The sequence below is a fragment of the Bidens hawaiensis genome, unplaced genomic scaffold (assembly GCF_021521415.1).
Source record: "Bidens hawaiensis isolate Kalapana, Puna unplaced genomic scaffold, B.hawaiensis_p1.1 tig00010929_1, whole genome shotgun sequence".
NCBI classification, from domain to species: domain Eukaryota; kingdom Viridiplantae; phylum Streptophyta; class Magnoliopsida; order Asterales; family Asteraceae; genus Bidens; species Bidens hawaiensis.
Window position 1 is genome coordinate 511,047 of NW_027491846.1, and position 72,089 is coordinate 583,135.

At 36.2% G+C, this 72,089-nt stretch overlaps 5 protein-coding genes, 1 long non-coding RNA gene and 1 pseudogene across 6 annotated transcripts; 2 read left to right on the plus strand and 5 right to left on the minus strand.

Annotated features, from left to right (window-relative positions):
* Positions 1 to 21,785: 21,785 nt before the first annotated feature.
* On the minus strand, positions 21,786 to 26,997 carry LOC143536863 (AT-rich interactive domain-containing protein 4-like). Its single transcript, XM_077030764.1, has 15 exons — positions 26,817 to 26,997; positions 26,544 to 26,717; positions 25,990 to 26,043; positions 25,806 to 25,894; positions 25,037 to 25,313; positions 24,683 to 24,739; positions 24,492 to 24,523; positions 24,247 to 24,382; positions 23,987 to 24,160; positions 23,321 to 23,899; positions 22,797 to 22,934; positions 22,631 to 22,729; positions 22,443 to 22,543; positions 22,121 to 22,211; positions 21,786 to 22,037 (listed from the first exon to the last, which is right to left on the minus strand). The coding sequence occupies exons 1-15, from the start codon at positions 26,964 to 26,966 to the stop codon at positions 21,939 to 21,941; spliced, it is 2,250 nt and encodes a 749-aa protein (XP_076886879.1). The 5' UTR covers positions 26,967 to 26,997; the 3' UTR covers positions 21,786 to 21,938.
* Positions 26,998 to 29,866: 2,869 nt separating this feature from the next.
* On the minus strand, positions 29,867 to 30,887 carry LOC143536839 (uncharacterized). Its single transcript, XR_013135945.1, has 3 exons — positions 30,509 to 30,887; positions 30,307 to 30,434; positions 29,867 to 30,211 (listed from the first exon to the last, which is right to left on the minus strand). It is a non-coding gene; the product is annotated as an uncharacterized LOC143536839 (long non-coding RNA).
* A 6,229-nt stretch (positions 30,888 to 37,116) lies between these two features.
* Positions 37,117 to 39,677, plus strand: LOC143536841 (proteasome subunit alpha type-5-like). The gene is made up of 10 exons (XM_077030746.1): positions 37,117 to 37,184; positions 37,269 to 37,317; positions 37,427 to 37,508; positions 37,603 to 37,683; positions 38,427 to 38,540; positions 38,619 to 38,720; positions 38,833 to 38,891; positions 38,984 to 39,086; positions 39,200 to 39,265; positions 39,385 to 39,677. Exons 2-10 carry the CDS (start codon positions 37,304 to 37,306, stop codon positions 39,475 to 39,477), a joined length of 714 nt encoding a protein of 237 aa, XP_076886861.1. The 5' UTR covers positions 37,117 to 37,184; positions 37,269 to 37,303; the 3' UTR covers positions 39,478 to 39,677.
* A 371-nt stretch (positions 39,678 to 40,048) lies between these two features.
* LOC143536842 (alanine aminotransferase 2-like) lies at positions 40,049 to 42,760 on the minus strand. Its single transcript, XM_077030747.1, has 12 exons — positions 42,414 to 42,760; positions 42,172 to 42,222; positions 42,044 to 42,094; positions 41,900 to 41,965; positions 41,575 to 41,820; positions 41,394 to 41,504; positions 41,104 to 41,316; positions 40,902 to 41,022; positions 40,683 to 40,837; positions 40,517 to 40,591; positions 40,233 to 40,436; positions 40,049 to 40,165 (listed from the first exon to the last, which is right to left on the minus strand). Exons 1-12 carry the CDS (start codon positions 42,597 to 42,599, stop codon positions 40,049 to 40,051), a joined length of 1,596 nt encoding a protein of 531 aa, XP_076886862.1. The 5' UTR covers positions 42,600 to 42,760.
* A 427-nt stretch (positions 42,761 to 43,187) lies between these two features.
* On the minus strand, positions 43,188 to 44,996 carry LOC143536851 (pectinesterase 1 pseudogene; annotated as a pseudogene).
* A 4,692-nt stretch (positions 44,997 to 49,688) lies between these two features.
* On the minus strand, positions 49,689 to 53,093 carry LOC143536864 (pectinesterase-like). Its single transcript, XM_077030765.1, has 2 exons — positions 52,046 to 53,093; positions 49,689 to 50,539 (listed from the first exon to the last, which is right to left on the minus strand). Exons 1-2 carry the CDS (start codon positions 53,076 to 53,078, stop codon positions 49,848 to 49,850), a joined length of 1,725 nt encoding a protein of 574 aa, XP_076886880.1. The 5' UTR covers positions 53,079 to 53,093; the 3' UTR covers positions 49,689 to 49,847.
* A 12,972-nt stretch (positions 53,094 to 66,065) lies between these two features.
* Positions 66,066 to 68,850, plus strand: LOC143536865 (pectinesterase-like). The gene is made up of 2 exons (XM_077030766.1): positions 66,066 to 67,104; positions 68,139 to 68,850. Exons 1-2 carry the CDS (start codon positions 66,066 to 66,068, stop codon positions 68,828 to 68,830), a joined length of 1,731 nt encoding a protein of 576 aa, XP_076886881.1. The 3' UTR covers positions 68,831 to 68,850.
* Positions 68,851 to 72,089: the final 3,239 nt, after the last annotated feature.

The following is a 72,089-nucleotide window of genomic DNA, read 5'->3' on the forward strand; positions in this document are numbered from 1 at the left end:
AATTTTCACTCCATGCTGACTGGGCGCCACGTGCCACAATTCGCCCCTAATTGTAGCCCCTCCACTACACATGGCCTCAATTACAATTACGTTAAAAGTTTGAAACGACATGTTTCTAACCCATCGTCTTTCGTCATGTTAGCTAAAAAATTTCTACTATATCATTACTAAAAACAAAGATCCTAAACTAAATTAAAAAATATTTAACTATTTTTTTATTTTATTGATTTTTAAGTTTTTGTATATTGGATTTTTGATAATAATATGATAAAGAAACTCATGCATACCATCAAAATCATTTTTATGTGTACCTTGTTTAGATATAATTTTTTTTGGGGATGTGTTATTCATACACCCTTTATAGGGTGTGTGTTAAAAGGGTGTGTGAATAACCAAAAATGGTATATGAATAACCATTACCTTTTGAAATAACATGATTTATTATATTTAATTTTTAAGCTAACATGGCTAGGATGTGGCGGAGTTTTGAGCTAACATGACCGGGAGGTTCGACTGGTTTAAAAACATGTTGTCTCGAACTTCTAATGTAGCGGCGACAGGTTAGTAAGGGACAAAGGGAGAAATACTAAAACCGTATAGTACCGATACTGAAAACGATGTAAAACGAATACTAGTACCGTACCGATTATGTTTAGTCTGACCATTTTAATAAGGTACCGTTATACAGTAAAAAGATGCTCATCCCTACTCACAAATATACAACTCTTTGTTGTTTTTAGATAATATGGAAAGAACAAATATTACTACTTTTGGTTTCGTAACAAGACTTCCTAAATGGTAAAATTATCTAGATAATAATGGCAATGCTTCAATTAAAGGACTAACTATTTAGAAACTTGAGAAGATGTGACTGATCAAAAGAAAACACGCCAATAATATTCATTCATGTATGTTACCATAAGATATCATGTTGTTCGTATTATTTGATCAAAATTATCTTTGCGAACCGTATTCTGGTTCCTTTATGTTGAAATGTATAATATGCTCGTTAGTTCAACAACCTCAATGTTGGGAAAAGAAACATTACATAACATCCATTATGATTCACGCAAATATGAAATTCGAAATTAAGCATAAACTCTTTAAAAAGGAAACTCATAATTATGAGCAAAACTCAACAACCTTTGCAACTAAAACCAGGTAAGTGTCATCATTTAGTTTGAATTTACCACTCTTTGACTTAACAATTAAATGATGATTAATCAAATTCCATCAACAACCATTTAGAGGAATTCGAGTTAATGTATATTTGCGCAATTTGTGACTTTATACGCTTAAAAAATGTCGATAACTGTCATGTGAAGTATTTTGAATTAATCGATTTATGACCCGAAAAATTTGTTGAATCTGAAAAGGTAATTGATCAAACACTAATTAGTTTTAACAGCAAGTATATATAGTCATGACTCAGGAGCTGATATACTGATATAAACCATCGTTGATTCTTTTTAATGCATTTTGTTAGAATGATTGATTTGAGATTTATAAATAAACTTGTAATAATCTAAAAAGCTAAAGGAAACACTGTAATTATTATTATTATTATTCGAGGCTGACTCATGATTGCATAATGGGCCAAACTCTTTCTATTTATTTGACTCTATATCTTTATATTCACGTGATTACTTTGGTGTTATGGTAATCAAAGGTGCGTAATGAACAAGAACGAAGAAAACAAACAATATGGCTAACACCTAATATTATTAATGATCAAGAAATCTGACTCAAAAACTTGATACAATATCCCATACCCTAAACGCGGTATATATAGACTAACCTAAACGCGTTAGAATATATTTAGGACAGAATAAAATCAACATGATAATTATTTTCATCAAACCCTAATATAGATTATTCCATAAAATAACTATCCATAGATAACCCGATTACTTGCACGCCAAGTTAACCGGTTTCTTGTATCCCAAGTCGCTCCACGCATAGCCATAAGTCGACTCGGTAATTCCCAACAATCACCCCTGACTTTCTGAGTCGTACAAGGTAGATCTACCAACTTTTGAAACACTTGCATCTCCTTGAATTTAATCCGCGCGAGAGCAACTAAAAACCGTATCTTCTCGATTCGTGCTTCCGGGGCGAACACTTTGTCATAGTCAATCCCGGGTTGTTGCACGCATCCTTTCCCCACAAGTGTCGCCTTGTGTTTGTTTATCGGATTCCGTTTTATTTTAAATACACGTTTCAAACCGATTGGTTTAACTCCTTTTGGTAACCCCGTTAAACTTCGTGTTTTCTTTTTTTCGATTGAATTGATATCGGCCCGCATCGCTTTCATACACTCGGGTTTCGATTTCGCTTCATCAAAACTACTCAATTCATCATTTAATAACACTAGTAGTTCTTCGAGTTCTTCATCGGAATTTACCTTACTGCAGTTTGCGACGAGGTTTGGGCTGTTAGCGACACTTTCATTGCTGTTACTGCATTTAGCGACAGTTTTGTCGCTATCGCTGCTGTTTGCGACAACAGTGCTGCTGTTTGTAATAAGGCTGTCGCTATTGCTATTTGTAGCGTCGGTTTCATCGTCGCTATTGCTGCAGTTTGTTTCAGAACCGTCGCTATTGCTGCTGTAAGTTTGGGTTGGGTTCGGTTTCACAAGTCCAGACCCGGAATCTATTGACCCGCAAACACCGGAGAACATACCTGGTACTTTTGCTTGTAAACAAGTTGGGTTCCCAATATTTAGTCGGATTTTATAAAGCATCATGGTATTCTGTCAGGTCGTTTCGGATCGGATCTTAATCAATCATGTCATAACTCACACAAAATTAATCGTGTTGACAGGCGAGTTAATGACGGGTTACTATGTTTAGAAAGATGACCGTTTGTTAAAGGCGGAATCAATAACAAACATACGGTTGCAGTGAATATTCAAAATACGAAGACACGCGAAGAATTCACTCAAAAGATTTCCATTTATATAACGTTAATCATACAAAAGGATAATCGATTAGGGTTTAGGAGGAATCCTAGGACAGCCGTCACACACAAAATATTCTCTTAATTAATGTGTCGGTCTTATCCTCTCTGTCTCTCGTGTCTATGGCGGCGTGCCCTAATTATTCTATTTATAGGCCTGCCAACCTAGGACAGCTGTCATTCCTTCTATAAACCCTATCCGATAGTACATATTCAATTTACATATTCAAAAATTATACTAAGTGTAAAACAAGTCTTCCGGGTAGGCTTTTCATTAAACTTCAGTCTCCAAGTACGCAGTGTACTCGGCCTTCCTTCAGACTTGGTAAACATAGAAGTGTACTCGGAATCAGTTTCCGGGCAGACTTTACTTAGAGAATATTTTACTAAGTAAAATATTTACCGAGTAGACTTCAATCTTCTTGGACTTATCAAACTTTGCTTGACAAATCCTTACGAGCAACCTTGTTCTTCTATGATCCTGTTCGGCTCATTGTCAGTTGAATAACTTATTGATAAGGCGTACTCGAGAGTACATACCTTGCTTGAGCAGAACCTTACTCGATATAACTTAGAGATATTCCATCAACTCATCAAGTATACTCGGACCATAATTATTAAAGAATACCTTGTCCGGTCTTCCAATTACTTGGCTTCTTGGACTTGGTTGACCAAACCTTACTCGGAAGAGTAAAATACTTGGTCTTGAAGAACAATCCTGCTTGACAAAGTGAACCTTACTCGGATATGCCAAATAGATGAACCTTACTCGGAAATCACCAAAAAGCATACCTTGCTCGGATATCCACTTAAGAAGACTATTTGAAGAAAACCTTGCCCGGGAGGCAAAATCTCGTACTCGGCTAAGTAAAAGCTTACTCGAAGGTCCAAGGTGTACCCGGGTTCAATACTTAGCAGTTTCTGAGAAGGTTGAGAAGATTCCAATCTTCAATATTCTTCATTTAGGTCAAATCTCTTCATCTGGGTCAAACTCTTGACCCAACAATCTCCCCCTAGATTGGAACACCTCAGCTGAACCAAAACACTCTAAGGTTACATACACTTAGCAAAATACACATCAAATTAAAGTCAAATTTCATAATCAAATTACATAAACAACATTACATATTCAGAAGCTTGTCCGAAGACATTACAAAGCAAAGCCTATTCTATCTCATTTGTCTTTTCCTCTCATTGTAGGCTGCTTGTCTTCTCAGCTGGATCACAGATGCTGCTCTTTCTCTGAATATATTGAGCACTTGGTAGTGAGTGTGTCCTTCTGGTATCACCAAGTCTCTTATATCAGTAAGATCATCATTATGTAGGCATGTCAGATCTGCATCCTTCTTGATTGTTGCCAAGGCCTTCCCATTTGAGTTCCTCAGCACATAGTAGCCAGTGTCTTCTTTGTATTCAACTTCTGTAATGACACCGTTCTTCTGCACTGTGTAATTTGGCCTTCTCATCCTTCTTCCCAAGCTTATACAAGTCTCCATGTTGGACAGAGGATTCTGATCTCGGACTCTCATCTGGTAGTTCAGTTCAGCCCTGTCCATTTTCTTCAGTTTTTCTGACCTCTTTGACTTGTGAAGTTGGATCAGTCTCCAACTTCTCTTTTCTTTCAAAAATTTGAACCCATCAGCAGCCTGTTCTTGCAGGTACTTAGATAAGTCATTCATCTGTCTTCCTGCTGATCTGTCCCTGTTCCTGTAATCATACAAGTGAAGTGTGGCCATCCTTCTTAATTGATCTTCATTATACTCACGGAAGTCACTTCTGACCACAATCTCCCTTAGCATTCTGCTCTCCATAATAACTTTCATAGAATCAGTAACTGAATCACAGTACAGCTCTCTGGGTAGATCCACATCAGACTGTGGTCTTGTTCTTTGTTGTATTGAGCTGCTTGATTCCCCTCTTCCTGCTTGGCCTCTTCCTCTTTGCAATCTTTGATGAATTGGAGGTCTGAATGGAATTGATTTCTTGGGCTTTTGAGGTCCCAAGTTGAATGTCTTCACATATATTGCTTCCACCATCTCAGTAGGAAGGTTTGCAATCTCCACTATGTCATGTCCTGCTGCCTCCAGCTCAATTAACATTTTGATCATTCCTGGAGTTCTTGCTAGTCCAGCAGGCACAAATCTGTCATCAGAGTAATATCTGGGATTTTCTCCCTCCCTTAATGCTTTTTCCCACTCATCCTTCTGCAGATAGAAAAGAGTCTTCAAGTCCTCTTTCTCCAACACATTAAAGTCTTCTTCAGTCATCCCTCTCTTGTTTGTCATTATGTTTCTTAGGATGTTGATCATTTTCTCATTCTCCCAAGGCATAAATGGTTCAGTTTCTTGTTCAGGTTTGGCATCATCTTGAGGGATAGGAATTTCAACAAGTTTGACTTGCTCTTTTTCCTTCTCCCTTAAGGTCTGAATTCTTCTTTTCTTCTTTGGAGGCTCATTAGGTAGTTCTGTTTGAATTGTGCTCTCAGTATAGACCTTTTTCAACTCTTTCTCTTTCCTTTTGGAATATTGGTCAAATACTGCCTCTTTTCTCAGATTTCTCACAACCTCAGGCTTCATGCCTTTCTCAATCAAATAACCACACATGCCATCATATTTCTTCTTTAATTCTTCCAATTCCATCTTATCATCTTGTTTCACAAACTTTTCTGCAACTATCTCTTTCTCACTGTTATAAAGATCTTGAATTTGTTCAGCAGTGTATTTTTTAAGGCAGCTTCAGGATAGCCTCTAACCTTAAAAAAAGTTTTATAGTGCTCAGTATTTTTCTTTCTTTTCTCAATCTTCTTTAAGACTTCCTCTGCATTAAATTCAATGTTTCCCCTTTGAATATAAGTCATTTCAGCTTGAGGGGTCTCAGCAATGGAGCTTGTGTCAACTTTCTCACCTCCTTGATCAGGGTGATTATCACCCTTTCCATCAGACTCCTCAGAGTCATCCTCCTCATCATCTGATAAGTCATTCATGGCATCTATTTTGGGTTCATCAGAGTCAGGATGCTCTGGTTCATCCATATTTTCATCTTCATCTTTATCAGAAACATTAACATCTGGGACCCCTGGTAATTTTTCTCCTGGTTGCAATGTTTGCAAGGGGATTGCCCTGATTGGTTCATCATCAGTCTGTTCAGCAGATTTCTTTCTTCTTTGATAGGTCTTTTCATATCTTCTTTCTCCCCAGTTACTAGAAGGGTTCTTTTTCATATCCTCCTTAACCTGTTCTGCCCATTTCTTGGCAGCTGCAGATGCAATTGACTCCCCAATCTCTTCATGTATAATCATGTCAGTGTTAAGATTGGTTGATGGTTCAACAGTCTCCGATTGTTGCTCCTGAAACTTGTTAACCACCTTTCTCAAAGAGTCATCAAACTCTTGAGTTTTGTTCATATTCACCAGAATTTCAATAACCTCTTGATCTGCCACATCTTGAAATATTTCTTTTGCTACATTGGCTTCTTTGATCAATAGGTCCTGCTGTGCCAACTCTTCTTCAGTCAAGGAATGGGCAATTGCTTCCCTTTCCATTGATTCTTTAATAAGTCTTTCTCTCTCAGCAAGAGCAGCATCAGCAGCAGTATCTAGAAAAGTTACATCTTTTTCAACGTATACAACAGAATCTTCATCTGTGGCTATCTCTTTACTCTTTTCTTTTCTCTTTCTTAACTGTTCTTCATTTTCTTCTTCATCACTTCCAAACTCATCAATCTCTCTAAATAAGTCTTCCAGTTCAGAGTCATGCTCTACCCTTTTGGAACTAGCTTCTTGATCATCATTTGGCTCAGTGTGTTCTAGTTCCTCAGTAGCAGCACTCACATTCACATTCTCCACACTCATTTCTTCATTCACAATCTCAGTCAACTCTTCTGTCAGCACATTCTCAACATCATCATTGGTTACTTCTTCTCTCACATCCATTACAGATTCATCACTATCATCATATTCATTCATGATCCTCATCAAACCATCAATATTTTCAATATCAGTCATGACCATATCATTCTCATCTATATTCTCCCCCTGTTTTGGGGCAGCTGAGGTCTTCTCAACCTCCTGCACCAGGGTTCGAATTGACAATTTCAGCATCAGCTAACTTTTTCAATAACAGTTCATTTTCACTTGTTAGCTTTTCATTCTTTCTTTTCAAATCAGTATTTTCATCCCTAACCTCCTCCACTTGCCTTTTCAACTCATCAATTTCAAGCATCAACTCAGCATTTCTTAGTGACATATCATCATGTGGACTTGTAGGGTTTGATGTAGTAAATGGTTCAAAATCAGGTAGGTTTGTGGTAGGAGTTTGTGGTGTTGGTGATTGATGTGTGTATTGATGTGTGGATGTTTCTGGTTGGTCTAGGGTAAGGGTTTGATGTGGTGAGGTAGGTGGTGGTGATTGTGGTAGTGTAGGGATAGGTTGTTCAAGTTCTTCATGTTGCTCCACCTGTACTGGTGCCATAACCTCCATATCCAGACCATCTCCCCCATCATTGCCATCAACATCATCATCAGAGTCTCCTTCAGCACTCTCCTCATCACTCCCTTCTTCCTCCTCTGAGCTCAGCTCAGGCACAGGCATTATAGCCAAATCATGGTTTAATAACCATGGCAGAATTTCCAATGGAATACTTGCATCAAAATTGTTAGAGACACCGGGATTCTTTATTTCTTGTAGGCATCGGGATCTTGCAGTTTATGGGTGGTTCCAATTGTTGGTAAATCTTGTAGTGTGCTATTGAATATGATCTGCAGGAATCTCGGGTACTGTAAAAATCTTTTTCTTTCCGGTTTCTTTAGATTCCCCACTAGCCCATCAAAGATCATCTTGAAAAAATTAAATGGCAGATCATAGATTGTTCCAACGGTGGCATTTGCTAGATCAAGACTCATCAGAGTCCATGATCCCTTTCTCGGAGCAAATCCATGTATGATGTGATGAATCAGAAATCTGTACAACATTGGAAATAATCCCTTCTGAAACTGTCCCTCATGGACATTTCCTTGATACCCCATAATTTCTCTGAAAATCTTCAACAGATGCTTTGTATCGAAGCTGATGTGATTGTGATCATCGTCATTCAGTCTTAAACATCTTCTGATCAATCTTTCAGTGATCTGTATCTCCTGTCTGGCCACGGTTGCCTCGATTCGTCTTTCATTACCGTCTTCAATAAGCTCTGCTGATCTCCAGAAATCCAAGGAGTGATTTCTGTAGATAATCGGGCTTTCAGTGAGAGCAAAGCTAATGTTTGACCGTGCCATCCATAAGATCATTCGAGCCATTGGTTCATTTTCTGGTGTTACTTGTAGTAGTGCGCACATATTGTGCTTTGGCTCAAACACATACTTCGGCTCGTTGTCTGCCATATCTGTAAAACATAAACAAACATATTCAAAGTGAAATTAGACATAAAGTTTAAAACTTTAGACAATTTCAAGTTATAAAAATGAAGAAGAAAGAGAGAAATCTTCAAGAACCTGTTCTTCGACAAATTAATAACCTAAACACATAAACAGAGTGTTAGTACTCGAATACATAATCAAATCACAATAACAATCTAATCGTGATCGGAAACATAAAATTTTATGCTTACCGAGTCGGAAATTAGTGGCTGATAAAAATTAGGGTTTGGATTAATCTTGAATTCGATAAGTCGGTTATTTTTCTTAGTAAGAGAGATTTGCAGTGGAAGGAGAGAGATAGAGGGAAATAATGTAGAAGAAATTTGCCTAAGTCCCTCTTTTATACATTTTGAAAGTGGGTTTTAAATGCTTTTTGTCTTCTTGTGAATTACTAGCTGTCAACCAGTAACGTTATCCACTTGATATATTAAAAACATTTAATCTCATTTAAAATTATAAGACCTTACTCGAAAAATTAATTTATCCAATGTCTACTCGATCTTCTTCCACTAACAAACCTAACTCGGTCAAACTTTACTCGAAAACTTTTCATTTTGAATGTGAACTTTGCCCGAATACTTCTCTATTTAAACCTTGCTCGATCAAGTAAATTAATTTAAAGTTAAGATAATGAAGAAAGCTTACCCGAAATACTTGATTTCTTGAGAAATAAATCGCCAGACAAATAATCAAATATAGTTATCAAATAAACATTCTTACTAAGAATCAATTAAGATCCTCCCAAAAATTTCTCAAATTCAAATTAAAACTTATCTAGCATGAACCCTAAAAATCATAATCACTAACATATTCAAACAACGTATTCATTCAAGTATACTTGTATGAAGATTGTGCTCGAGCACTCTTTCAAATGTAAAGTGTGCTCGGACAACAATCTTATGCAAAGTATACCCGAATAAATTTCATATAATACAAAGTGTGCTCGAAACCAAATTCTAGCAGACAGTGTACTCGAAAAGTTAGGTTTTGAAAATTACCAAGTATATTGAAGGAACACAAATGTACCCGAAATATAAAGTGTGCTCGGAAACAAAGTTTGCCCGAAAACACTTGTAATTTCAAAGAAATCATAAACACATATATCACAGAGCATGCTCGGAATGAAATTAAACACATAAACATTTAAGTGTGCTATAGTCTAAAATTTCATAGAGCTTGCTCGAAAATCCTAAGTTAGCACTAAGCTTGCTAGGATAAACACATTCAATCATCAGGTATGCCCTTGTTCGAGGGAACTTATCATATCAAACCATACCCGAAAAATGACAAACTTAAACAGTAACATCTAAGCGTGCCCGGAAAGATTAACAAACCTTTCCTAACAACATATTCACACAAAGCTTACTTGGTGTACTCACTTAAGTTCACAAAGTTTGCTTGAAAACACAATCAGCATATTACATGCATAGCTTATTCGAAGCTAACATAAAACATGCATAGCTTACTCGAAACAAGAATTTCTTGTTAACAGTTAGCTATTTCAACACATAATCATCTCAAGACTTCAAGCTTGCTCGGAAAGTGAGTGCAACAGTGTAAACACTTCAAAGCATGCCCGAAAATCATAATGTTAGTCAAAAATGACTAAGCTTACTCGGAAAGGTTGAAAGTTGTCAAACCTTACCCGAAACAACATATTTACACATAATCAACTGTTCTGTACTCGGAAAGGTTATAATTCAATAACCTTACCCGAAAATACATATTCAAACAGTTTGTGCTCGAGAAGGTTAGAAATCATCAAACCTTACTCGAACTTACATATTCAAACATAATCAACTGTTCTGTACTCGGAAAGGTTATAATTCAATAACCTTACCCGAAAATACATATTCAAACAGTTTGTGCTCGAGAGGGTTAGAAATCATCAAACCTTACTCGAACTTACATATTCAGCCTATTTTAGGCAAAATGCAACACTTTTTGACTTAAACCACTTTTCAAAGACATTTCTAAGTTATGTATCATTTCAGAACATAGTTTAAAAGCAAATGGTGCATTAAGAGATCAAATTTCAGTTATACTTCACTTCAAAACAATTTCTTTTATAAACTGAAAAGATCTCAGGAATGGGATCATATTGACTAAGTAGCTTTCTCAATACTTCACTCTCAGCATTATTATGACAACTTAGATAGGTTAACAGCAGGTATAGACTTAGCATGATTTTCATCTCTTTGGTGATATGATTATGGTTCAATTTGAGCATAATGGTCAACACTGTGCTCTGATGTCTCATATCTCTTCTCAAAGCTTATTTGGCTTTCCCCAGATCACCCCAATTTGACTCCAACCTCCTGTATTTGGTCAAAAATAGTTTCTTATGACAGAACTTATTGTATTTTTGTATTTTTAGACTCAAACATATATAGAGGTTGAACGTTGGACTTACAGTTAGCAACATGCCTTTCATTCAAGATGAGACAGATTTAACCAACATCTTTGTAGTTCTTGTTGTAACCCTCTTGTTTGATAAAATATTTAAAACACTTATCAACTTTTGGTTGATTTATTCATTCTTCCCCTTGTTTTTGATATTTTCTCAAATTTTCTAAAAGCATGTTCTTTGTCATATTTAAAATGTTTCATTTTGGTTGACCAAATAACAACAGGCTCGTGTATGACTAGGTACTCACTTTTCTGCCATATCATTCGGAGAGATTTAACTTGAGACATGCAAAGCAACTATGCATCTCCACATAAAGATTAGCATATTCATTATGTTTATATCACTTTAGATTTTACATCATCATGGGAAAGCAACCATACATGTTAATGACTATACTAAGGCCTTTTTAGCCTAATAATTCCATATGATCAGCTAAGTAGTCAATGTACTATCATTTCCCATAAATACAGTTTAATATTCAATCACCCCAATACCTCTTCATTGTCAGGTTAATGGCTATCCTGTTTTGACCAAAAGTGGTCAACAGGACCAAACATACATGTGAGTATATGTCCTTTTAAAGTCAGAGTTATTGACATAGTTTTAAGTGAAGGAATAAGAAACAAGTCATAATTGCCCCAAATGCATTCAGTTTTCAGGTCAATGGCTATCATTTGAATCTATAGAGATTTAAGGACCAAGCATACACAAGTGCATGTCCTTCCAACTGGGCAAATGACATAATTTTCAGCAAAAAAACAACTGTTTGAGATCTTTCCCTTTAAAAATCCTTCTTTTAAGCTTCTTAAAAGCTTGAACTGAATAATCTTATCATATCTCATCACCATTAATCAACTTGCTCATGTTTTGACCAAAATATAGTATTTATGCAAAATTCATTATAAATTTCATTGAATCACTTAATTTTGACATAAAGCACATTTTGACATAAACAGTTGCATCACATACTCAAATCTTAATCATTCTTACATCATCAAGAAAAACAGACTGTAATTTCATTCAATGTCTATTCTACCTTAACAACTTCAGAAGATCAGATTAAGAACATATTCAAGTAACCATTAACATGTGATTACTCATGACATTATATAAGCAATTAATCTCACCTAAACAGATCAAACTACTTATCATAACATCAGATCAGTTAACATAATAGTCAAGAATTATCATCAATGTCAACCAAATTGCACAGATAGTTACTTAACCACCTATCAGTTAACATCAAAACAGTGACATAATCAAAACATATTAAACAACATATTCAGCAGCATATTCAGCAACATATTCAACTTGTGTAACCTCATCTAAAATATTCAAGTAGCACATAGAGGTACACAACTAAGCACACATCCTTAATCAGATTTCATCAGAGTTGATCATCCCCAGGGCTTTCAGAAGAAAGTTGAATCTGGTTCTATCAAGTGGTTTGGTGAATAGGTCAACCAGATTATCACTTGTATCAACTCTTTGCATTTCAATCAAACCTTTTTCACTACAATCTCTGATGAAGTGATGTCTGATTTCAATATGCATAGTCTTAGAATGTTGCACAGGATTCTTAACAGTAAAATATGCAGCAGTATTATCAATCAGAATAGGGGTGTTTAGAAAGTTCAAACCATAGTCCAGCATCTGATTCTGAATCCAGAGAACTTGTGCACAGCAGGCAGATGCAGCAACATATTCAGCTTCTGCAGTAGAGATTGACACTGTGGTCTGTTTCTTGCATTGCCATGACACTAGCCTTTCACCCAAAAACTGGCATCCCCCTGATGTTGACTTTCTACTCATATTGCATCCATCATAATCACTGTCTGTATATGCAATCAGATCAAAGGATTGGTTCTTTGGATACCAAATCCCTAAGTCTGGTCTTCCCTTCAAATATCTTAATATTCTTTTCACAGCATTCATGTGGGAGACTTTTGGATTTGACTGAAACCTAGCACATACACACACAGCAAACATGATATCTGGTCTTGTTGCAGTCAGATACATCAGAGATCCAATCTTTGCTCTGTATTCATGTTCATCAACTGACTCCCCCTTTTCATCAGCTATCATCTTTTCTTTGGTGTCCATTGGAGTTGAGGCAGCCTTGTAATCATGACAGTTGAACTTATTCAGAATGTCCTGCACATACTTAGCTTGGTGAATGAAGATTCCTTCATCCTTTTGTTGAACTTGTAGTCCCAGAAAGAAATTCATTTCACCCATGGAACTCATGCTGTACTTGGACTTCATCACCTCTTCAAACTCCAAACACATATTTTCATTTGTAGATCCAAAGATGATATCATCAACATAGACTTGTACAAGCAGCAAATCTGACCCTTGTCTTTTGTAGAAGAGTGTCTTGTCAATGGCTCCCCTTGTGAATCCATTTTCAAGTAAATGAGTTGATAACTCATCATACCATGCTCTAGGAGCCTGATGTAAACCATAAAGGGCTTTGTTTAGCTTATACACTCTGTTTGGATACATGGGATCCTCAAAACCTGGTGGTTGAGTCACATACACTTCTTCATCAATCTTTCCATTAAGGAATGCAGATTTGACATCAAGCTGGAATACTTTAATGTTCTTTGAGGCAGCATATGCAAGAAAAATCCTTATGGCTTCCAGTCTTGCAACTGGTGCAAACACTTCCTCAAAGTCTATCCCTTCCTTTTGAAGACATCCCAGTGCTACAAGTCTAGCTTTGTTCTTAATCACCAAACCCCTTTCATCCCTTTTGTTTCTGAACACCCATTTGGTTCCTATTGCATATCTGTCATGTGGCTTGTCTACAAGATCCCATACATGTAAATCTCTAAACTGGGCCAATTCCTCTTGCATTGCCTCTACCCAACTATTGTCTTTTAAAGCTTGAGCAATATTCTTTGGTTCTAATTGGGATAGAAAGCAAGAGTACAGACAGATGTTAGCTATCTCAGAATGACTTCTTGTTACTCTTTCATGCAGGTCACCAATGATATTTTCAGCAGGATGATTCTTTTCAACAATAGGAGTTTGTATTATCATATTTGTAGACAAATTTGTGTCAAGATTTGTTTCATTGATTTCAGGTTCTTCAATGATCAAATCAGCTTCTGCATCATGAAACTCTGGTGCTTCATCATTATGTTGTCTTGAAGTGGATGCACCATTGTTTCCCAGATTCAAACTTTGAAACAAGTCTTGAAATCTTGCTGTTGTTGCAGCTTCTTCATCATTTGTTTTGTTGCCTGTGTCACTCTCATTATGAACATGATCATTTTGTACATCAGTACTATCTTGACTTGTCATTTCCTGATCTTGTTCAATGTTATTGTTTGAGGAGCTATTCACAAAAGTGTATTCTTTTTCTGTTCTAGCAACTTTCTTCCACAATTCTTCCAATTCCAGTTCTTTCTTCTTATTTTCTTCAAGTACACTGGTCTTGTAGAATGTATCATCAAAATCTTCAGAATAAATCTTGAATGACTTTATCAATTTTTCATGATCAAACAGCCATGTTGCACCACTGACTGTGTTGAATTGATTCTCATTAAAAATAATGTCAGATGACTCTATCACACTCATGTGATCTTTCACATAAACTCTGTAAGCCTTTGAGTGAGTAGAATATCCAACAAAGAAACAGTCTAGTGACTTAGTTTGAAACTTGTTCAAATAGTCTCTAGTGTTTAATAAGAAACATTTGCAGCCAAAGGGCTTGAAGAACTTGATGTAAGGCTTTCTTTTGTTGAAAATCTCATATGGAGTTTTATCATGCCTTTTGTTCACAAGCACTCTGTTCTGAACATAACAAGCAGTGTTGATTGCTTCAGCCCAGAATGTGACAGGTAAGTTAGCATCAGCCAACATGGTTCTTGCAACTTCTATTAGTGTTCTGTTTCTCCTTTCTGCAACACCATTTTGTTCAGGAGTTCTTGGAGCTGAAAATTGTTGAAGTATTCCTTTCATAGCACAAAATTCTTCCATAACTCCATTCTTGAACTCAGTACCATTGTCACTTCTCAGCATCTTCACTTTCTTATTCAGCTTGTGTTCAATCATTTTGACACAACCCTTAATCAACTCAGCAGTCTCATCTTTGGTACTTAGGAAATAAACCCAAGTATATCTTGAATAGTCATCAATGATCACCAAACAGTATCTTTTCTTTCCAATACTTGGTACACTCACAGGACCAAAAAGATCCATGTGAAGTAACTCAAGTGGTTGATCAATTGAGTTGATGAGCTTTGTCTTATGAGTAGACTTGTGTTGTTTTCCCTTCTGACATGAGTCACAATGATCATCTGACTTAAATTCTCTTATAGGTAAACCAATCACATGTTCACCCTTGACCAGTCTATTCATATTCTTTAAGTTCACATGACACAATCACCATCTTCTTCAACCCACTGATTTCTGTTGTGAATCTTGTCTGAGCTCTATAGCTATTCATACAATCCTCTTCCAAACTTTTCATTCTTTTCTCACTAACAATCTCACTTGCCTCATAAGCATTGATAATGCTTTGCTTCTTAAAACACTCACTTTCCAGTTTACCAATCTTTTCTTTTAATTCATTGACAAGTTTAAGTAAATCAGCATTAGGATCAGAATGTACCTTAGATGAAGATGCAGAGTCTATGGCCATGAATGCCACATTAGCTCCTCTGATATCATCTGCTATATCTTCCTCATGGTTACTCCAGTCAAAGCTTCCCTCATGCTGAGTAGTTACTGCCACATTGCCTTGATTTCTTGGTTGATTTTGGTTTGCTGGAATGTTGTGAGTTGCAGGGATTTGAACAGCTTGATTCTGATTATTGTTCATTTGATATACTTGATTCTGATTCATGCACTGCTGGTTGTTCATATGAGGCTGATAGTGGTTATTAAAATTGGGATTGAAGTTGTTGTTTGGATGGAAGTTGTTGTTGTTGGGATTGAATCCTTAGTTATTGTTGAAGTTTTGCTGGTTGTTATTTCTATGCATATTCTGCTGGTATTGTTGTTGGTTTCTAGGCTGTTGGAACTGATTGACTTGAAAGTTCCTTGGCAAATTGCACTCTCTTGCAAAGTGTCCAGGCTGTTGACAGTTGTAGCAGATAGCCTTGGACTTATCAAATCCTATTCTCTCATTTGGACCAGAAACTAGTGATCTACCAGTTCTGTTGTACAGTCTCTTGCTTCTTAATGCCAACATTACAGCTTGCCATTTGAGATCCATGTCTTCAAGGTCATCAGCATCTATTTGTTCCAAATCATCCTGCACTACACTTGTGTGAATCATGTTTTTGGCCACAAATGCATTGTAGGACTCAGTGAACATAGACATTAGGGCTTGTGCATCATTCCCTTGAACATGCCCTGCACCAGCACTTTGAGCATTTCCATTTCCCACAGAGGCTGAATCATCATCAATCAATTGAACATTAAACCTCTGTTGACCACCTTGACTGCTTGAACCACCTCCAATGAATGACCTAGCAGTCTCATTGTTGTGATCACTTGGTTCTTCAATGATGGGAATTTGTTGTTGATTCTTTGTTGTAAGATTCCCCATAGGAGCAATTAAAGCATTTGACACATTGAAACTTGGTTTATCTTCCTTGATCATTTCATTCTCAATCATTTCAAGTTCAGCAGCTTGAAGAAAACATACTACATCATCCAATTTCAATTCATTGAAATTTTGCTTTTGAAGGATGAATTTGCAAGCAGTATACCATTCTTTTGGCATTGAGTTGAGCAACTTTGTATTTAAATCAAAGTCAGTCATTACATAGTCAGTTGTTCTCAACTCATTCACAATACTCAGAAAACGTTCTAGTATTGACCTCAACCTTTCACCATCTCTATACTTGAATCTTTCTAACTGTTGCTTCAGTCTTTGCTTCTTAATGTTCTTCAATTCAGTGTTCCCTTCATACATCTCAAGGATTGCATCATACATTGCCTTAGCACTTTGATGATGTGCAACCTTTGTGAGGATTTCCCAAGACAGACCAAGTTTGAGCATAGCCAATGCCCTGTCATCAACCTTTCTCATTCTCTCTCTAATGGCAGCAATAGCATTTGCATTAGCACCTTCTTCAACAACAGCTTGTGGTCCATTCTTGATAGAATTCCACATATCCACATCATTATAACAAACAGCAGCTTCAAAAAGCACTTTCCACTTGGTAAAGTTCTCCTGACCATACAATCTAGGTATCTTATTAGTAGACACCTCTTTTTCCTCATATCCAGACATTTTCTTAAAATAAAAGTTAAGATCTTATCAAAAGTAGATTAAAACAATCAGATCTGAGAATAAATTCTTAGATCTGAGGTGTCTGATATGAATAGAACAAGATTCAACAATAAAAATCAAAGCTTTAAGTGAAATAAGGAAAAGAAAACACCTAAAACTTGTAGATCTGGAAGAAAAATGAAGAACAGAGCTTCTGACGTCACAAATCAATCGAACAGTGCTCTGCTTACGTCATTCTTCTTCAAAACTTAATCAGCAACAATCTTTCTAAAAGTAGCAGCAACAAGCTCTGATACCACTTGTCAGGTCGTTTCGGATCGGATCTTAATCAATCATGTCATAACTCACACAAAATTAATCGTGTTGACAAGCGAGTTAATGACGGGTTACTATGTTTAGAAAGATGACCGTTTGTTAAAGGCGGAATCAATAACAAACATACGGTTGCAGTGAATATTCAAAATACGAAGACACACGAAGAATTCACTCAAAAGATTTCCATTTATATAACGTTAATCATACAAAAGGATAATCGATTAGGGTTTAGGAGGAATCCTAGGACAGCCGTCACACACAAAATATTCTCTTAATTAATGTGTCGGTCTTATCCTCTCTGTCTCTCGTGTCTATGGCGGCGTGCCCTAATTATTCTATTTATAGGCCTGCCAACCTAGGACAGCTGTCATTCCTTCTATAAACCCTATCCGATAGTACATATTCAATTTACATATTCAAAAATTATACTAAGTGTAAAACAAGTCTTCCGAGTAGGCTTTTCATTATACTTCAGTCTCCGAGTACGCAGTGTACTCGGCCTTCCTTCAGACTTGGTAAACAAAGAAGTGTACTCGGAATCAGTTTCCGGGCAGACTTTACTTAAAGAATATTTTACTAAGTAAAATATTTACCGAGTAGACTTCAATCTTCTTGGACTTATTAAACTTTGCTTGACAAATCCTTACGAGCAACCTTATTCTTCTATGATCCTGTTCGGCTCATTGTCAGTTGAATAACTTATTGATAAGGCGTACTCGAGAGTACATACCTTGCTTGAGCAGAACCTTACTAGATATAACTTAGAGATATTCCATCAACTCATCAAGTATACTCGGACCATAATTATTAAAGAATACCTTGCCCGGTCTTCCAATTACTTGGCTTCTTGGACTTGGTTGACCAAACCTTACTCGGAAGAGTAAAATACTTGGTCTTGAAGAACAATCCTGCTTGACAAAGTGAACCTTACTCGGATATGCCAAATAGATGAACCTTACTCGGAAATCACCAAAAAGCATACCTTGCTCGGATATCCACTTAAGAAGACTATTTGAAGATAACCTTGCCCGGGAGGCAAAATCTCGTACTCGGCTAAGTAAAAGCTTACTCGAAGGTCCAAGGTGTACCCGGGTTCAATACTTAGCAGTTTCTGAGAAGGTTGAGAAGATTCCAATCTTTAATATTCTTCATTTAGGTCAAATCTCCTCATTTGGGTCAAACTCTTGACCCAACATATTCCTCGTGACCTTCATTAATAACCTCCCACTACTATCGTGCATCGTTAAGTAGTTACTCCTCATCCGAATATCACAACCCGACTCGGTTGCTTGACCCAAACTAATCACATTACATTGCAAACCCGGAATATAATAAATATTGGTCATCAATTTATGTTCTCCACTTTTACCTTTAAAAACAATCGAACCCTTCCCTTTGATCGGCACACATGAACCATCTCCGAACCTTACTCGTCCGACTATTTGTTCGTTTAATTCCGCAAAATATTCACGGTTTCCCGTCATATGGTTACTCGCACCATTATCTAAGTGCCACATGTCGGTCTCGCCCGAATCGGTATCGTACTTCGTCGGAATTACTTTATCTTCGTTAAGGTATACGGTTTCCCGAACACCTTCCATCATGAAAAACGAAGCATCTAAACCATTTGTTTCATTTTCTTCTGTTCGGTTTAGATTTACTTCATCTTTCCGAAATCGGTCGGGGCACCTCGAAACAAAGTGCCCAAATTCACCTGTAACTTATAATATGTGACAAATCTCGTTCCATACCTTTTCCTTTCTTATCATCTCGACCGCGTCCCCGTCCTTTTGAAGAATAGGATCCTCGACCTCGACCCCTGCTAACAGGTTCAGATTTAGTGAACATTAACCGACTTTGACTGCTCTCGGTTTGAAGATTTTCTTCTTTTATCCTCTCTTCATAGGCTTTTAATCGACCCACCACATCATCAAACCCAACAGTCTTTAAATCTAAAACTTGTTCGAGTGATGCTACTATATGAATAAAACGTCTCGAAAGACTCGTAAGGAACTTTTTTACCATTTTTTCTTCCGAGAATATCTCTCCGAGCGTGGCGGCTTTTGACGAGTAACTCGATAACGTGGCTGCAATTCATCAATCGTCCCTGTTTCATTCATCTTCAACCCGTCGAACTCTGACGTTAGGGTTTGGAGCTTCGCCTCCTTCACCCGTTCTGCACCTAGATGTCGGGTCTTTAACGCTTCCCACGTCTCTTTCGCTGTGCGTAGATTACCCACTTGTAAAATCTGTGCTTCAGGGAACGACTGAAAAATCAAGGCGATTGCAATATTGTTTAGTTTTGCATCGCCATTACCCGGATCGATCGTGTCCCACACGCCATGCACATTCATCAGCACACGCATATGCATACCCCAGACCGTGTAATTCGTTGTTGTTAGTTTCGGACATTGAAACGAGTTCGGATTCGTGCTCGTTTCTTTTTTCGGTTGATCACCCATCGTCGATTACTGGTCTTGATCGAACCCCTCGATTGGTCAGATGTACCAGCCCCTTAAATCACAGTTGGTTTCTCCGGCAGTCCCTTGAACACGGACTGTTATGGTTACTGGGTTGAAATCGACTTCAAGTTTGATTGCTATGATATTAATAAAATATTAATATTCAACACTGCCCTTTCTTTATATTAATATTAAATCAAGATATTAATTCAACATTAATAAGTGATCAGCGGCTCCCTTGACTTGAGCGCTAATAATGGATAACAAACCCACAAGCAGTTGCTCCTTAACTCGAACGCTGATTTCCGATCTCGGTGTCTTGATCGATGGTGGTTGTTGGATCTTGGCTATGATACCAATTATGGTTATCAAAGGTGCGTAATGAACAAGAATGAAGAAAACAAACAATATGGCTAACACCCAATATTATTAATGATCAAGAAATCTGACTCAAAAACTTGATACAATATCCCATACCCTAAACACGGTATATATAGACTAACCTAAACGCGTTAGAATATATTTAGGACAGAATAAAATCAACATGATAATTATTTTCATCTAAACCTAAAATAGATTATTCCATAAAATAACTATCCATAGATAACCCGATTACTTGCACGCCAAGTTAACCGGTTTCTTGTATCCCAAGTCGCTCCACGCATAGCCATAAGTCGACTCGGTAATTCCCAACATGGTGGACCTAAAAAGGTTTTTTTTTCTACTGGTTATCATCATCATCATCATCATCGTACTCAGTAAATCCCACCGATAGCAAAGCTATGGTAGGGTTTGAGTAGGGTAAGATGTAGACAGCCTTACCTCTACCCCGAAGGAATAGAGAGGCTGCTTCCGGTGAGACCCCCGGCTCGATAGTAGTTTTGCATCAAGCCTTGGACATAAGGCACATAACACTCAACCACCGAGACATCAGCCGATTGGTGCGTGTACCCTTGTCTTTCAACTATCAGCGCCACCACATGATGCCTGATTAACCTTCCGCCACTTTTAACGTTATTTTCACGAGATTAGTAAAATAACATCAAAATTAGTGCAATTTCACTTTTGCCCACCCGAGGATTCACACATATATACATTATATAATCTAAATAAAATCGTTCAAATATGATCTACTTTTTACTGTTTCTTATTTAGCTTTTTTTTTTATAGATTTAAAAGTGAAAGTATTATAAAATGAACTCATGCTTTTAATACTATTTCATTTATATCACTGGATTAAACTTGTGTTCCTTGATTTCTTTTAAAAAAAAAAGCTCATCACTTAGGTGTGTTTTAACTTTTTCTATGTTGAAAACGTAGGTGTATTTCATTTATATCACTTAGGTGTATTTTTTTGGTATCATAAGCTATACGAATGCCAGTATCATACCAGTCCAGTGATGAAGCAATCCAACCGAAGATTGGTACCTGTATCATGCCAGTATTCGTTTTTATAATTTTCAATTAATGTAAAATAATGTAGGATATCACGACTCTATTTTTTGGTTTTTTCTTTCAATTGCAATGGCCAGTGCTGATACCGTAACTAACCAAATCGATATTCAATACCGACTGCGTTCTCATCGCATTTCACATAGATATCCCCTCCCGCCCGACTGTGAGAAAACTGAAATGAAACTAAAAAGGTCCACTCAAGTCTAAAAAGCTGCTTCGTTTGTAGTTTACTGCAGGCCCACTTTCACTTGTACCCAAAAAATAATTGAATTTAGAACTTCATTGATTAATAATAGTAGCAAAATGAAACTTTAGCTATACAATATCACATCACCATCCATTTATATAATAATAATAATAATAATAATAATAATAATAATAATAATAATAATAATAATAATAATAATAATAATAATAAATATTAAGTGGTTTAGGTAAAAATCAATTTCAAGATTTAAAAAATATTTTTAGTTTGTGTTGAGCTAGTCAAGGAAGTAAGTCAAGTAACTAGTTACTATATAAGAAATGAAAACATTCTACAAAATGGTAAATATACATATATTACACAAATACCCTCATCTCATTAAACCACTCTTGCTCATAATACAAACAAACTACGGCGATAAGCTAGAAACATGAAAAGCAGAACAAGGTTACATGGTAAGAATAACTTTAAGAATATCCGTTGCTGCTTTTAGGCATTTTCTTTGTGAAGTTAGAGCTGCTGCATTGAGGACATATGTACTCTAATCCATCTGTTTTCGCATAGTCCTGCAAAAACATAAACCACCACCTCAATACAAACACTACTTTCTTCTATCTTTTCTTATGAAGCAAACCGTAACATAACTTACCTTAAACGGACCAAGACCCGGCCTTCTGTCACAACCAAAATGAGCCCACTCGCCACATATCCCACAGTTCACCCAATCCCCAGCTGCACTACTGTTACACATTTGAGATAAAACACTATGTTAACAAAAACAACCACCAATCATTCGGGTGTTTGGGATTTGCTTATGGTAATAAGTGCTTGTAGTTTCTTGAAATAAGTAAGCACTTAAATAAACCAACTAGCTTCACTTAAATAAGAAGTCAGCTTGGACAAGCAATTCCAGATACCCTCAATAAGCAATAAGCATTCTAATAATCAAACATAGAAGAAACTATAACGACCTGTGACACAACAGGCAGCACTCCCCGTCCACATCATCATGTGCCAATTCGTATTCCAAAAGATAGGTCTCATAATGTCTCTTGAGTGTATTTCCAACACCCTACACCATTTAAGGTGCAACTTTAGAGAGTTTAACAAAATGATAAAAGAGATATTAAATGGCAATTTATAGTTAAACCGAGATTACCGTCATTCTATTTGTAACGGTGTGATTCCTCATCTTTGAGAACACCTGACCTTTCCAATTAATTCCATTGCCAACATGAAAGCCACCTCTTGAAACCACCTAAAAAGGGCAAAAAGGTAAATGGGTCGTTCTATAATGAATCAAGAATGAATGTTTGATAACTCACCTCCCTATATAAACTGTAGAGGTCCAAACGCTTTGCATTGAGTATTGCATCAGGAAACTCAGGTAGGCCACCTTGAGGTACAAGACGATTATGCCCTCGAAGGACTAAGAATTGCATCACATCCATCAAAAACTCCTCCTGAAAGAGTATTTAAATTGAATGTTTAGAACATATTTTAATAGTCTTCAAGTACTTTTGGAAAGATTAATTTCCCTTTTCATGTTTACCCTTTCCAAACACTAAAAATATCATATTTGACCCATTTCATAGTAAAATTCAATAATAATAGTCTTTTTGACTGAATAAACAGATAGGAAAATTGTTCTTCTCACGGCATAATATTCTTTTCAGTTGTTTAGTAAAACAGATTGTTACAGGTACATGATTTATATCATTTACTATACACACATACATATACATATACATATATGACATTTCAGCGGTTTGAAAGGGTAAAACTGATATTACACAACTTGGAAGTATATGTAAATATGACATTTTATATGTTTAGAAATGCGACTAACCTCGGAACAAACATGTATGGGACTTCTGTGGCAAGCATGTTTCTTCAAAGGAAGTGGGTTTATTGAAATATGCTGTTTGGCTTGATACGAGCTTGATAATGACTTGCGATGAGCCACAGGGGCTGATCCTGCGTTATTGTGTTTGCTTGAGGGCATAGACGAGACATGGGTCTTCACTTGTCCTCCAAAATCATGTCCGTTTGTCTCTGAAATTCCCGTAAACGGTAGCATTTTCTGGTGGCGAATGTGAGGAATTGGTCTCAGCGCAGCAACTTTTGGCTTCTGCCTAACCACCGCATACCCATTCCCTGATTCCATTCCCGTGTATTCTTCTTTAAAAGTAGAAATCAAACCGTTATTTCGTTTTCTACTTGGGAGAGGTTGTCTCATCCATGCAGGAATTGGAGGATGGGGATTGGGCATGCTGATGTGGATATTGTTTTCTAGTTTTTTACAGAAGAAAAGCAATCTGGTTGCATCGTCTTTCTCGAATGAAGCAACAGCTAACCCTTGAACACTAGCAACACCAAGTGCAACTAAACTACGGTAAGAAACATCTGGTGCTAGTTGCCTCAAAACCTGAGAATTTTATAAACAAAAAAACATTGTTGGTGGTGGTGGATAATGACGAGAATGAGCTTAAGTGAGAAGATAGGGGAGATGAACCTGTGAAGCCCATAGAGGCACCTTCATAGAAACTTCAAATACTGTGGCTCCACAAGCTATTGAAGCAGATTCTCGAGGCTCGCAAACAGACAGTTTATTTTCATCAGAGCTGGATACTGCTTGAAATAATCGAGTTTTATCAATCACTTCACTTTTTATATGATTTTCTAAAAGCTGAAAACAAAAACCTCAAGTTTCAGAAATCAGAGAAAATAAGTAAAACATCAATAGTAATATGATAACTCATGCTTAGTGAGCACCTGATAATCAAAGCATGCCTGCGCACTCCCTGATACCAAAAGTGAAATATATGCGGAACTACAAGTTGAAATATCACATCGCATGGTCACCACGGCTCGAGAAAATGTTCCTGCCTGAAGAGGTGGAGGAGGTGCACTGTAACACAGAAAATGCCACATCAGCAGTGAAATTCAAACAGTAATAAATAGCTCATGTAACTGATAATGATTGCCTCCACTAGAAGAATAGAAATGTATCAACACACCTAACACGATTGTGAAGTTTACTCCCACGCATCTGAACATAAATAAGACCGTTAGTACTCAATGTAATCAAAGTAACATGACCGGTGCTGATGATAACAAAAAAAAACAAGGTAACGGCAAAAAATAAATATTTAAACAGGTATTTTGAGATGGTAGACTATGTGAAATATAGTAAACAGCATATGCTTACTTCAATACTCAATAGTGCATTCAGTCCATCTTCCAATGGTTCCAATAAAGAAGCATCCTGAACATACATAAACAGATACTCAGCTTAATAGAATCAGTTTATTTCACTGTATAAACTTGTGTTCTGAATCCAACAAGAATAATCAAATAGAAACACAATATTTACAATAGCTTATTTCACACCAAAATAAGCAGATAAGAAATATTAAGCATAGGCACGTTCTCATCCAAACACTCAAAAAGTGGTTCTTTGGTTTTACAAAACGAAATAAGCGAACAAACTTCTAACATAAGCTATCCCAATTCCCAAACACCCTAAATTGTTGTTGAGAAACAAGCAAGAATCTTTGCTTACCAGTGTAAATGTGGATCCACAAACAAGAAACCTGACGTTTACATCATCATCATGTATCTTAATTGCAGGAACGCCCTCGGGATACTTTTCTTCGTCAACTTCACCCCCTGCCTCCGGTAGAGGAACATTGATCTTGGGTGGGTCGCCAAGAAGGGATGGACCCAATGTGTTATGATCAACCTCGGAATTATTAGGCAGTACACGGTTGTTCCTTACACAGTATAGCCTGAAGGATGAATGTGCTAGCTGGAAAGCATCCCAAGTATGACTCGAGGAACTGCAGAACAACAGATATAGAAATTAACCAAAAGTCAAAGCTACAAAAAAATTGATATGGACTAAGTCTATTCACTAAAAATTTTCATATTAGAAAAAAAACTGAAGAATGTTACCATGATAACAAGAATGTATAACAATATTAGGGTTAATATGATAAAGACCCCTGAACTTGTTAGTATTTTACAAACATGTGAATCTAATTGTTACTTTCACAGTCAGCACATAGGCAACAAAGTAGGATTTTTGTGCTGATCTAGATATCTTTTTATGATGCTAGGGTTTAAGAAAATGTTAAGAATTCTGCATGCCGTCAGCATTGTCAAAAGATGCCCAGCTGGCGGCAATAAGCGCTGACACGGCAAGGAACCGCCCTTTACCATTAATTTACAGGTTTGTATAATCCTAACATGTCAGATTTCAGTTGCAGGATAATTTCCATGCAAAATGAGAGAGTATGTGATGTTAGTCCTAACGTTAAGTTGATAATCACCTTTGTATCACAGAAAACAGTGCATGTCGAAAATGGCAAGCTGCATAACATGAAAACGAGTGCTTCCAGTATATCACATAAGGAATCCCCTGTCGAGATGAACCCACACAATATTAACTTCCAGGTTATCATTGGGCAAACTCAAACTAAAATGAAACATTTTATTTCAAGTGATCTCCCTTACCTTCATGTGCAGCGCCTCTGCTAGTTCTTCACCATCTGGGATTTCCAAATATACCTAAATAAATAACCAATGAGGGGAAATTAGACCAAACTCAGATAACTATCTTTCTCTGGGATAAAAACTAGTTATGCATGTTTAAAACATTACTAAGAAAACCTAACTCACTTAAAGATGCATTCTTTCAAAAAAAAAATTCCATATTTAGCAACCAAATTAAATTATACACAAATAAAATTACAATTTATTACAGCTTTTAACAACCAACCACATGTTTAAAAAATATTACATATAGATTGTTGGCTGCCACTTATGCAAAAAAAATGGTTACAAGAATAAAAAATCAATAAACCTTCCACAAGTATAAAAGCATCAATTTTTTTTCTAATGAAACAAAAATAAGTATCAAGTGTCTAAAAACTATGCTGTATATGTAAATACATAAGCTTTGGTCATTTTAGTGGTATATGATATAGATATGCATATATAAACCTAAAGCACTACTGAACAGGGAGGATATTAAATACATATATATATAACAGATGATAGAGGCATACAGTTGTGGGCAAAGAGGAAGCAAATAAGGCTGGTAAATCCTGTGAAGCTTCCCAGAGAAGAGATCCAACTTGATGATTTATAAGCCTTTCTCCTTGCAGGTACACAATGTTTGGTTGTAGAGAGTCTATAGCCTTACGAAAGTCATCGGCAGTAGGACTGATTAGAGTCTGAACCTGCATTAAGGAAGTGAAGTTGTTGTTAAGGTTAAAAGAGTGATTAGGTAGGGTATATGAATTGAATTAGAGCATATATATATATATATATATAAGTACCTCTAAACGTCCAGAAGAAGTGATATCAGGAAAGGGGAATCTGAGGGCAGTGGCATCATCATCATCATCTTTGTTATTATTATTGGTTTGAGATAAAACAGCAAGCATGCAACAGGAGTGTTTAGCAGGTCCTTGAGCATGAAACATCATCTTCTTCTTCAATTCAATTCAATACATCAACTCTACAATATCATGAAATCGAAATCATTACAAAAGAGAGGAAAGAAGGATTAAATCAATATCCAGGAGGAGATGAGAAATTAGAGAAGCTAATTACCGAATTGTTGACGGAGGATCGTGCCCTAAATCGAGAAAGGGGGCTAATGGATTTGATGAAAGAGTAAAGTAATAATAATAATAATAATAAATGAAACCCTAGTCCTTAAAAAATCAACTCTTTCCTCACCACCCACCCAAAATTATAATTATAATTATTTGGAAAATTAATAGAAAGAAAAAACTAAAAAGAAAGAGAAAATCAATCGTGTCTAGTAGTAAAGAATCTCCTCTACATCTTTCTATGACTACTGACTATTAAATTAAAAAAATTTAAAAAAAAACAAACAAACAAACCTACCTCTTCCTTTTAATCAAACAAATGAAATATAAATATTATTAATTCCTTGTTTAAATAGTCACTCAAGTTTACATTATTATACTTTATATCCAATCCAATCACTTATGATCACACAACTACCAACTCAAACTCAAACCACACAACACAGATGCAATGAGTCAAACCAGATTTCTATAATTTCCAAACAAATTGTAGTAGATTTCAGTGAAAACACACAACAGCATCCGATCAGAACATTTGCTGTCTCGTCTTCTTTGATTTCTTTCTATAAAATAAAAATTATTACTAGGTAATCATTGTTTCTCATAATTCCTTCTTCCCTTCCGACGTCTTCTCAAACCGCAGTGATGACGTTTGCACCGGTGCACCAAATTTTTTATTTTTACTTTTTCTATACTAAACTTTTTTTTTAAAAAAGTAAAAAAAATTTATAAAAAGTTGCGTATTGATAAGGTTTGTAACGGTAACGCCTGTAAGCTTAATAAAGTAAACATACATAATGGTATCGGGACTCGAATATGTTATGATACAAAAACACATTTAAAACAAAGTGTAGTGGTTAGCAAAACAAAGTCCAAATAATTATCATACAACATATTAACAACAAAAACTCGAGTGTAGATTTGTTTTATGTTTGTATTGTTATCACCTAAACACTTGGTTGCGGTTTGCAACTTTTGGTTTGTTGTGTGCATTTCATTCTAATAAGGTTTGTGCTACTAGGAATGCATATTTTATACAGGACAATATGAATCACACCAGTTGTTTGATGATTTGTTATTTCTAATTCCAAAATGTGACATGTGAACTGTTGATGGCATCGCCCGATAAAAATTTATAGGTTTTGCACAACTATTACATCATTGGTTTCCATTCTTTGATGAAAGATTTATAGCTTGAAAAGTAACGACTTTATAGGGTCAAATGGATTAATCTTTGCTATTCATTAAATATGTTAAAACTACATTACCAAAAAATAATAGGTATGGTTATATGATCCTACATCTGATCCTTATTAGCCGATAACTGTTAATAGTTAAAAGAAAAATATCATAAGGTTTTATAGTTAAACTAGTTTTCAGGGCCCCGCGCTTCGCGGCGGGATCGTTAAACCAAACAAAAAAACATAACTAAAAACGTTAAACCATAAACTCACTACAAGTTGACGCGGAATCGGTCTGTATCAAGTTACGACATTGAAACTAAACAAAAGAAATAAACATGCCAATGCCAAAATACCACAAATTATCGTATGTAAAAACAAAAAAAATTGGTACATTACAGCTGCAGACCCATATAAATTCGGTTAATATCAGTGTTACCAACACAAATTCGTAAACATATATTAGTTAGCCAACAAAAAGTATTATAAATGTGAGGTATCAAACATTGAAACGCGGATATAAAACCGTGCGACGATGGGATAATTTTAAATCATGAAAAAAGTTTCGGTCATTGTAAATACGAACTATATAAAATAAGAAAATCGTTTAACCGGCAAGTTAAACATGTAAAGCCGACACTTACCAAAGTTTTGTGTTTGAAAATATAGTTTGTTAAATATTTTAGTTAATTGAAAAAGAAAATAGAAAACCTAAAAACATTATTTTTATTTATAAAATTATGATAAGTGGTTTAATAGTTATAATAATTAATAAAACATTAAAATAATAATTAGTAAAATGAATAGTAATGCTGTGAGTGGAGTTAAATCTCCTTTTTAATATATATATTAATGTATTATTCCTGCATAGCTGCATTTGCAAGTTTATTTCACATCTTTTAGGCCAATCTTATTTCCATGGCTTTGCCCAAAAGAAATTCAGCCCATCAAGAATTAAAGCCCAAAAAGATTTAACTCAAGAATTATAGCCCAAAGAAATTCAACCCACCAGAAATTATGTTCCTACCCAAATCGGATGTTGCTTAGATGACCCGACTTGACAAAATTAAGTAACCCGAGACCGACCCACAATCTAATGGTCCAGTCGTCCGGTTCCATTTCCAAGGATTAACCCGATGCATAAGTACATGTTCAGCAAATAAAATATTATGTTTCTTTGATATATCGTATCTTATAAACTTGTGAAAATAATTAAAACAATCTGCACATGTACAAGTAGTGTATATGAATATGTTCATTTAGGTAAAATGTTATCAAAGCAAATTTTTTTAGAAAATAAATCTCGTACATATTGAAATCCACATACATTCTAGTTAAATAAATAGCATTATGGTCACACCTATTCTAAATATATTATTGGTTTTTTTAATATAAGTGTAATGTTAGTAGTATAATGAAACATTTATAAATATTTCATACCCTTAATTTGTTAATTTAAATATTAAATTCCATACCCTTAATCTGTTAATTTAAATATATTAAATTAAGATGAGTGCTTCATAAATCTTTCTATCATTGATTGACGCCATTAAATCAAATCAAATCAAATCAAATCATCATATAGTTTACTTGAGTGCCAAGCTAGTTGAATAAGGGAAATATGAAACTTAAACTGGTAGAACTCATGATTCCTTTATAATAACTTTCTTTATTCTTCACAGACTAAGTATACATAATTAACATCCACCAAAGCACTAAGATTCAACGAAGAATGATTTGAGTTTAATTAAAAAAGAAAAGACAGTTGATCTGTATATACTAAACTGAAAGCAACTATATACATATTAGGATATTAAAATCGATCGATGTTAGAACATATGAACATTGTTTGCCTTCCTTCGTCAACCATGACTAGCACCTTTTGTAACTAGAAGCAAGCTTCTTTTAAGACGATCAACAACGGCTTCTCCATCTCTGAGATTCAAGAATTCAATTATGAGTGTATATATATGCTAAGTTAATAAAGCTTCATAACTTGAATATATAAATAATAATGAATATTTTGATACCTTGGATGACTAGAACATCCAGAAAGCGATTGTTGATGTAGCCTTGGGCCTTCATCATATCCTTCACATATTATCTCTCCTTTCTCATCTTTGTAACACACTACACCGCTTGATTCGTCTTCGAAAACCTGTTACATAATTAATTTCCAATTAAACATCATATGAATACAGTTAAATAGATTAATTTGATCTTGTTGCATACCTTTTGTAGCTTGATGTTGGCTTTAATCTGAATGGGATGAGATGAAGGTCCTTTTTGTGAGCCTGCTTGTGCAACTACGAAGACCATGTTGGAAGTTGATTTAGGCTTCCAAGGGCATATATGGAATTCTAACTGCCATGGAATTAGCGCAAAAGGTATAGACTATAGATTGCAAGAAAACTATGTGATTTATTTACTTCCCCACCATTGCTATAGGTAGGAGTAGAAGAATGTCTATATATAAAATTCAAGTGGGTACTAAATTACAAAATGGTCCATTTGAATGGGTCCAAATGACATTAGATTATAATATCTACACACAATAGATAAGTAGGAGTTAAAAGATTAAACAAAGTCCATGCTTAATCAACCTCCCCAATGGAGGCTTGTTAAAAGATTAATAAAACAAAACTAATTAAATACCATGTACTTGTGTGGGTAGGAATGTAGGATTTTACATGGTCGAGGTTGATTAGCGTTGAATATATACAAAGTATAATTTATTTAGGCCATAAATTTTGCATTATGTGTTTGTTATATATATATATATATATATATATATAGGGTTATTGGATTTTAATAGTATCAACCCTGACCTATTGGTAAGATACTTATAGACACAGTCCCAACTTGAACGTATATTCTTCCAGTGATCTCATACTAACTAAAAGTTAACTCTGATATATAGCTTTAATGAAGACGTCGATTATTTATGTGGCAAAAACAATACTTAATTTTTTAAAACCTCTTATGTATCTTTCCCGCTCTTTAACAATCAAAACGGGGTTAACTTTCAAGATGGAATCATTGGTGAAAAATCCGTTCAAATCTATGACTGTCTTTAAACATTTCGTGAGTTAAGATTAATCTCGGCCAATAAATCAAAGTTAAAGTTACTAAAATTTAATAGAATTTAAATCCCACTTACAATTTACAAAGCATTCATGTTTGAAACATATTATTATTATTATTATTATTATTATTTCTCTCTCTTAGAGACTAATGGACAAAGTCTCATTCTCAACTCACAAATAGCTTTCAGTATCTATCAATGACTCATACTTGCCACACATACACTCCATTATTCGTTACATAAGCAAACTGTGAATGTGATTGGTGGATTAACACGTCACGACCAGCTTTCTATTTAATTGTTATTAAGTTACGTATAATAAAATAATTCGAATGTGCTAAAACAAGCTTAATAACTTTTGTAAAAAAAATGTTTAGAAGAAACGCAATAAAAAGTTAAATTGAAAACAATCAATTATCGAAGGAAGAAGACACGTTGCCTCTTTTTCTTTTTTCACCTAAGTCTTGACTTTTGGAGTTTGACATCTTTAGTGCACCCGAAAGGCCAAACATTTCTCAATATAAAATCATCACAAAACATGTTAATGCATGTTTAATAGAAAAGATTAGTAAAATACACGCCTCATCAATTTCTTAATCAAGTAATTAATGATCTTGTGATAACTAGTTATTTTTATATCATTAAGAGTATGATTAATTACATATAGAAGTAATATTTCATCTAGTTCATTGCCATTATCATAAAACATTAATAGAATCAAAATCACTTATAGTCATTCAGTGCTTGTTTGAAAATGATCATCTTTAGATTTAAACCAAATTTGCTTATAATCTCGGGTTACCTTCTATGTCATACCACGAAAGTGATTAAAGACATAAAACAATCTAAGACCAAATAAGCACCCAAACCATCTGAGAGTGAGAGTCTGTTTGTACATGTAGTCGTGTGAACTCAAGTTACATTTGTTAATAACGTGGCAGTGTTAGTTCTTTGAGTTAACTTCGTTTTTCATCCCTGTGGTTTACATAGTTTAACTAATTAAGTATGAGTTCTTGTTTTTTTTCTTAAATCATGGTTTTAGTTTTTTAAAAGACATGACTTCAAAACAACAAACCAAGACGGGTAGATCCCATCAAATAGAATACATTCACAAATGTGGTATCACATGTTGACTTGAACGAACACAATGTCGCGGCTCTATGCAAATCATCATTAGATAATGGGGAGTGACGGAGAAAAACAGTGTCGTTGTTTGAACAAACATGACCAAAGTATGTATGTTAAAACCAAAAATCACTTGACACCACTGCTTCGAGAGAGATCGTTGGGTATCAGTGATCGCCTTTCATACAATGGTCTCGTAAATCGCTGAACATATCCTTCAAACGATATGTATACAGTAATTTGAACAAATTTGATCCAGTGAATCACGAACACGAACCTAATTTGCATAACCTTATGCGACTACTTTTATTAATAATAAATAGGAAACGAATACAACTAAAACAAAAACAATTGATGGGTTATATAACACTTAATACCATACTACTACTCAAACAAGCAAATGTAATCAAACTAAAATTCTAATTAATTTAATAACAAATAAAAAGACAACCTTGCCAACATTTATTTAACTCGGTCAATGAATTATAAATCTCATCCAAACAAATCTTCCGTACCACCCGTATGCTTTTCATATTAATCATTCGGGTCCTTCAGATTGGTATTGCACCAAATTTTACACAGTTGAGGCTACCTAGCATCCTAGAAGGCTGTAATTACCTTTATGTGCGTTGTAAAAATAGTAATGTCCTGGATACTCGACCTATGTAAGAACTCTTTACCGTATAACTTAATAATCTAATTGCAAAAATATTTTAGGCAATCCTTTTGGAAGTAGCTAAGTATTCATCATGAGGATTATCGGTTGTAACGCTATGAAACTCTTGTTAGACCTCTTGTCGTAAGCTTTTTGAAACCATCCAAAATTGGTCTCGATTTCCCCAACAATTTGGTCTCGATTCACTCTGAACATCTCACCACCTTACTTTGGATCTTTGATTAAATAATCATTCAAAGTACTTGATGTGCCAATTCACAATCATGTGGTACATATCTTTTCTTGGATCATGCCATATCTTCAAGTTCGACCGCAATAGCAAACACTTTGGACGTAAATTCAATACCGCTAGAATCGAATAAGTCGGAAGATAGGGGTATGCCACTTGAGTAGGTCGGGTTGCGCGGATTACTCGAGCTCACTCAGGCGGTCCCCACACTTTGAAAACGAAGTTTACTAGACTCCAATAGAAACAATTAAGTTTTGTTGGCTTCGTCACCACTAACATCTCAAATTTTAAGTGCTACAAAGAGCATAGGGTAGAGTGTAGTTTTGTTTTGTTGATGAAGGTGTCTGTGTGTATGTCATGTGTGTTTTTATAGATACACGATGTGTGTTCCATTGACCCGTGGACCATATTATTATCCAAGCAAGCAAGCAAGCAAGCAAGCAGTCCCATTTTGAAACATAAAAAGACCACCTTCAAGACTTCAATGTCATATATATTGATATTATTGTACAGCTAGAAGTAGAACAGATTCCTTTCCTTGTTTGTTTTACAACACAACACCATCCGACTATCCTCTGAACTCTACTGAACTCTATTCACCACGCCTACTATCCTGTCCTAACCTAACCTAACCTCTTCATTATTATTATTATTACTTATTCATCTCAAAACACATATCCAAGTATCCAACCACTTTCATTCATCATCTTTCTCTTTCTCTTCCTCTTCTTGAGAATAATTATCTATGGCCAAGACTAATAATGTCGTTGAAGCTCCAGCCACACCGGGTCGACCCGTATTTAGCTTTAGTGTTGGTGTTGGTTCAAGAAAGAGTTTCCCTTCGAAATGGGATGATGCCCAGAAGTGGCTTATTAGTGGCCCACCTGACTCACCACCTGCTCATGTCTCCAAACACCAACATAAACCAATCACCCATAGTCATCCTCCTCATGATCAACCTTTCAATGATCCGCCTGACATACTTCTAAAAGGTTGCCACTAATTCATCTTACTTAAATATATAATTATAATTATATATATATATTATATGTCTTTGATTGCAGATAAACTAACAAATGCTGAAGACAACCAATTTTCAAGATTCAAATGTGTGGTGCAAGGGTTCGTATTGAAAGATGCATCCACAGAAATGGTTGTTGATGAAGAAGTTAAAGGGGAGTCATGTCCCACGCCGTACAAGAGTGTGTCTCCGCCACGGCACACCACACCTGCAAGCATGTCAGGTCCATTAGCATTATTAACGAATACCTCCTTGGAGTTACAAGAATGCCATTTAGCTAAGTTACAACCGGGTACTGGTCATTGCAACTGGACCTCTAGGGAGGAGGAGGAAGAAGATGTGTCCAAGAGTTTGAGACATTTTGAGATTAATAATAATAATAATAATAATAATGAATGTCCAAAAACCATTCCACCTTGTGCTTGGGAACAAGAACAAACAGCTAGATCCCACCACAGGTAACACGTTTTCTTTTTTCCCTAACTTAGTTTGTTTTTGGAATTGTAAAATATTATTATTTGAAGATAGAAACTAAAAATTTAAACTGAATTAATTAGTGTTCTCATGTGTAATGTAGGTACCAAAGAGAAGAAGCAAAAATTGAAGCTTGGGTAAACCTCCAAAATGCTAAAGCAGAAGCCGAGTCAAGAAAGCTAGAGGTAAAAACATTATCATTTTAATCAATGTTAATATAACTATTTTAGTGTTGGTGGCCGGGAAAGTTTGTCTAAATGCACCCACTGTTGACCACAGCTGGAGGGCTTTGTCCGAAGCACATTGAGCCCTTCACCACTTTCTTTCTTGCTTGCTTCTATGGAATATGAATATGCAAGCTAGTACAAGATTATATTTTTTAAACTTTATGCTAGCTACTTTCCAAACCCATGTGAACATGCTTAAAATATTATTGTTTCTTGGGAACTCAAAATTCAAACGTGGATATCAATCCCCAAGCTATTACACTTCCAAAGGTATATGATGAAAACAAAAGCCACTTTCTTGGTTTCTTGTTTATTGTGTTTTAATGAAATAATAATTAAACGTTGTGTAGTGGATAATGCTGCGACGTGTGTCATGTGACGTCATGTCACAATAGTAATAACCATCTGTTTATATGGTAATTTGAAGAAAGTTATTCTTAGATGCTGTTTAGATGATTAGAGTTTGACTGAATTTAAACTAGTATTTCGGATATGTAATTGATATGGGTTAGTGGATTTGAATTTTACTTATAGGTAAAGATTCAGAAAATGAGATCAAAATTTGAGGAGAAGATGATGAAGAGGATGACAAGTGTTCATAGAAAAGCTGAAGAAATGAGAGCAGCAGCCCAATATGAGCACAACATGCAACCTCCAAAGTCAACAAAGAAGTCAAAGGACCTCAATGAAAGCTTGCATTTTTCTACCTCTTGTACTTGCTTTCCATGTAGCCAAACGGTTAAAAGAAAATTTTAACTGGTTTTTATTTGTACCTTTCGGATGCCATGAATTAATCTTCAAGTTCAAAGAAAAACAAGTATTCAAAGTCTGGAAGCGAAATTGCAATAAAAATAGATGTGTGGAAACCCAAAATAAAAGTAAGATATGTAGTGTAGTCAATTCATGTACAAGTATTGGTGCAGGATGTATAAGTAGTTAAAATCCTTATTCTTTATATATGTGTCAGATTAGATTAGTACATGTGTCCTGGACTGTACTGTAGTGTACTAGACTAGATAAGAAGTTAAATTACGCCTGCTCCCTTAATTGAGTTAAATGTTTTACCCACAAAATACATGGTGAAACCCATGATCTTGTAGCACAGTCTGGGACTGAGCTGGTAAATAATAATAGTCTCCTAACTATTATTACACTGCCACTGTGTAGCGTGGCACATGGTTTCTCTCTGTTCAAATAACAAGCATCACGGGTTTCTGACTTACACAACGAAATAGTATAAAATAATAATCTTTATACTTGTTATACGTGAGTAGTGTTATGCAATAGTTATTGACTTGGTTCAAATTGAACAAATACACCAATAATTTTGTTAGACTATTAGTTACATTTGTAAATAAATCCAGTAACAACCAAACAGATCAATCATGCCAATTAAAATTAAAGAAAAATTAAGCAAAAACGTATTTGAAGCTTCAAGAATTAGCTCCTAAGAGGTTACTAGATTCAATTGGTTTTGGGTATAGGCAATCCGGCTAGCGAAATTTGTTAACCTGCATAACATAACACTGATTAAGCTCGTCGGAGAGAGGGAGAGGAGGGTCTCTTCTCCGACCACCATCCGACGTGAAAATAAGCAACTGGTATTAAGAGAATAAAATGACCGTAAGAATTTAATGAATAGATTGCTATTAGAGACACGTGCCGTTAGCATATGGGACCCGTTTATTATGTCCACACTACTGATAGGTTTCTTATTCCGCCTTGCACGTAATCATTCAGGCTCGGACCTGGTTATATTACATACTTGTATATACCCTGTGATGCGGGATTCGTCGTAACCTCTTGGGTATTTATAATATTAAAAATACAAATAAGTAATGAAGTAAATCGTGGGCCCGCATTAGAAAAGCCTAATTGAAATTGATTAAATGGGGTGAGTCAGCCCAGTTTAGTTTGGTTCGGGTAAAACGTGATCCGAAGTTAGACCCGGTTTAATTGACGAAAAAGAACTGGTGGCTTGTTTTGCAAGAAGGTTGCATAAAGCCATAAATACTAATAATAAATAATAATCTAATCGGTAGCTAACTAATTCATCATCAATTGGCAATTGGTACGTGTTCATTCAGTTATGTTATGCTTCTAGTTATCAATTTAAACCCTAACCTAATTATGTGTGTATGCATTGCAATTGCAGCAGAGATCTATTAAATTCAATCGAGTCGAAGGAAGATGTTTCTAACGAGGTAAGTAACTAAATGTATTTGATTAGAAATCTGTGTTGATTGATTGATTGATTGATTCAGCCAGTCAGTGTGTATTGATAAAGGTGATGTATTATATATATATGTATAGGACTGAGTATGATAGGGGTGTCAACACCTTCTCTCCAGAAGGAAGGCTGTTTCAGGTTGAATATGCTATTGAGGCCATCAAGGTCAGCTGCTTACTATTCTATGTTCAAAACAAATTTACATTCTTTATCCTATAAACAAATTCCATGACCATGAAATGGCTTGTATGTGCTGCAGTTGGGTTCTACGGCCATCGGGTTGAAGACCAAGGAAGGAGTTGTTCTTGCTGTCGAGAAACGTATTACCTCCCCACTCCTCGTATGTCTTTCACCTTCATCAATACTTTTTTTTGGCACATCTATCATTTACTAAATGTTTTCAGAAAGTTTCTTTCTTTGTGGTTAGTTGGTGAATTTATCTTCTCCTCCTCTCTTAGGCATCATGTTTGTTTGATGTTTGTGCTTTATTGCTAATTATTTAGATGATCAAACGCTTATATAGAACTAGTATTCCTGTCTGATATGCAATGGAATATCATTTTGTTAACTGGATACATTTTTATTAACACAATGGGCACCTTATTAATTATAACACCTTGATACCTTTCGTGATAAGAGCAATACTTCATTTATCATTTATCCTATAGTTAGGGAATAGGGATGAGTTGAAGTTATACAAGAATTTTGTTTGATATTTGCTTTCTTGTGCTGTGGAAAGTGGAAGACTATAGGTCATATTAACAAAGGACTTGTGTATTGGACCAGAAATTTTGATGGAAAATGCATGGACTGTACTATAAACATGACTTTAGTATTTTGTAGTTTATGAAAGTCTGGCCGAGCAATATAACAAGCTTTTGTTTTAAGTCAACAGGATCTGGTTTTGAGTTTTTTAAAATTTCCCCATAGTTCATCTGGATTGGTATTATTGTTGCATACAAACCAAAACGTGAATACTGCATGTGTAATGGGAATGTGGCATTTTCTTTTTCATATGGTCACTGTAGTAACTTATTCCCAGTGAGCCAATAACGGACGGATGAGAAAAATCACTCATTGCAGGAGCCTAGCAGTGTTGAGAAAATCATGGAAATTGACGAGCACATTGGCTGTGCCATGAGTGGATTAATTGCAGATGCCCGTACACTCGTTGAACATACACGAGTTGAGACTCAGGTGACACTAACATCATCCACAATTTTATTTACGTGGAATAAGTCTTTCGTTAATAATGATTTTGTTCTCTCATTATAGAATCATAGGTTTTCATATGGTGAGCCGATGACTGTGGAGTCCACTACCCAAGCTCTCTGTGATCTGGCACTGCGCTTTGGTGAAGGAGATGAAGAATCTATGGTTAGCTACTAATTATACCATCTTTTTTTAACTATTGTTTGTATACGGATATGATTTTTGAAATGGTCCAAGTCTGTAAGTATCAATCTTTAAAATTTCTGTCTTTTTGCAGTCTCGACCATTTGGGGTATCTCTTCTTATTGCGGGCCATGATGAAAATGGTCCTAGTCTGTAAGTATCAACATTATATCTTCGTGTTAGTAATCTATAGTAACATGAAAGAAAAGAGAAGAGTATAAGTTTTTTTCTTTAATTATATACAGATACTACACGGATCCATCAGGCACATTTTGGCAATGCAATGCAAAAGCTATTGGCTCAGGATCTGAAGGTGCTGACAGTTCTCTGCAGGAGCAATTTAACAAGGTCTTATACAATGTTCATTTCTATCAGCACGTCTCCGTAAAATGAAATTTTTTTGGTTAGTAATTAAGAAGTATTAATTGCTTATTGTGTTTGCATTTTATGGATGTTTTCAGGACTTGACTCTGAAAGAAGCAGAAACAATTGCTCTCTCCATCTTGAAGCAAGTTATGGAAGAAAAGGTCAGTTTTTAGCCTTGCTTAGAACCTTATATATTTTTTATTGGTGATTTGTTAATATTCATTATTCAATTTGATTATGTTGTGTTAGCACTGAACTTTTTCTGTGTTCCTGAGCTCAGGTGACTCCCAATAATGTGGATATTGCAAAGGTTGCGCCTACTTATCACTTGTACACCCCGGCTGAGGTTGAAGCTGTTATCGGTCGCCTATAAAACAAGAGTCTTATTTGATAAGTCGTAGACGGTCTATGTTTGTTTTGCTTTGACATGTATTTTGTACTAAATTGTTGAAATTTTATCCTGCTTCCCTTTGGTATTTGAACACAAGGCCCTTGTTATGCTTATTGGTGGAGGCCTAGGCCCTAGAACTTATGTTTCAACAAACCAAGTAGTTCCTATGAGATTGTCCAACTTTTATAGACTCTTGTTTCGTTGCCATCACCCACTTCATTATCTGTTTTGTCTCTCGTCTAGATATATCTTTCTGTATATAGTGTAGATATGGGTGTTTGATGAGAAAATAGGTACTCTGGTGAAAATGTAGCCTTTTGAAGTTAATTGCTTTAAGTAATTACAGAACTCAACAAGAATATGTCCAAATAGTATGAACTATGAAGGATGGAATGTTATTGGAATCATTTTTGGATATATCTTAACACTTAACAGTTAACAGTAGGTTGCCATATGCTCCGAAAAATGTAAATCATTCAAGAAATGGATTAGTAAAAGACAACGTTCCTCTTGAGTAACTTATTCGCGAAGGCAACCATCCTCTTGAGTAACTCTAATCACGGAATTCATTCATGAACTTCGAGTGGAAGTCTGACAACCGTGAAACTATGGCTGGAATCTTGTCCTCCTGAGGCAATATTGTGCACCTAAAATGCCACGTTCCTGGGACCTGAACACCCACCATTAGTAGCATGAAATAACAACCAACTAAAAGACGGAATTGTATGCTATCTAACCTGACCGAAACCACTTCCTGGAACCACAACAATCCCAGTGGCATTAAGTAGGCGGATAGCGTAGTAAGCATCTGGTGCTTTGTTAGCATTTTCTGCTGCTTTTATGGCTTTCTTTGGCAGATCAATCCGTGGAAAAAGGTACATTGCTCCCTCTGCTTTGTTGCAAGTAACACCCTTCAAGTTGTTGAATGCATCTTCCAACGTCTATCAACAGTTAAGAAAAAAACCCAACTTAATTCAAGCTTCAACCATTTCCAAATCCTAGTTTCTTGATTTCAACTGACCTTAGCACGTCTCGCCAGTGATTTTAGGATTCCATCCCTCTCAGACAAATATCCATCATAGGATTTATCTCCAACCTGCAAGCATGCATATGCTATCATCACATAAACCTCAAAATATGCCACTTAATCTTTTCATGTATTGGCGATAACTAATAAGTATGTATACCTTAGGAGGACCCATGACAAGGCTTGAAAGAATTTGACCGGAAATATTAGAACAAAGATTCACAGATGCCACCTTGTAAAATTGTCCCCTAACCTCGGAATTAAAACCGGTTACCTCCATGTAACCACCTCTTTTCCCACACTCACCATGATATCCTGAAAATTGCAAGACATTTTTTATTTTCACTTCTAGTTCCAGCAATTTAGAAAAACAGTATACCTTTAGATACTGATTGAAAAGAAACCAATGGGATATCCTTGTCACCATATCCCATAGAACGGCATACTTTTTTAAACGAGTGAAATTTCTTGTCCGGTGCATAAACGTTCTCCTGGTACACCTGTGTTTATGAATATCATCCTTAGTAATATATAGTGTCGATGGTATGATATTTTATGCAATGCAAGAATAGATTGTTTACCTCATCTGCTAAAAGAACCAGACCTTCTTTCTTGCAGAAGTCCACGATTTGTCGTTGGTTTTCCTCAGCAAGAACCTGACCCGTTGGGTTCCCTGGATTAATTACAACCAAAGCCCTAACGGTAATACCATTTTGTCTTGCAGCTTCCAACTGCTTCTTCAGTTCAGAGATCTCAAGTCCCCACCCTGTTGCTTCATCGAGATAATAACGAACCTGAAACATGCGAAAGCAAATAGAATAATAACACTTATGATGTTAGTTTTTGTAAAGTAATAATAGCTAGCACATACAAGGGTGCCACCATGAAGGGCAATGGAAGCCGAGTAAAGAGGGTACTGAGGAATGGGACATAATATTCCATCATTCTCTGATCTTATTAACAACTGCATTATCATATGCACCTGGTAAAAAGGAAGATGATCAATTTTACTGTTTCAAAATGACATTTTACATCAAACACTACAAATTTACCCCTGGACTTGCACCGTCTGTCAAGAAGATATCATTTGGATCAGCAGGAAAACCATCACGAGCTTCAATACCAGCATCAATGGTGTCACGCAATCCTTTAATTCCCTGACTGTGACTATACGCACCAGTAGCTCTTCCAGGCGTTTGATCCAAGATCATTAACGCTCGTTTTATGGAATCTGCACTAAACAAAGTGTTTGTTTCCTTCTTGTCCATTAAGGCAGGTTGATCACATAATGCGAGAACCTGGCATAACATAACATAACACACATGAGTAGTGTAGTGCCGATTACTTATCATGACAGTAAAGTTGCAGCATCCCAACCTCTCGGAAGAAAGTTATCGGCTTTTGACCTAGTGACTGTGGATTTCCAATATTACAGTAAAGTATCTGCCAAAGATGAGTAAGAGGTAGGTAATATTGCCATCAATGTAAATAATTATATATATAGCATGCGTCAAGTTATACCTCCTGAAAAGGATGATCACCTGGATTTGCTTGCAAGTCTTGTTGTAATTTCTGCGGGAATCAAACGTAACAATATTTATTCATAAACTGAACACTCATTGTATCAAAATTTTAGCTGAGATAATTACCTGAGCCACAGAGACGATCTCACCACGAACAGCATATTCACATTTCAATACCTAGAAAATGAGCATGATCTCATCTGTAAGTTACATCGTGCTCGCAAATCTACCAAGTACTAGTTACTATTAACCGTCTAATTTTATATGCCTTGTGATCTTAAACATATCTTTCTTAAAATCGTTAAACAAAACGACAATAAGACAAATAAACAGACTTAACAAGTAACAACTAATAAAATGCATGCAACCTTAGGATTGAGGGAATCAACGGTAACAGGTGGTGTTGCAACATTTGAAGCCATGATTGTGTAAGAACGAAGGGACAAATGAAGCGATGTATTATTTGAAGAGGAAAATGTTGTTGTATGATAAGGATTCAATTTCACGACGGTAGGGATCAGCCTTTTTGCTCTTTCACCCACGAATTTCCGCATTTGGAGACACCAACAATCCAATGCGTGCTTTTGCTTTCGCTTTCGCTTTCAAACACCACCCCAATTCAAACTCCGGTTCACTATTTGTTATTTTAACTTCTACCCTTAACCTTTCTTACATTTAACAGGATGTCCCTTTGGACTTTTACCTTTTCAATATTAAGAAATAATGGTTACTAAAAACTCAATGTTAGACTATGAATCTCTTGATTTTATTTAACATTATGATGTTTTAAAACTTTAAATAAATATTGTTGAAAGAGAAAGGTGATGACTATAATAGATGCATAATATGAAGGGTGATCAATTTAAATTATGCATGTGGTTGGGCTTGGTCAGTCCAATTGAGTTGATTCCGTTATATATGTATGTCCTTCACAATTTGCCACCAAATTTTCTAACATTTATTTTCAAGAAAAAACTAAAATTATTCTTTCAAAACAAATATAGTTCATATTTTTCTTTCTTTCAAAGAAACATATTGCAATAAATAGAAACATCTAGCATTCTTCACAAAATAAAATTAACAAGAAAATAAATACAAGATTAAAGTTTTGTTTAGTTAACATTAATTATCAAGAACATGAATCAAGTGGAATCAAATTTCACTTGTGTTTTAGGTAACCAAGTTGATCCATCAATGAAATCCCTCACATTGAACTTAGCTGCTTGGGCACTTGTTAACGTTGGCTTATAACCCGGCCAGTTAACCCGTTCATCAGTCGTGGACCCAGGGCCAGTGTTCTGGTACTCACCGTAGAATATCGTTGAAGGTGGTTCCACACCCTTGTCCCATTCTGCCCAACCCAACGGATGCAAAAACCCGCCGATACTCGACTGCATGATCACAGTCGTCGAGTAGTCCTTCCACGGCCTGCCCAGGTACGTCGGGGCTGTAAGATTGTCATTGTCGAGAGGCGTTATCTCACAGTTCTGGATCGAAATGCCAGTGTTCTCGTTAGGATCCTTTTTCCCTTGAGCTGTGATGGTTACAAACTGCTTAGGTAACGGCTGTTGGGGCATAATCTTGCAGTTTTGCAAGACCACAGAGGAGTCCCCAAAGATGAAGTCGACGGTGCCAGTGATGCTGCAGTCGCGGTAAAACTGACGGTTACTGTGTGGATAAAGGGTGTCTTGGAAGGCATCAAAGGAACATCTGTAGAAGACTGAAAAATCTGAACTTGATCTCATTGCAACTGCTTGTTCTTTGATTCCGCCTGCTGTGTTCTTGAATCCTATGTCCATTGCTATGAACCCTTTTCCTGATACACCTATTCATTTATTCATTCGGAAAATAAGTATTTAATTAATTTACTTCATTTGATCAATTTAGTTTGCTTTATGTATCGATGTAAACACTATCTTTAAACGAATGAAAAATCAACATTTATTTAAAAATGTTGTTATGAAATGTAAGATTGTTGTATGTATACCAAAGGTTGCAGAGTTGAAGGTGGCGACTCCATCGACTTTATTTAAGCTACCAGAAACAATGGTTTTATTCATGCCATCGCCGTAAACCATGACATTCCAATACGACTTGTTCAAGACAACATTCTCCAAATACTCTCCTTCCTTGATGTATATAACGAACCTGTCCTTGCTCTTCACTGGGATCATCTCAATTGCATCGTTGATCGTCGTCACATCTCCACTTCCGTCCTTAGCCACCGTCACATTTGGCCTAGGCTTGTCTTCCTGAAGAAGCAGCCTCCTGTGCGGAAACTCTACTTTCATTTCCCTTAATAACTTCCGAAATATTTTGGACACAATAGCCAAACTGTTGCTTGTGTACTCGGTCGAATTCCGCATTTGTGACTTCATTTGTGGTAGAAACTTTGAATCCATTTCTTCTAGAGAATCCAGACATGTTTCCTGGTTGGTTAAGGCCGCGCTCAGCCACGTTTGCAAGTCGTCGAGTTTCAACAACCTGTCATTGTCTTGTGTTGAGGAAATGGAATCTTGGAGACTCTCAACAGCTTCGTCTAGCACGGTCGTGCATACCTTTAACGCCTCCTTGTCGTTGGCGTTGTCTGTTGACTTGATCAAAGTTTGGGGCAAGGAAGACACCGCGGAGAGTGAATTCAAAGCGACTTGTAAGGAGAGCTTAAACAGGGCTTTCGGGTCGGTGGAGTTGGACTTGGAAAGGGTGGAGTAACATGATTCTGGATACTGAGTCTGGGTACAAACGGCCTTGATGGACTGGGCGGGTGAGCTAGCAGGAGTTTGTGTTTGCATATTATTATTATTGCGTTTGTGAATGACGGTTCCAGCAGCGGCTCCAATGATTACGGCAAGGAGGAGGACGGTTGAGACGAGGATTATGACTATGCGCTTACGAGATTTGCGAGGGAAAGCTTGTTGTTGTTCGGCCTGATGGAAGTTTTCATAAGCCATTGGTACGTAATGGTGGAAGTGATGAAACAATGAAATTTATTTAGTTAGTGTCTTGGCGTATATATATGTATACGCTCACATATTATTTTAGAAAAATGAATGTTGTATGAGAGTGGAAAGCCGGCCGATTATATTACTTGGACAGTATCCAAATGCAACCGCGTAATGCGTTTTCATCTCAATTCTTAACATTGGACAAATAAGTTCTTGCTACGTAGGTGAAAAAGACCGTAAGCAATTGTATATTTAATTAATAATGGCCAAACTCATGTTATGAGTTAGGGATCAAGTCCCGGATCGATAATCAAACACGAAGTAAACAACTAACTCTTGTTTATTAATCAGAAAATTCAACTCTAAAAATTGATTACAACTCTAAAACCTTTTTGGTCGTTCTATAAATGTTCCAGTTCCAGTTGTACATACAATGTAATGATTCAAAGCACTAGCATTTTTTTTTCACTTATCAATAGCAAAGTTGCCTTATACAACATTCATCAACTACTTTAATCTTAATTAGTGTTGAATCACCACTCTTTAATTGGTACCACCTCATCTAAAACCTTCAAAATGAATGCGTGACGAGTAGAGGTGGCAAATAGGTTGGGTTGGGTCGAACAAGTCATGGGTTGAAATGAGTCATGAGTCAAAACGAGTATGAGTCAAAATGAGTTTGGATCAAAACGAGTCAATTATAAAAAGGGTTGTTTTGGTTTGGGTCAAAATAGGTTAGGGTCAAACCGGGTTTTGAGTTGTTTTTTTTTTTTTTTTTTTTGTGAACGAGAATAACGGCGGAAACATTTTAGTTTTTAGATTTTTCGTTTTTTACATATATTTTAAGTTGTGATTTTTTTAATTATTTTTTTTTTGAATTTTTGAGTGGTTTTCTATTAAGATCAAAAACCCTCAAAAAAATATTCAAATATAATAATAAAAAAATTATAACTCAAAATATAAATCATAAACAAAAAAAGTAAAAACACTAAAATATTTCTGTGACAATCGTCAATTTCAGGTTAACTCCGTTAACTCAACTCCGTCAATTCAAACTTAAGATCATTGAATCTATAACGCATACCTCATTACATTTAAACTAGGGTTTAAATGACGCTTAACACTTACTACATGCGTAGTCTTTCGGGAATTGCACCGAAACGCAAACGAGTTGACGCAAACAATTGGTGAATAAACGAAAAACGTCAAAACAATAATTATGTGTTAAACTTATGTGTTATGTGATAACATGTTATATAACGTTAACTCAATGTGCAAACTAAGTTAATTAAGCTAGAAAAGTAGCATTTGAAAGTTGAGGGACTTAAGTGTAATATATTTTTATTATTAATATTAACCTAAACCCTAACCTCCTTCTCTCCCTCCCCAAACCCGACGGCAGCTACCCCCCCCCTCCTTGCGATCGGCCTTCACACACACACATAATACTTGATTTTGATCTTGTCTTTCACAATTGAAGCATCCTACATCCGTTTCTAGCCATCTTCTACCTTCCTATTGCTTGTGTTGGTGTTTTTGAAGGTATAATTGTGAACCCTAGGTTCCGAAAATCTTCATATAATGTGCTCATATGATTCGTTTGATTTGATGATGTATTGATGATGATTTGATAACTAGAATTGATATTATTACATGTTAATTGTTGTGTCTTTGATTTTGAGATCAAATAAAACCCTAACCATGTATGTATGGTGTAATTGATATGCATGGATAGTGGTTATGGTGTTTAGAATGTTATATGAATGAATTGTGGTCTATAGATGGTTAATATGTTGAGTTTTGTTGCAAACAGTTTCTGGACAGATTGTGTTGTTGATGTTCAATTGACTGTAACGGGGTGTAAATGTGAAAATTGGTCGAGATAATTGATACTACAGTAAACTAGGTTGAGTCTAGTTTCTAAAGAATATAAATTTGCAAATTTTGAACGTGTAAAAGTTAACTTTTATGATTTTACAAAATCGTTGTGTAAATCTGAATTGTGAGACCTGCTGTTAGGTTATCTTGTAAATATTATATCTCATGAACTACGAGACCAATTGGGTTGGTTCCACTTCTGGAAGTTGACTTGTTGAGTTAGGAACCTAACCCAAGTGGTCTTGCATTTGTTGGATTTTTCTTTTAACGGGAATTTCAAATAACATTCTGTTGCACATAAATTTGACTGTTATGAGTTTGCTGTGGTAAATTGATCATTGTGAGAAATATATATGGAATAAAAATACAACAAAATATGTTCTGGAAACCTAACACATATATGCTTTTGTGATGATTTTTGGTAAATTAATTGAGATGCTATGATCGGTGGAATAGACTAGTTTTTCAAGTAGAATTCTGTCGATAAGAAAACTAGTTGCTGAATTTTGTAAAAGTTGCATGAAACATGGTAATTGCTAATTGATTGTCGTGTTTTGACCAAATTGCCCTTGCGGGGAATAATTGCTAGTTAATTATTATGTGTTGACCAAATTGCCCTCACGGGGAGTAATTGCTAGTGATGTACATTATTAATACATGACACGTAAATAATTACTCACACATGTATCGTATCACAAATGTACTTGTTAAGTCACACACGATTCACAAACAAACACGAAACGTATCTTGTGCTTAGGAATTATGTGCCGGGTCTAGAGACTCGATATTAGTGCCGATACTTAGAAAATCTCTTTGTTGTTTTAGAACGCTAGAGAGAGTTTTCTGTGACGCGCATCACTTGGTGATTTATTTTTGGGAATTCTTCGCAAACAGTGAGTTTCACTTACCCCTTTAAACTGTTTTAAACGCTTTTTACTTGGGGGAGATAACATACTCCGAAAACGCTTTTAAGATTTTGTTAGTAAATTATATATCACTTGTAAAGGCTAAGTGGCAAACGAAACAATTGAAGTCCTACACATCGAACCGGTTAATATTTGGATAATAGCGAGTCACTGTTGAGTAGTACTACTGGGTTTGACAAACCCCACCCAACGCTAAACTCGACTGGAGGTCGAGCGGGTGTAATTTTGGCTAACACATACCATGGTCTGGATGACCTGGTGGCAAAACACTTGATAAACAGTCAGCTTCGGTGTCGAACACTTAGTAATACTTGTTGTATAGGCTAGCTACCTATCGATATATAATTGATTTAACACTATCTGGTAACGCAAAATGCTAAACGCAAAACGCTTAACGCAGAACGCTGAACGCAAAACGCTAAACACTTTATTTTATATAAACTTGTGAACTCACCAACCTCGTGTTGACACTTTTAGTATGTTATTCTCAGGTAGCCGAGGCGGGCGCGCGGTATAGGATCATGCATGGTTTTTGAACATTCTGATATGCAAACATGTTTTTAACTATTATCACTTGGGGTTTTAAGTCGTCCTGCGTGACGTAACTTTTGTCTCTTGGTTTTTACGCTTCCGCACTTATTTCATTTAAACGTTTTTATGGTTTGATTATAACTAATGATTCCGATCCTGTTAGTTCACACCCTCTGACGGTAAAACTCCGTTAGTGGATTTTGAGGGTGTGACAGTTTCATACGTTGTCCTCGTTCCATAAATAAAAAAAACCATCTAGAATCGAACCGAAACCGAAAGAATCGACGAATATGAAACAAAGAAACAAAAAGCCAAAACCGGACCACATCAATCGAAATCGAAAAAATCAATCAAAACGAAACTAAAAGAATTCAAGACGAACAAAAACAAAACTGAAAAAACGAACAAAAACGAGTCCGGAATCGACCAGAAAGAAACAAAAGAAATCAAAACCCAACACGTCACAGGTGAAAACTCGTGTTGACTTGAAACCTGAACCGAACCCGTTTCGATCTGAAACCCGTTTTGTGCCGAAACCTGTCTTGTACGAAAACCCGTTCCGATCCGAAACCTATCACATTTCCTTAGGACAGTAACCCACATCGACCCATTTCTTTGAACTTGTCGACCCATTTTGACCCGAAAATAAAAAGATGAAATTTCAAATAACTCATTTTGACCAATTTATTTAAAACCTTTTACCCAACCAACTTATTTAACTTTTAAAACAACTCAAATTAACTCATTTGAAAGGGTTTGGGTCAAGATTGCCACCCCTAGCGACAAGCGTGTTGGTGGTCAATCCATCATGCATTTTTGCCGACGTTAAAAGAGAAGAGGGGGGAGGGGGGTTGTTTACCGGTTGCCACACCACCGCACTTGTCATCTCATACACAACGTCTTGTCCCCTCCCAACACACACACAATATATTACCTAAGATTTAAAAGGTACATGAAAAGATTGATGCATGATATTGATTGGGATTGGCACCTCCTCCAATATCAATGATATAAGAAAGACACTACCCTTTGTTAATATTTTAGGTGATCTCTCGATCGGTCCAATTGTAGTTACATTATAATGAACATACATTAATCAATACCACGCATTTTTGCCAAGATAAAAGGGGCTAGATTGGTGCTCACCACACTACCGCACTTGTCATCTCATACCGACACCCATAACATATGTCCTTAGAGATAAAAGGTGTACATGAGAAGATTGATATGTGACATTGATTGGGATTGGCACCTACTCCTATGTCCATAATATATTGGAACATGTGGATCGGTCGCATATATAAAACAAATCATTAACAAACAATATGCGTACGTATTATCTAATCAAATCGAAGCTACATGCTTTATGATAAACATACTCAAATAAATACCCGGGATATACATAGAAAACAAATACAATACATGAACACATACAAGATGTGATGCTCCTCACATATTATTCATCCGGTGCACGCAACACTTGACTAATTACTATTACTCGTAATTAATTAATGTAGTCGATCTACAAACCAAGAGAAAATGGAAAGCCGGTGCTTCTCAACCAACTACCTCCACCAATGAAGTTTCCTGGGGTGAACCCTTGAGCCTCTGTAGAACTAGTAATCACCTTGAACCCTTTCCATTTAACTCTACCCGAAGTCCCGGCCCCGGCCCCAGTGTTCTGGTGCTCACCATAATATAATGTGTCGAGTGCAAAGTTCCCGTCCCACTCGAACCATCCAGCTGGTTGGACCACATTGCTGATTGTGGATTGCATCACCACCGTCCTCGAATACTGCTTCCACGGTCGTCCTAAATACGTTGGGAAACTTGATTGTACTGGTTGGAGGTCAGAAGTGGCACCTATCCTGCACTTTTGAATCACAATCCCAGTGTTCTGGTTAGGGTCAGTGCGCCCTTGTGCCGTGAACATATTCTTTTGACCCGAATCAGGGCGGCGCGCGTGGATGTCACAATCTTGGAAAACGGCTGCAGCGTTTCCAAAAATGAAATCAACAGTACCAACAACCAAGCAGTTGATGTAGAACTGACGGTTTTTGTGAACGTAAAGGGTGTCTTGGTACGCTAACATGTCACATTGATAGAATGCTGATAAATCGGATCCGACTCGAAGTGCCACTGCTTGGTGATTTGAAGCACCAGCCGTGTTTTGGAATGTTATGTCCCGTGCCAAGAACCCATCACCTACAATTGCTGCAACAACACAAAACACATTTATTAATTAAATAACAAATAAATAAATTATATCAATTAATTAATTAATTAATATCTAAATCGAATTATAAAACTTGAAAGTTTATGCTAAGGAAATGCTGCCTGCCTGTAGTTTTAATTTTAATACTATTATTTTTATTTTATTTTTCTAAGAAACGACAATCACTAGCTAGAATCGACTGTTAACTAAGAATATGACATTTTGGTTTTGTATAATTGGCGGCATAATTCTAGTGAATAAAAGTCAAACGACACGCTGATTGCGCATGTAACAATCATCCGGAATTTTGTCGCTTTAAATTTCAACAATTCTAAAATCTATTCTATACTATGATTCAGTTTAAGTAATGTAAACCAAAAACATGTTATAAGTTCAATGAACCAGGCTTTTCTTTTTTTAACTTAAAATACCGAGTTTCTTTTTTTTTTTTTTTTTTATTTATCTATCAATCACGGACTTACTTTGTAAATATGAGACGGTACCAATAATGCGAGATGGAGGTAAAAGTTTACGTGGAGTCCATTATAGAGACACATGATACATAAAGAGGATATGAGAGGATAATTTTCATTTTCAAATATGCTTTTAGAACATGCATGCTGATCATGCTGGCGTGTAAAGAACATATAATTTAACATGTGTTATTCATTTGTATAAGTTAAAACTTAAAAGTTAAAATAAACAAACCTTAAAGTAAGTCAGAATAATAATAATAGAATACATAAAGTAAGGAATACGATCTTTTGAAGCATGTATAAAATAATAGTACTTGTATATGTTATAATTTGTCCTCGTCGATGAAGCTTGTAATCATATCCATCGTCTGTATATTCGTTTGTTACTTACTTACTTTTGTCCAAATTATTGCTTTTTATTATGTATAAAAAATTGATTGTTCTTTGTCAAGTTAGCTTAATTATATATATAAGTTATAACGAACAATTTAAATAGCTGTCAACTTTTTGTACTGCTTACTTGTAGACTTTTTTATTTAGAAAAGGAAATTAATGTGTAAATAGTATTGCGAACGCACTTCGTTTTTATTCCCAAGTGTAATATCTATATACAATTCTCTTTCTATAATAATTTTAATTCTCATAACAAATTATAATTCTCATTTTGTAATCACAATAAGCCGTCGTTTTTTCATAACATATCAATAAATCAACCAATTTTTATCAATGTTTTAGGTTTTATCTTTCTTTCTTGAAACCATTTCTCTACTTCTGACTATTCTTAATTCTTTTCTTAAGATATGAGATTGTTTTCAAAAAGCTAAAGTTTTCATATCAAATTCTGATGTAATAAAATTTGACATGATACAATAAACTTCTATCACCGAAAAGGGTCACATTTGAAGTCTACTGCATCGATATTGGACACTGGTCAAAGGTTGATTGATTGACGATTTTTAAAGTCGAGACCATTTTGTTAATCTTATTAATTTTTCTCTAAAATATAATGAACTAGGTATAAGAGCTCACCGACGGTGGCGGACTCGAAGGTGGTGCTTCCCCCTTTCACGCTCCGGCTACCGGTGATGATCGTGTTTTTCCTTCCATCTCCCAAAAACATGATGTTCGTTTTCCCTTTCGGCACGTCCACATTCTCCCGGTACACCCCGGCCTTAATCCTAATCACATACCTTGTTTTACTCTTTGTCGGTGCAGCCGCCACCGCAGCCGCCACAGTCTTGTAGTTCCCACTCCCATCCGCAGCCACCACGACGTTGGGCGTCACCGTCCCCGACTGCAACAACTTCCTATCTCCAACCGATAACCATTCCGGCCACTCCGAATTCTCTTCCTCCTTCAGTTTCCTCCCATTCAGCTTCTCCTCATTAGCCAAATCCGTGTTGGTCATATTACAAATCATCGCCAATGCGTTACTACACATCTTCTCCACCTTCTCCTGCCCTTGTTCGAGCGCTTTACGAACCTTTTTATCCGCACCGTCGTGAGAGAACCCGTCAAGGCACGTTTCCTGGTCAGTGATCGCGGAACTCATAAGCGTCTTGAGATCGTTAGCATGATGCTTCAACGCCTTCTTGGTTTGATACTCTTCTAGATCCTTGTCCACCTTCTGAAGCTCGTCCAACGTCTCAGACACCAGTTCCAGACAATCATGAAGCGCGCCAACCTCGCGAGGCGTGAGGCCTTTGCGAGTGGTGAGCTTCTTTATCTGGAAGTAGTTCTTCTCAACGGCGGTTTTTGTTATATTAACAGCAAGCTCGATGACGTCCTTTTGGGATTTAACTTTGTTGGATACATCCGGGTGGCTCGTGATGGTAGAGTAGCATAGCTCTGGGTACAATGTGCTGCTGCATGAGGATTTTACGATGGCGTGAGCTGTGGAGGCCGTGATGCTTTGTGGGCTGGAGTTGTTGGAGTCGGAGTTACGAGACTTGACACCGACAACGATGCCGATTAAAGCCGAGACTAATAGGATCGAAACGAAAGCGGTTAACAAGATCTTTTTTCTTTTGTTACCGGCGAACAAATCTCTGATTCGGCTCATGGTTATAATTCTAGGTGTAATTAAGAAATGAATTGGATTGGTTAGGAGGGAGTATGTTTGGCAGAGGTGATATTGATCGAGTGCATGTGTTCCTTTTATTAGCGGATTACGAATAATTAAAAGCAAGACTTTTTTAATTTCAGGATATGTTTATTTATTTATTTTATATTATTGCCTTAGTTCATTTCTTATATTAGAATACCGACAATAATTCTACTAATTTTTAAGGGCTTTATTGTTACTGGTTGTTGTTGAGAGACTTCAAAAGGTTTATCATCTGCGTACAAAAAATGTTACCTAAGTTTGAATACTTGAACACTTATGTTTCCTCTATCAGTGATATACACTTGTTGGAATTGAAACGAAACTCTCACGAGGTTCACATAAAACTTTTGTTACATATATGGTTCTAACCCAGATACATTCATTGCCTCACTTAACCCAATAAGCATTTGTCAACTAAAAAAAAATCATTGACACAAGAATTATGTTAGGCTAAGGGTAATGGGGCTTGGTTGAGCCCTAAGTGATCCAATCAAAACACGATACGTAGGCGATGGCATGGCACTAGATCAAGCCCCTCAACCAAGCTCGGAGGGTGTAGTGGTCCAGGTGATCCGGGGCTTGATCCAGTTATTTTATTTATTTTAAATATTAATATTCTTCTTCACAGATCACACCACCACCATCGATCCTGGGCTGCTTCTTCACCTTCACCTTCACCTTCACCGATCACACCACCACCACCGATCACCGGACCACCGCCGTCGTCTCTCAACCACTTGGAGCCCAACGCAACAACCTCACCTTCATTCCCACCAACAACCACCGTCGTACCACCACCGTCTCCGAACCCACATCAGAATCTCCAAACCCACCGTCTCCAACCACCTCTTTGATAGCTGATTCCTCCCAAAAACATACACACACTCTCTCTCAAAAACTCAATCTCACTTTTTATCTCTACATCCTCATTCCTCTTTTGCGCTCCGTGGTTCGGGTCGCCCCGGCCAACTGCGCCGTCGCTCACGCAAGGGTGGTAGTGATGTGCGCGGCGGCCACGTCGTCCACGCCGGGCCAACCGGGCCCCACTACCCTCGGCCTTATTATCTAGCTAGGGAATCATAAGATTAAGAGAGTTAATATATATTTTCTAAAAGATATATAAAATCAAAAATATTAATTAATATTGTATTTATTTTAAAAATATGAATTCTTAACTTCATTATTAATGTGCCAATGATCCTCTATCTAATTGAGTGAGATGAGATACTCAAATACTTGTTTAAAAGTAGGAGATCCCATTTGTGACAAAATAAGAGTCCCAGATTAATACAATGATCAATTAGTAATCCAAATAACTGTTAAAAAATCACGAATAATAAATTTCTCTTATTTTAAAAGGCATATGATGATTAATTACCAATGTGGTCATTAAGTTGTATACTTTAAGAATTTGAGATGTTTTGAAATATGTTATTGATGAGTACGTAGTTGGACAGGAAATTAGAGTGGCAATTATGAGTCAAATATATTAATTAAAGTCTTCTAGTATTAAAGACAACGGTCTATTAATTGAGCCAAAAATATGGAGGGGGTAATCATTTCATATTTATCGCTTTGTTTGATTCCCTTCTTTTTCTTGTTGGCCCATGTGATTTTTAGGCGAAGCTTTTGAAAAAAAAAAATAGCTAATTAGATAAGATAGGTCGATCATTTATCAGTATTAATTACAATAATAATGGTCCCTCCACTATATTTCGAAAATCTGGAATCATATGATCGTTGTTCGGCTCGTCGCTAGCTAGCTAGACGATGTTTTCGGCTGCTTTTCCCATTGTGACTTGCAAATGACTACGAGCTTTGTTCTTGGAATCCATTGCTTAAAATAATTCCATAACCAAAATTTCAAAACGAACATTTTGGCGACAAAAAACCCATCAGGTGTTTATCGGGTTTTGACAATTTATAAATAGTTAATTAAATCGGAAAAATAACTATTAATCAATTGCAAAAAATAATTATCATAAAATGTTGCCAATAATTAATAAACTATAACAAATAACTATATAAACAAGTTTTGACGAATAAGTAATTCTTCAAATTTCATTTGATACATTCAATTCTACCAAAAAGATATAAAAAACCACCACAAAATAAATAATAATTTTGAGGGTACATTATATGTCAAGTTACTCGGGTATATAATCGAGTAAGTAGCGCTATGTTATCTGGTAATCAAGTCAGGTAATCGAACATATCACAATTCCTAAACTCGTCCCAAACTCGTTAAAATTTCAAAAGTAATCTTAAACTTGTCCCATACTCTAACGAGACAGGTACTACATGTCCCAAAAGTTTCAGGTTTCGAGTTCTTTCACCGAGTTCGGGTTTTATTGACATCTCCATCCAAAAGGTTAGGGACCAAATGTTAGGGACGACTGAATGTTTGAAATTTTGAATGATGAATGCCAGGGCCGGCCTAGACCCCATACGGGGCTCGACCGCCGTCTAGGGCATGGTCTTGACAAGGGGGCACAGAATTATTTTAAAAAAGTATATACGTGGTTATATATTATATAATATGCAAAACCAAACAAAACAATAGTACCGTTTTAGTGCAACTGGTTGAACAGTCTTTTCAAAACTAGATTGTTGCTGCCCATTTTGACACGAGTTCAAATCCATTACTCCTCAAAATTTTTTTACTTGTAAATCAAAGGTTGTCTTAAAGAACTTGTGTTGTCTTTATTTTTATTTTTTTGAATATGACTGAAGGTCAGTCAAGAGTTAATTTAGTCTTGAATGAACGAATGCTATTTTTGAATTTTGATTATGGAATTTGAGCGTTGCTTTTGCATTAAAAACTGTTAGGACGTGATCCGTTAACTACTTAAAATAGGCCATTTTGGTAAAAAAAATTGATCTTGTTTTAAATGTGGCCGAATTTTTAGTACCCGTATAGGGCACTCAAAATCTTGAAGACGGCCCTGATAAATGCTAGGTGGGCTTTATGATGGATCCATGTAGTAGACATGAGACATGTATAATATATATTTTGTTCGGCTTATGATCATGTCGAGTATTTTAATATTACGAGGTCACAATACAATCATAAGCAGAAGTTGCATGATACATATGAGATGTTTTAAATCCATAAAACAAAATACATTAATCTGACCATAATTTCAGTAATTTGACAAATGATTGCGATTACAAATTAGATAAAAGATTTACAAAAGAATAAAGGTCAAGTCGTGGGACAAGATGCCTTTAAATTGTCGTCAATCACTCCCCCTTACCAAACTAAATGTTATTATAAGTCTCGTTCATCACATGTACCTTGTCAATATACTTAAATTATACTGAAACTAAATAAATATCATACGAATTGAATAAAAATCAATGCCAACCAATCAACCATACTAGTTTGGTGGCAACATGAATTACCGAGTATGAATCTAAACACAGTTAAGAAAAATTAATGAAGTTATATCTGAGTTTAAATTGAAACTCATATAATAGGAAATCTATTGGCGTGTGTGGAAGCTAAACTCCTTCGCGTAAAATTCACGTTACATGAATATATGTAAAAAGATATACGTTAGTTAATAACCAGAAATTTTTTTTTACCCCAATCCTAAATTATATCATATTTATCTCAGGTTCATCATGTTTATCATTTTTTTTTCTCTCTGAAAAAACAATTCACTTACTGAATTTTGTCTCACAATTTACATCAGGTTTCAAAGCCTCGACATCTAAAATCTAAATAAGCCGACACCATTTAACAAACACCAAATTACCATTTCAACGATTTAAAGAAGAATATTATTACATTGTGATCATACCGTTGAAGAAATAGTTAATGATTTAATTGAAGTACCTCCACATGGAAGCCAATAATATAATGGATCATCCAAAGCATAATACGAAAAAAACAAAATTTTCAACTTTAAAATCATTTCTTTGAATTGAAAGTGATCACGGCCGATCATAAACTAATACAAAAATGTATAAATTACAATTCTTAGCACAAGCTTATATGATCAATTGACATAGAGATTGATACGAAATCCATATTTGAATAATATACCTACCATGGAATTTTAGTGTAGCTGACCGAGTTTAAAATTAAGAAAAACAAAAAAATATAAATTACGAAATTAAATTTAAAAACTATCGATTAGACTGTTTGCAGTGGAGCAATTTTGACTTTTGAGGACGTCAAAAGCTTGCCACGTCGTGATTTGACGCCCCAAACAATGCTACAGGTGTTCACAGAGGGCAACAAATATTGTTTCGCTTAATTTTAGTTAAAACCACTAAACCAAAGTGAAAGGGTGGGTTAGTAAAGTCTTGATGCGTACGTAAAAGTGACATAACAATTAAACCACTACATAGCCTTATAGTTAATAGAAAAAATTACAAATTTTGTCTTTTTGAAATTATAAAATTATGGATTGGGTCATTTTTGAAAATGAGTTTCACTTTTTATCATTTATATGCATATTTCACTCGATTTTTGTCCTTTGCACTAACGACCATCCAATAACCCAGTTATGTTTAAGCATGTCCCATGCATGTGAGGGTAAAAGGGTAATTTCTAACCTTTATTATTATTATTATTATTATTATTATAAAAAGTAAAATACATTTTTGAGTTGTGGTCCCCCATCATCATCACACAATCTTCAACCCCAACCTACCACACCATCACTCAATAAAACAATCTTTCAACCCTAACCCAACACCACCATCACTTCGACCATCATTGCCACCACCTACAGCCGCCACTTACACCACCACCACATCGACCACGATCTTCTATCTTTCATTAAATGCCCCTTTCTTCTTTCACCATATAACCCTAACCCACCACAACACCATCACCACTACATGCCATTAACAACCACCAATCATAGACGTTGGTAAAATATATGCAAACATTAGGTTAATGGCATGAATCGACTTAGCAAAAGGCCACTGTGGCTTCCGGAGACGTCATTCAGGTGGTGGAGCCAGTGGGCGGCGCCGATGTCTCCAGATCTAACTCCGATTTGAGTAGCGAAATCGTGGAGGTGGAGGCTACTAGCTCCTAGAAACTTGCTTGAGGATATGATTATGGTGTTTCGTAGGGATTTGAGGTCGCGAGGATGTTGAATAGTTCAGATCTGTGTTTGGTATATAAGAGGGGTTTGAAATGTGGTTTCTTAAAATGAGATGGTACCTGCTAATTGAAGAAGAACAGGGTTTTAGTTGAAGATGGTCAGAGTGTTGGTGGTGGCAATGTAAGTAGCATTTGTAGGTGGTGGTAATGGTGGTCGAAGTGGGTGAGTTAGGGTTGAAGATGATGATTTGAAGAGGATGAGAATGATGGGGACCACAATCTCTAAAATATGATATTGATTTGATTTTTTATATAATAATAATAATACTGTAATAATAAATGTTGAAAATTACCCTTTTGCCCTCACATGCATGGCACATGCTTAAACATAACTGGGTTATTGGATGGTCGTTAGTGCAAAGGACAAAAATCGAGTGAAATATGCATATAAAGGATAAAGATTGAAACTCATTTTCAAAAAGGACGCTTTTTGAAAGGTACATATTGCGGGGGAGATGGTTTGCGGGCTCAGCATATTTTAGACGCTTTCTGTGGCCAGGGGTCTCCAACCGCCTCCAGGCTCTTAAAGGCCATCACTGATGTTGTCAACTTGTGGCTTGGGGGGCTTTGTCCTAAAGTTCCAGCGGAGTTCATTGCTTCGGCACCGTTGACCCCCCTGTTGAAACCTGACAATGGAATTAGACCCATCGCAGTGGGGGCCATTTGGAGAAGATTGGTGTCGAAAGTCGCTATGCGTAAAATAGGGGAAAAGGTGGCTGCTTATCTAGGGGATTTTAAATTCGGGGTTGGGATCCCTAATGGGGCAGAAGCGGTATTGCATAGTGCTAACAGATTTTTGGGCGCGTTCATTCTGACGGGTCTCTGGCTATGCTCACTGTTGATTTTTCTAACGCCTTCAACGAAGTGGATCGGACGACCCTTCTCAGGGAAGTTAGCTGCATATGTCCATCCATCTTCCCATGGGTCCAGTTTTTATATGCACGTCCCGCCCGTTCATATGTGGGGGATACTCATATTGGGGCTTTTACTGGGGTGCAGCAAGGGGACCCCCTTGGCCCTCTTCTTTTTGCGTTGGTCCTTCATCCGCTTATCCTTAGGGTGCAGGGGGCATGTTCCTTGTCCTTCCATGCTTGGTATTTAGACGATGGCACTATCATTGGTAAGTCTGAGGAGGTTGCTAGAGCGTTGGGCATTATTCGCTTAGAGGGGGCGTCTCTAGGGCTTAGGCTTAATATTCGAAAAACAGAGAATTTTTGGCCGTCATGTGATGATTCGAAGAAAGTGCCGGGTTTATTCCATGGCGAGATTAGCAGGCCTGTGACGGGAGTTAAACTCCTGGGGGGAGTGGTTAGTCGGGATGCAGCGTTTATTCGGTATTTGGCAACTAAAAGAGCTTTGAGGGCGGTTGAACTTATGCAACGCCTGCCGGACCTGAGGGACCCCCAAAGTGAGCTCATTTTGTTGCGCCTGTGCATGAGGGTTGCTAAGTTAGTGTTTGGGCTCCGGACATGTCAACCTGAACATGTCAAAGAGGCTGTGTCCATCTTTGATGCGGGCCTGCGGGGGGCAATTGAAGATATTGTTGTGCGTGGATGACCGCATTTTGGGGACCTCCAGTGGAGGTTGGCTTCCTTCCCTATCCGTTGCGGAGGCTTAGGAATTTTCTCTGCTGAGGATGTCTCCGCATATGCATTTGTGGCTTCCAGGTCCCAGTCGTGGAATTGCAGGACCACATCCTGCGAAACGCTGGTGTTATGGGGGTAGATCCTGACTACTCTTATGCACTTGGTAATATTGGAACAACTCTCCCGGACCTTGATCTAGGCGGTTTTACTGATAAGGAGACCGCCGCAAAGAAACCTCAACAAACCTTGGCGAGTGCTCTTTATGGTAAACACATTCATGATTTGGAGGAGAGATTCGATATGACACAGAGACAAAAGGTAGTTTTAGCTTGTCTCAAGGGGGCTCATGCCCAGGATTTTTTGACTGTTGTGCCCATTGAAGGTCTTGGGCAACGGATGTCGGCAGTTGAATACAGAGCCATCCTTAAATACCGGCTTATGATTCCTCTTTTCCCTCCAGATGAATCATGCCCCATTTGTAAAAAAAACTTGTTTGGATAGATTTGGTGAGCATGCCCTCCACTGTAAGGAATTGCCGGGATTCAAGTATCGTCATGACTGGGTTAGAGATGTCTTAAGGGATGTGCTTAGGCGTGCCGGGATCTCAGCCAAGAAAGAGACACATGTTAACTTTCTGACTGATCCGCGAGAGGGAAGATCCACCTTGCGTCCTGCGGACGTTCTTGTGTTTGGCTGGGCATGGGGTAAGCATGCGCGTGTTGATCTCACTGGGGGTCCCTGTTGGTGGGGCTGAGAGACAGTGGCTTCGTACCGGGACATGCGGTTTTGAGAGCGGAATCTAGGAAGGTTGCTAAGCATGAGACAGCGTGTTTGGAGAATCAGCACGTGTTCATTCCCTTTGCCTTCGACACATTTGGATCCCTAGCTCCCGAGACGGTTCGCTTCTTGGAGCGAGTGCAGAAGGTGGTCCACAGTGACTCGCAGAGCCCGAGGAACCAAGGATTTATATTTAGTAGGATAGGCTTTGCGATTCAAAATGGGATAGCGGCGCAGCTTGTTGCTCGCTTACCCATTATCCAGATATTGCTCGCTTTGTGTTATATAAAATATAAAAACAAAAGAACCCAATCCATAATTTTATAATTTCAAAAGGATAAAATTTGTAATTTTTTCTAGTTAATATATATATATATATTTATAAAAGATTAAAAAAGACATATTTTCTAATCCTATCGCTAAATCTACGTAATTGTCCGCCATCATAATCAAACTAACTGCTAGACAATAAGCTTTTTATCAATAAAAAGAAATATTTCTTGGAACTCTGTGTGGTAATTTGAACACATCTCTTTACTTTTGACATCTTTTAAAAGACCATAAACATAAATTAATTAATTATATGAATACTAAACAACGAAATTTCTACAAATAGAAAGACGAAAATCGTGGTGAAGAAGATCCCATCCGGAAAGAAGAAAAAGAAAGGATATAATTGATTCAAAGAGTCTTTATTCAAAGTAATGTTCATTTGCGTATGCTATTTCACTTTAATTTCTTCTTTAAGCCTGCAAGCTATTTGAAATCGGCTAATCTACTATTATAATAAATAAAAATTTATTTTTGCCACTTGACATCTAATTTTACCATGGTTATGCCACTTGACAAGTTTGATCTCAATCATTAAAAATTTTATTCCATATTTAAAAAAAGAATAATTAAAATTGTTAAATGGTAATTGAACCTTTCTTTAAATATGTTTCTCATATTATTATGAGTTAATTAATTAGTAATTAGTAATAAATGTCAATAATAAATGTATGTTGTTGTAAATTGTAATTTTTAAATTTTAAGACTTCAAGAATGAGAGTATCTTCATGGACATGTGAGAGTACATAATATTCTTTCATGTATAAGAAAATGAAATACTCAGTTTACTTATTATTATCATTGTTATTATTATTTAAATAACAAAATAAAAGAACTTTAGCTTAAAGAATAAGTACTCGGTTTTTAGCATTTCAACAATTATGTATCCTTTATAAGTAATCCTTAAGATAATAAATAAAAATGTGGTGGTGTCAGCATCTATTTAGACCATCTTATGCCACTTGACACATTCTAAAGTTATAAAAAAAACTATATTAATCCCATCCCATATTATGGAAGAAATTAATAAGGAAACCAACTATTAGGCGGCCATTGGGTATACTATAACCCCTTTTAACTTTATATAAACACCACATCACTTATTTTTCTCTCTTTCACTCAATCTCATCCAAAGTAAATGGTTTAATCCTTTTAACTCCATCTCACTTCTATTAATTGTTAATTTAATATATTCTTCTTTTCCTTTTAACCCGTTAAAAGCATATAATCCATGACCCCTTTTTAACAAATTTAACACAAATAGGGAGTAGTTTAATCCATTTTTAAAGTGTCATGTAATTTTAATTTATGTTGGGGCTAGAGTATACCCAATGACCTTATAAAATGCATTTGTCATTAAACTTGTCATTAGCCCTTTCATGATGTATTGTGTATGGTTGCTTAGTTTTAAAAATATTTCATGGTATCCGGACTATAAACATTGTACAATTTGATATCCTATATCCGTTGTTAAGAACACAAAGATAAAACAGATGACATAAAATATATGTAGAGACAAATACGGTTAAGCTACTAATAAACTATAAATGTTATATACATATAAATATTTTGAGATTTAGGAATATAAAGCTATACACACACACATGCATGTATGTATTTATGTATACACACACTATGTCGTTTAATATGTAATTTATTATACTATAAACTGCATATTTATATAAACAATTTAACATATTAATTGTGTTTTACATTGTTTCGTCATTAAAATTTATTTATTCTAACCCGTGTTACACACGGGATCCTAACCTAGTTAGAAATAAACAATTTCAACTTTTGTGTATTGGTCGATAATAATCCCAAATTTAAAATCACTACAAGTGGTCTCAACTTTTAACTATTTTTGTCTCAATTAACCTCTGTTAAAAAACACTTAACGCCGTTAAGTTTTTTCTTGATTTTAAACTTTATGTTGTGATAAAAATAATAAAGTTGAAAATTTCAAGCGGAAATAAAATCTGTTTGCACCGACAGTTGTGAATTACAGGTAGTTCAAGTGATTGGGCTGGTATGAATTGGGCTTAAGTTGAAGATTATAGCGGGCTTGAGTTTAAGGATGCAGACCAAATATAGAACACTTTACATAACAAAATCATGAAAAATGAAGTGTTTCTGTAACAACACGTTTTTCTTAACAAAATTTAGCTACACATTCATGATTGGTCGCTAACTCCCGAAAATTTAAATTTTATATAATGGTCAATGGGTTCAATTTTTTGTTCTCATAAAACCAGTGGGTTCAACCGTTAAAAAAGATTGGGTTCGTTTGAAATTATCTTGTTATACATTCTGTGTGAAACGCGAAAATGAATAGTGGTGCTTGAACCCCAATAGCTTCGTCCACGGTCGATAGTCTCTTGATCAGGTGGCATCGGTTATTGTTACCAAAGTGGTGTCAATTCGAGTAATACAAGTTAAGTATGGATTTCAAATGTAAACTTTTTTGTATTAAGGATATTTTACATGAAATATAGTGGAGCAAAGTATAGATTTATAAAGTAAAAACGTTTTTTTATAAGAAAAGATAATTAAGATTATATAGTTTCCAAAGTCAAATATGATAAACTGGAAAGGTTTCAAATAATGGATACTGATAGTTGCTTTTATTGCAAATTTTTGTTCACTTTACAAAAAAGGAAAAAAAGAAATAAAAAAATCTTTACAGCTAAACCATATGTTTTTCGCTTTTTAAGGCACCCAAGAAGGTTACCAATGATTTAGAAGCTTTGATGAGAAGGTTCTTATGGGGTGGTTCGGATGAAGTGAGGAAGATGTCATGGGTGGCTTGGGAGGTAGTCACCAAACCTATAAAAGAAGGGGGTTTAGGTATCGCTCGTTTAGAGGTTAATAATCAAGCGCTGATTACTAAATGGCTTGGGAGATTTCTAAATGATCAGCACGCGATGTGGAGAAGAGTAGTGTTGTCTATTCACGGGTCCTCGCGCTGTTGGGGGCTTGCTCCGGTTAATAATGGAGTTCCCGGGGTTTGGAAGAATTGTGTTATGTTCTGGAACAAATTTAAGGTTGATGGTGTGGGTTTTAATAGAGTGATCCGGGCCACAGTTGGGAATGGTCGCCAAGTTCGGTTTTGGACGGATTTGTGGTTGGGTTCGGCGCCGGTTATGGACAAGTATCCGTCCTTATATGCGGTAGAAAAACATAAAAATGTCTTGTTAGCTGATCGGTTGGTGGTCACTGGATCTTCTAGTCGCATTGTGTGGGATTGGCTTAGAGCTCCTTCCTCCCAACAGGAGGTGTTCGAGAAGCAGGAGTTGGAAGATCTCCTTCAAGAGGTGGTGATGGTTGACCGTGAAGATTCATGGTCTTGGGCGGTTGGTAGCTGCAAAGAGTTCGAGGTTTCGGCGATTAAAAGATGGATGGTGCGGTCCGTTGAGGATGCTGGGAGTTCCAGTTTCCAATGGAGCAATTGGGTCCCGAAAAAATGTAATATTTTTATGTGGAGGGCCGTTCTGGATAGCCTTCCAACCAAGCAGGCTTTAGCTAGACGTCATTTGTATTGTGATGATCATAGTTGCGCTTTATGTGAAAGTAATGAGGAATCGCTCGAGCACTTGTTAACCGGGTGTTTCATTTCTATGGCCGTTTGGAATGCGATTGGTTCATGGTGCAACATCCCTAGATCTTTTGTTTTTCATGTCAATGATTTGGTGGAAGTGCATAAGGTTTGTGGTGCGACGGGGAATAAAAGATTGATTATTCATGGAATTGTCATCATTACTTGTTGGAGGATTTGGCGGGCTAGGAATGAAAAGATTTTTTCGGGCAAGAACACTAAGGTGGCAGAAATGGTTGCGGACATAAAATCTTTGGGTTTTCTTTGGTACAAAAATAGATCTAAGATAGGGGTAGTGGATTGGAAAAGTTGGTGTTTATTTGATGTAACGTGATCGTTGGTTTTGGTTTTTGGTTTTCAGCGTCTTTCTCCGTCTTGGTGATAGTCGTTGGTTGTGTCTGTTTTTAATGAAAGTCAATTTTCAAAAAAAAAATATGAAATAATGAAATAGGATCATTTTCATATTAATTAGCTAGGTTTGATGAAACATAATTGATGGCTCGGTCCTAGTAAAAATAGTTAATGTTTGATTCAATAAACAAATACGCATTTTACTATAAATAAAATTTGTTATTAGATATTATAATTAATATATAAAAGCATAATTAACATTAATAAGATACCGACAACAACAAATCAGCCAGGCTTTACAGCTAAGAAACGAACTACAAAGTCCACATCAAAAGTATAATATATTTTATAAATGCCATTTTAGATATATTGTATCTTTATTTCTAACTCCGAATGCAAGTTGGTGATAAAGTGCCAAATAAAAAGATGCTCTTTGTTTATTTAATCAATTATTTTCTGAAGAACGGTATCAATTATCAGAGGAAACGTAATTTATTTATCGATAATGACACAGGATAATATAACTGTACAACAGTACTATAGGTTTTAGTCATAACTTTTATTCTTTTTTGGAACGACATCTAAACTTTTGTTCTACAAATTAAAGTTATTAATTGTACAACAGTACTAGAGGTTTTGTTTTTGACATTATTAAAGGTCAATCGTATAATAGTACAACTAGTACGAGGTGATGAATGAACATTGGAATGCAATAGTTAAGATATAAAATAGATTGTTACTATTTTATTGGCTAGTTTGGTTTTTTTTGGGATTTGTGGGATTTCCTATAGTATAAGTGATTCTATTTCATTGATCAACTAATCATATATTTTTCATTAACTCATAATGGTACATTCCGTCTGTAATTTTGCATACTTGTACCACTAAAATTACGAATAACATTTTTAGATATTTTCCGGAAATATAAGGTTGAATTGTAATGTATAGAAGAATATGTTATATTTTCTTGTATTACATCGTGCATAAAATGAATTGTATTACACTAAAAATATGTTATATATAATAATATTCGTGGCCGCCTCATTTTATTGAATTATGTAATTTGCGGATAAAAGCACACATGCATTCAACCTCCACCACACTTGTTACCTGTTACGTACATTTCATTTCATTCATTCGAATATATATCCCCTAGCTTAAACTATCACAATCATATAATGTCGTCCGTTAAAGATGCATTCGCTGACTCCGGTAAGACCATCAACTTTTCCAACAAAAAATCAAAGCAATATTTGTTAACCGCTTTTGTTTCAATCCTACTTGTATCGGCTTTAATCGGCGTTGTAGTCGTCGGAGTCAAATCCCGACGTCACTCCAGTGCTGTTGACAGTGAAGTTCACGCACTCGTGAAATCCTCATGCAGCAGCACATTTTACCCAGAGCTATGCTACTCTACCATCACGAGCCACCCGGATGTATCCAACAAAGTTAAATCCCAGAAGGACGTCATCGAGCTTGCGGTTGAAATAATCGAAACCGCAGTGAAGAAGAACTACTTCCAGATAAAGAAGCTCACCACTCGTAAAGGCCTCACGCCACGCGAGATTGCCGCGCTTCATGATTGTCTGGAACTGGTGTCCGAGACATTGGACGAGGTTCAGAAGGTGGAAAAAGATCTAGAAGAGTATCAAACCAAGAAGTCGTTGAAGCAGCATGCTAACGATCTAAAGACGCTTATGAGCTCGGGTATAACTGACCAGGAAACGTGTCTTGATGGGTTCTCTCACGACGGTGCGGATAAAAAGGTTCGTAAAGAGCTGGAAAAAGGTCAGGTTAAGGTGAGGAAAATGTGTAGTAATGCATTGGCTATGATTTGTAACATGACGGATACGGATTTGGCTAACGAGGAGAGGCTGAATGGGAGGAAATTGGAGGAAGAGAACTCGGTGTGGCCGGAATGGTTATCTGTTGGAGATAGGAAGTTATTGCAGTCGGGGACGGTTAAGGCCAACGTGGTGGTGGCGGCTGATGGGAGTGGGAACTACAAGACTGTGGCGGCTGCGGTGGCGGCTGCACCGTCAAAGAGCAGCTCAAGGTACGTTATTAGGATTAAGGCTGGGGTGTACCGGGAAAATGTGGAGGTGCCTAAAGGAAAAACGAACATCATGTTTTTGGGAGATGGGAGAAAAAATACGATTATTACCGGAAGCCGAAGCGTAAAAGGAGGAAGTACTACCTTCGACTCAGCTACCGTTGGTTAGAATCTTATCTCAGTACTATTATTTCGCTCGAAATGTTCATATTATGTTTTCATTTTAATCAAGAATGAATGTAAGTAAATTCACAACAAAAAGCTTAATAGGAATACTAACTACCTTAATTATAACATCAATATAGAAATATAATTCATCATATTCAAAAGCATTGCTAATTATTAGAGTACAAGTTAAAAATATTTATACACATGAATGATATGATTTATAATTCTAGATGTAACTGAATAACTGTTTGGTATGGCAATAATATAGTTAAAAGAATGTCCAACTGTAATTATTATTATTATTATTATTATTATGATAGTAAGTTTGAAGGCATGTGATAAATTTTTAAAATGATATTGTTGTTGCATGTTCTGTCTTTCAGTGGGTATGTTTCATTGGCTACACTTCACCTATCAGATCTAAAGGTGAAACAAGTTAGCAAGTACGACAAATTTTTAAAGGGGAAAGTAAAGAAAATATAAATTCCACTACCAATATCATAACTTTATTGCAGATAAACATAACATTTTCTTTTTTACTTAATAAGATTAAAAAAAAACTTTTACCGACAGGTATGTCAATCTGGAAATATGATAAAAAAAATTTAGCTCAGTAATGTTGCTAATTTAGAATAAAAAGCTTATTAAACTACATATAAAAACGACCATATTTAATAGATTTGGTTTTATTTGCGTACAAGGGAGAGGGAAAAAATAAGGATAAGATATGATTTAAGATACATCCGTATCCGTGTTAGCAAAAGGTTACAATTATCAAGCCAAGTTGTCAGCTTTGTCATTTTTGTTTTACGACAACTAGAGTGTCCATAAAGTAAGCAGCCGAACATGTGATAACATATCCACCATACACAAATTAATATTGTTCCTATTCATTCCATCACCAGAAAACCTTAATCAAGTTCAACGTGGTGGGCCCGCGTTATTAATCAAAGACGAATCACATGCTATAGTTTCTTGGTTGATATAATAAAATTATAGTAAGTTATTTATTTTTATTCTTTTTTTGCAGCAATTGTAGGTGATGGGTTCTTGGCACGAGACATAACATTTCAAAACACGGCTGGTGCTTCAAATCACCAAGCAGTGGCACTTCGAGTCGGATCTGATTTATCAGCATTCTATCAATGTGACATGTTAGCGTACCAAGACACCCTTTACGTTCACAAAAACCGTCAATTCTACATCAACTGCTTGGTTGTTGGTACTGTTGATTTCATTTTTGGAAACGCTGCAGCCGTTTTACAAGATTGTGACATCCACGCACGCCGCCCCAATTCGGGTCAAAAGAATATGCTCACAGCACAAGGGCGCACTGACCCTAACCAGAACACCGGGATCGTGATTCAAAAATGCAGGATAGGTGCCACTTCTGATTTGAGCCCGGTGCAAGGGAGTTTTCCAACGTATCTAGGACGGCCATGGAAGCAGTATTCAAGGACGGTGGTGATGCAATCTAGCATCAGCAACGTGATCCACCCAGCGGGATGGTTCGAGTGGGACGGGAACTTTGCCCTGAGCACGTTATACTATGGGGAGTACCGCAACACGGGAGCCGGGGCGGGGACTTCAGGTAGAGTAAAATGGAAAGGTTACAAGGTTATTACAAGTGCTACCGAGGCTCAAGGATTTACACCAGGAAACTTCATTGCTGGGGGTAGTTGGTTAAAAAACACGGGTTTCCCTTTTGCTCTGGGTTTGTAAACATTAGTGCAAATCTTGTACTACGTATGTGTGTTATTGATGGTGTTTTAATTTATTACGGAGCATCTTGTATTATTTATCCCGAGCAATTTGATTATATGAATAAAGTAAGTAGCCTTTTGTTTGGCATATGGAATATTCTTGATTGTGGAGTAATTAAGTTTGCATCTTGACCCATCATCATAGTTCATAGTTGTGGACTAGTGACTTAAAAGTTGCAAGCCCAACTATTACAGGGTCATGCCCAATTAATTCGGCATTCACATATATTAACATATTTGGTTTTAATTACATTACTTGGGTTACGGTCCAAGTGTTAAACTGGAATACTGGATTAAGGAAAAAAAAAGATCCATCATAATTAATTTTATAAAATATCTAAACGGACGGGATTCAAATATAACTTGTAATACGGCAATGCGATAATGTTTAAAACGTCATTTATTCACTGTGAACTTCGCTAATTTTAGATTTAGAACTCTTAATTATGAGTTGTGTTAATGAAACTTGAACACATAATTGAAAAGCTCTTTAATTCGTCGGTGAGATTTGGTTGATGAGTACTTGAAGTGGGATTGTTTCAAAGAATATTAAATATTATGATTTATGATGACTAATAATGAGATCGGAAGGAAACATAGTTGGGTGTTTTAACTTGAACTTCAAACTCAACTCTTCTTCTTAAAATTACAAACTAAATAATGCCTTATATAGGCTAAACAAAACCTGTCATACTAAAACTAGGAAACCAAATTTAAAAATAAAGATAAACATAAAATTAAATAAACTTTAAATAAAAAATAGATTTGTTTTGAACTCCTCCTTATCCTCCCCTTGAGATCGACCTAGTCACCCATCGGTTTTATTTTTAACGAATCGGGATTAGAGTTATCAATTTCATGTATATTATCGAAAATCATCTAATACCTTTGTTTTGGACAAAAATCTGCTAAGGATCAAGTATCCAAATCTGTTATGTGAGGTAAGGTGCTAACTCGATAATGACAAGTGTATAAGCGTAATGTTGATGAACACAAAGGTTTGATCACGAGGGAAAAAGCCCTTAACCAAGATAGTCTTACTTTGGTCAAAACTTATCAAGGTAATCTTTGGTAAATAACTCCGGTCAAGGATTAATAAGATAATCTTTGGTCGGATTACTTTAGTCAATGATCAACAAGGTAACATTTGGTTGACGAGTATATGATTATCGTGATCTCCGGCACAAAAAACCCCCAGACGGTGAAAACTATCACTGTCGATTATATTAATAACTAGAAGGTGGTTACAAGGGTTGTGGAGTTGATGATCAACAAATACTATGTGTGTGAGTACAAGATATCTTAGCAGCTAGAATATGTGTGAATGTGTGTGTTCTAATGTTGATCACCGCCTCTATTTATACAAAAACATAATAACTCAATGGAATTATTAATAATAAAGACTATTAACTAATAATCCCTAAAAATCCGCCATTCCTTCAATATAATCGTAACTGCCTTTTTGACCACGTGCTCCATCAATCAGGCTGTGAAATAAGGGGAAGACCAGGTCTTGGAGCCGTTATATATAACTTTGGAACTCTTCAGAGGGATAATTGATCCAAACACGTCTTCAAGGATAATATATCCTTAGTACTCAGTTGTTAGTGACTCAACAAGAAGTCCTATAAATCCGCCACTTCTCCCACTAAACATGTTACAGCCATTTGACCACGTGCTGCAGGTGACTTGTAGAGAAATATTAGGTAGACCACGTCCTATAGCCGTTATACCTATCAAATATTAACCTACACATGAGAAACAATCGTTAGTAATACCAACTACTGAGGATCTGTCTAATGATAACCGATCCTAGAACATATGCCAGGATAACGTATCCACAGTGTCAAATTTCCGTGCCCTAACAATTGCCCCCAAAATGGCGGTTGTGATAATATCGCAGCTGTCATTTTGCCTTTGAATTCAGACTTCCTTCAAAAACATATGAGATTTGACAAGCTAGATATAATTATCATATATCTATAGAGTTTCCTTGAGAACTTCTCTTCAAGCTAGATATCCAAAACTTCTTATTCTCCCTGCAAATCATGAACAATTAGTAACATCTGTTTAACCCGGGTGGACGGTTCATCTTTCATATGGTGAAATCCGGGTTAGGGTTTGGATAAGTCCAAGTGACTTATGTTTACTAATATAAAACTTTTGACTATTTGCCTGTTATTTATTTTTGTGAAAGTTTGTTTGATATAGCTTTAGCTTTATTGAAAGTTTTAAAAAATAATCTTAAATAAAAATTTTAGGACAGAATATCCTTGTAAAAGTAATTTGAAGATTTCAAATCCTTAAACAAAAAGAAAATTTATAAGGATCCTAGACGAATAAATGTAAAAAATGAAAAATAGAAACCATACCAATGGGTCTGATTAGACCTAGGTTACCATAAGTAATGATCATTCTGTGATTCTGGTAGAAGCAATTTAAGGATTTTGAATCTATAAGTCTTGATCTTCATAATGAACTTAGAAACTCTGTTGCAAACAACTTATAATGTTAACTGGGATTAAACCCAACAAGCTGGGGACAAGCCCATAAAATAAACTGGGGACAAGCCCGTGCAACTGGGGACAAGCCCGTGTAATCTGGGGACAAGCCCGTGTAATCTGGGGACAAGCCCGTGCAACTGGGGACTATCACACCCCACTTTTAGGGCCTAGGCGTGTGACCACAAGTTGGTACCTGTTTTGTAAATAAATCAGAGTTGCGGGTTTTATTTCAGCGGAAGTCTTTAATAAAATATTATTACTTTGAAAACTTATTAAAATCTCGGGTTTAAATACCCGTTTGATATTTCAAATACACTTCTTTGTAAAACATAATTCTTTTCTAATATTTTCAAATAAAATATCTGAGCCATCAGATAGCATCTAATGACTATAACTCCAATCTTCTATTCATTCTTGCTTGTCTGTTCTAACCTTTCTTGTTTCCCTGTAACATGGGTGGGAAAATACGTCAGCACAAAGCTGGTGAATAACGCTGACTCTAAAATCTCTTTTAATACCTTTATGAAACCAACAATAATACCTTTGTGACTACTCATTTGGCACCCAACTAAATTGGGATCAAATTACCCTAAGTACCATGTACAATTAATTATATACACAATATCATTTCTCTGAACAGTCCCTTAGACCTTCAGAGGCATGTTGATGATATGCATGGCCTCGGGGAAACTCCGAGTCACCATGTATGTTTGG

Excerpts from the sequence above, each read along its gene's own strand:
- LOC143536863 (XM_077030764.1), bottom strand. The coding sequence starts at position 26,966 with ATGATGTTTCATGCTCAAGGACCTGCTAAACACTCCTGTTGCATGCTT. Across the intron at positions 24,161-24,246 it reads AGGCATGCTTTGATTATCAG|CTTTTAGAAAATCATATAAA; the intron begins GTGCTCACTAAG and ends TTTTGTTTTCAG. Across the intron at positions 22,730-22,796 it reads TCTACAGTTTATATAGGGAG|GTGGTTTCAAGAGGTGGCTT; the intron begins GTGAGTTATCAA and ends TGCCCTTTTTAG.
- LOC143536841 (XM_077030746.1), top strand. Across the intron at positions 37,684-38,426 it reads GTATTACCTCCCCACTCCTC|GAGCCTAGCAGTGTTGAGAA; the intron begins GTATGTCTTTCA and ends CACTCATTGCAG. Across the intron at positions 39,087-39,199 it reads TGCAGGAGCAATTTAACAAG|GACTTGACTCTGAAAGAAGC; the intron begins GTCTTATACAAT and ends GGATGTTTTCAG.
- LOC143536842 (XM_077030747.1), bottom strand. The coding sequence starts at position 42,599 with ATGCGGAAATTCGTGGGTGAAAGAGCAAAAAGGCTGATCCCTACCGTC. Across the intron at positions 41,317-41,393 it reads CCCTTCATGGTGGCACCCTT|GTTCGTTATTATCTCGATGA; the intron begins GTATGTGCTAGC and ends CGCATGTTTCAG. Across the intron at positions 40,838-40,901 it reads TTTTCAATCAGTATCTAAAG|GATATCATGGTGAGTGTGGG; the intron begins GTATACTGTTTT and ends TGCAATTTTCAG.
- LOC143536864 (XM_077030765.1), bottom strand. The coding sequence starts at position 53,078 with ATGAGCCGAATCAGAGATTTGTTCGCCGGTAACAAAAGAAAAAAGATC. Across the intron at positions 50,540-52,045 it reads CTTCGAGTCCGCCACCGTCG|CAATTGTAGGTGATGGGTTC; the intron begins GTGAGCTCTTAT and ends GTGTTGTTGCAG.
- LOC143536865 (XM_077030766.1), top strand. The coding sequence starts at position 66,066 with ATGTCGTCCGTTAAAGATGCATTCGCTGACTCCGGTAAGACCATCAAC. Across the intron at positions 67,105-68,138 it reads CTTCGACTCAGCTACCGTTG|CAATTGTAGGTGATGGGTTC; the intron begins GTTAGAATCTTA and ends CTTTTTTTGCAG.